We start from the raw sequence: 72,089 nt of genomic DNA, 5'->3' as shown, positions 1-72,089 counted from the left end.
AAGCCTTCAACACCGCATAAGATTGGGCCTTGACCCACTTCGTGAAATAATCTATCACGACCAAAATGAACTCATGCCCATTAGACCCCTTCAGAGTGACGGCCCTGATCATATTGATTCCCCAAACTGAAAATGGCCATGGCAAAGTCATATTGTACAGCTTCGACAATGGGGTGTTCATGCGGTTTGCATGGGTCTGACATTTGTGGCATTGCCAAACAAAGCCAATACAATCCTCCTCCATGGTGGACCAGCAGTAACCCTGTCTGAGGATCTTCCGAGCTAACATTACCCCATTCATATGCGCTCCGCACTCTCCTCCACAGATGGCCTCCACTAAGCGCTTTGATTCTTCAGCATCAACGCACAACTTATGCATTCCCAGATGACCTCTCTTGTACAATTTACCCCCGCAGATGATGAACTGAATGGCTATTCTTCTGATTGCCCTTTTATCCTTGGCATTTACCCTTGGTGGATACGCCTCTTTTTCCAAGAAGTTCCAGACATTGTAGTACAAGGGGTTCTCATCTTGAACCTCATCTATAGCAGCAATCGACTTGTAGGCTGGCGCAAATTTCTGGTCAATGATGATCGGACGCATCCGGACTCCCAAAGGGATGTCTATCATGGAAGATAGAGTTGCTAGTGAATCTGCGAACCTGTTGTTCTCTCTTAACAGATGAGCAAAATTTAGTTTCTCAAACCGAGAAATTAACAAGTCCAAGGTCTGGTGATACATTATCATCTTTTCTTCTTTGACTTTCCAATCTCCTTTCGCTTGAGATACAACAAGGTTCGAGTCCCCGATGACGTCCAACCGTTTTACCCCTAGTTCCAAGGCTGCTTCTAAACCAGCAATGCATGCTTCATATTCTGCTTCGTTGTTCAAGAATTTGAACCGGAGTTTGAAGGCTAGAGGGATACGGGAATTTTCGGGTGCTATTAGCAACACTCCTACCCCATACCGTATTGGTTTGACCCTCCGTCAAAGTACATCATCCAAGTTTCATCTTCGATATGCAAAATGGCCTCATCTGGGAATAAGTACTCAACTGCTTCACCTCCTTCCACTGGATGATCGGCTAAGAACTCCACTATCGCTCTTCCCTTGACTGACTTGCGCGTCACATATTTCAGATTGAATTTGGAAAGCAACAGCAACCAACGAACTAGCCTACCCGTGAGTGTCGGTTTCTCGAAGAGATATTTGATGGGATCTAATCTTGAAACCAACATTACAGAGTGAGCTAACAAGTAGTGCCACAGCTTCCTGGTAGCCCATACCAAGGCTAAGCAAGACTTTTCCAACGGTGTGTAGCGGGTTTTATACTCCAGCATCTTCTTGCTCAGATAGTAGATAGCCCTCTCCACTTTGTCCTCAGACTCTTGTGTGAGCATGCAGCCCATTGTAGTCTCAGTTACTGAAAGATACAAAATCAAAGGTTTTCCCGACTCGGGCGGTGACAACACGGGTGGGTTCTGTAAGTATTCCTTGATCTGTTCAAAAGTAGCTTGGCATCGGCCGTCCCATTGGAACTTCTTTCCTTTCTTCAGGAGACCAAAAAGTGGTTCACAGGTCAAGGTTAATTTTGAGATAAACCGTCTTATGAACTACACTTTACCCAGAAAGCCTCGCACCTCCTTTTCAGTCCTTGGTGGTGGCATTTCTAAGATGGCCTTGATTTTGGAAAGGTCGACTTCGATACCTCTCTGTGTAATCAGAAACCCTAGTATTTTCTTTGCTGTAACATCGAACGTACACTTCTGAGGATTCAGCCACAACCGAAATTCTCTGATCCTTTGGAAGAACTTTTGCAAGGCGGTGTAGTGGCCCTCTCTTTCTTTAGACTTGACAATCATGTCATCCACATACACCTCAACCTCTTTGTGGATCATGTCGTGCAATATTATGGTCACGGCCCGTTGATATGTAGCTCTAGCGTTCTTCAACCCAAATGGCATCACCCTGTAATAGTAAGTCCCCCACGGGGTGGTGAAAGCAGCCTTCTCCCGGTCTTCAGGTGCCATCACTATCTGATTATAGCCCGAGAACCCATCCATGAATGAAAGCAAAGCATGCCCTGCTGTGAAGTCCACTAACTCATCAATATGCGGCAAGGGAAAGTCGTCCTTCGGACTGGCTCTGTTCAAATCCCTAAAATCCACGCATACCCAGATCCTGCCATCCTTCTTCGACACCGGAACAATGTCGGCCAACCAAGTTGGGTATTCGGATACCAGCAGGAACCCTGCGTCAATTTGCTTGGTGACCTCTTCTTTAATCTTAAGGGCCCTGTCCGGGCGGATCTTTCTGAGTTTCTGTTTAACGGGTCGGGCCTCTGGGTCAAAAGGGATCCGGTGCTGTACAATCTTAGGATCGATTCCAGGCATGTCTTTGTAGGACCATGCAAAAACATCTTTAAAATCTTTTAATAAAGTGACTAAGCGCTCGCGTTCCTCCGAAAACAACGTGGACCCGATCTGGACCAGCCGCGGGTCCTCCTCAGTACCAACATTAACAGTAGTGATTTCATCAACTAAAGGTTTAACAAATCTTTCTTGCTCTTGATCAATTAAGCATTGCAAAACCGGAGGAATTTCTTCCACGTCGTTTTCATCAAAATTTTGGAAGTCCTGATTAATACAATAAATCAAGGGCACAGAAAAGTACTAAAAAAGCACATCCATTCCATTCTCATTAAGCATTTCCAAATTGTCCAATTCTTCTGTTACAACAGACTCAAAAGAGAAAGAAAAAGTCGACCTAGACAGGACTGTGGCATCCGGGTTATCACCCCCAGGAATACCGAACTCAGACTCAAACGAGCTGGAACCTGATTCCGACTCCACAGACTCGGTGGAATCAGATTCCGGCTCACTACCTGACCCGGTGCTGCTTGACAAAAATCCCTCCTCGTACTGCCAGATGACAGAGGGTGCGATGGATGCATCCAGAATACTTGTAGGTAGGCTCGCAGTCATTCCCAATCATGGACACTGAGAAGTTATCTCCCAAGCACTTCTGTACAATCGAAGGATCTGAAAGTAGACAAGCCAGTGCTACCCCCATTTCAATTTCAGCGCTCTCGGAGTCCACATTTTTACACTGCTCAACCTCAACTGATGGGTCTGTCTACTCCTCGGCAACATTATCCCTGGATAACTGCAGGTTAAAAAAGATCTCAAAACCTGGCACGCGCTTCCTCTCCGCATTCAACCATGGCTCTGGAAAGCCGTAGAATGGAAAATCCTCCCCCTCCCGGACGAAGCGTCCATTTAGGGTACCCTGAATGGGTCCGTGCATTAACTCATATGGCTTCCCTGCCTGCTTTGCTCTGGCTCTTCCAGCATTTCCTTGCCTTTCCCCATCCAGTCCTCTTTGGTGGGCAGATAACCCAAGCCAAAGGTATGCGAGTTGTGCGACACTTCGGTCGATACTGTGATGCCTTTCCGGCCACTCTTTTCCAATCCCATCCCAAGGATGTGTTGAAGCTTGTTCATGAGGTATATTGATTGTGCGCTGACATACACCCCCTCATCAACAACCAATACGTTTTGCACGACTCGAGCCTCAGCTAGAGTAAACCCCGATAAGAACACATCCTCCGTGCCGTGCTCGATTTCCAAGACTGGTGTAGACACCTCCGACGGCGGATGGATTGATGAATTTCCAAAAACTATAGCTACCCCTTTCCCGTGAGGGTATTTCAACATCTAGTGCAAGGTGGAAGAAATTGCCTTTACCTGGTGCAACCACGGTCGCCCCAAAAGTAGGTTAAAGATTGCGGGAACGTCCAAGACATGGAAATCGATCTCGTGTTGTCCTGGACCAACCTGGGTCTGAATTTTGACAGTCCTCATCACCTCCCTGCTTGTGTTATCATACGCCCGAATCACCTAGGCAGTTGGCATGAAGTCTGCGGGCTTCAACCCGATTGCATATGCCGTCCTCGACGGCACACATTAATGGCGGATCCCGTGTCGACAAGAACCACTGGTACTCACTTGCCTCTATATTCCATAGAGATGTAGAGAGGTTTGTTGTGATTTGTGCCCTCAGGCGGTAGTTCTTTGTCAGAAAAGGTCAACGTCGGGGAACCTCCTCCCGGAAAAACCAATCCAACTAGCTTCTCCGACGTGGTGTCTATCGAGAGTTTGGCCTTGTCCATGGCTGAAAGGACGGCCTGTCTATGTACTCAAGAAGCCATAAGCAGTCCCCAGATGGAGATGTCTGCTTTTATCTTTTTCAATTGTTTCAACACAACCTCTTCTTCGAGTTACTTCTCTTTCTGTTTCTCTACCTTCTTGTCCTTCCCGAACGCTTGTGGTTGATCTAGATATGGGGGCTTGAAATACTGCCTGCTCCTGGTCATATGATCGACTTCGCCGATGTACCAGGTATCATCAGGTTGATTGCTCCCCCAATCCTCATCCGTGTGGGCAAGACATAGATCATCGTCTTCCCACCACATTCCATCGGCAGCCAACAGACACCTATCCGGCTCCGTTACAAAAATCTATATGCCCGTAGCACCTTGCGTTCCTATACTCGCAGTACATTCTGTTCTTGTGCACACAGCACTCTCAACCCCCACAGGAGCTTTAGCCTTTCTGGCTCTTTCGAAATCTTTGATCCCTTCTTGTTCTAGCTGCTTCAACACAGCCTGCTCAACATTTCCTGCATTCACAATGCCCAAGCCCCGAGCGAAATTCTTAGCACAGGCACTCTCCAACGATGCATTCTGATCTCCGGCCCTTCCGGCCACAACTGATGTACTTGCCCCTGACGAGCCCTATTCCAGTTAAGATTCTTCAACAACATCTAGTTGGTCATCAAGCCACCTGGTAACTTCTGCTAATTCCTCAAAATCAAACCAATTGACTGCCATGTCTCCTGGATCTTGTTCGTTGAAAAACTGGAGGTTAGCAAAGTCCCCTTCCAGAGTTGCTAAGTCATCCTGCCTCTGATCAAATCCGTCCCCCCGTATTACACAAATCTCTGCCCTTGCTGGCAATTCAAAGTTTGGCCTAGCCTGGCCCGCTGATACAATATGGCCATTCAGATTGTATACTTCCTCAGCAAAGCTCACAACTTCCTCAGACTCTAACTCAACAATCCCATTCTCCTCCGAAGTCATCACTATTCTGTCTTCGACAGTCACCACCATTGGTTTAGGTTGGGTCAAGAGATATCCAACATGCACAAGTCAGTGCTGTCAGGAATGAACACCTCCGACTTAGGTAGGTGAGAAGGAGTGATATAGATGCTAGGATCGTAAGACACGACCCCAGTCTAGATAAAGTTGATGTGTTTGGGAGGTAGAGCTTGGTTGTGTGGAGGGAGAGGGTTGGTTGTGACGTTAGGTTTCTCTGGAGGCATAATCACCTATTTGTTAATGAGATCTTGAATCTCACGACGCAATCTAAAACACTAGTCGGTGTCATGACCATGTTGTTGGTGATATGCGCAGTATTTGGCTGGGTTATGGGAGGGAGGAAGTGGATTTGGCAATGGCCTTGGCTCCAGGGGCTTCAAGTGCCCTTTCCTGATTAATACCCCCAGATTTTTGGACAGGGGCATATATAATGGAGTGAAGGTTCTTTGGCCTTGAGGTTGGTATTTGGTTGTTTGCGTGTTACTTCCGGACGCACCAGAGAATGGTGTAGCTGCCAGGGTTCTTGGGGGGGTGGTGGTGACCATGCTTACTTCCGAAGCTCTAGCAGTTGCAGCACTGCTTGTGCCTGCATTGTTGTTTCGATTGAAGGTTCTCCTGGGTTGCTCTTTGTCATTGTCAATCAAGCCCTGCTTCAAGGCATCCTCGATCTGTACTCCCATCTCATCCAGATCTGAAAAGGTAGGGAAGGGGAGCACGATCATTTTTTGCATCAGTTTGGGTTGGAGGTTGCGCACAACCATCCGTATTTGATCCTTATCCATCGGCCTTATGGTCATCATTGAGGCCTTGGCCCTCTAGCGGGTTACGAATTCAGAGAAACTCTCCTTAGGCTCCTGCTTTGTTGTCTCGAGATCACGGGTTGTAATCTCGATTTGCGTGTTATATGAGTACTGTGCAATGAAAGCCTCGGTCATCTCATTCCAGTTCCACTTGACATCGTCTTCCAATTTTGTGTACTAGATGGCTGCCACACCCGACAGGGTCCAGCCAAACAATGAAAGCTTCTGTAGTCTGGTGAGGCCCATCGGCCTTTGTATGTCTGAAAACAAACATAGATGCACCATGGGATCCCCGAACCCATCAAAGTGGTCGATTTGTGGCATCTTCAACCGATCTGGCAGCGTCATAGCCGCATCGGTATACCCGTCCTCAATGTCTGGGATGGACTTTACCCCTTGGGATTTCTTGAACAACTTTTCAAGCTTGCTCAACTTCAACGCTGTAGGGTCCACCTCGAACTCAAAGGGAGAGTCCGGTTGATTGATAGGCGTAGGTGCCTTGGATAGTTAAGGTAGAAATGGGGGCAGAGCCGGCCTTGTTGGGATGTCTGTATCCTCCTAGATATTCTGGACATTTGGTGTCTCCCCAGGTAGTGGGACCCTTGGTAGGGGAGGAGCTTGATGTGACGCTGATGCTCCGGCTTGCTGCTGTAGCCGGGTAATTAGCTCTGCCTGCTGGGTCATGACCACAGCCTACTGTTTGGCAAATTCCGCTTGACGAGCAGCATCCTTCTGCATGAGTTTCATACTTTCTTGGAGTTGACACATCATTTCCTCCATCCCTGCCATGTTCTGCTGTTCCAGCTGACTAACTGGTATATCTATCTCTGTGGTAAAAACTAAAGCCTCAGCCTGACTATCTACTGACGGGGTAGACCACTGTTCTGGCAACCTCTGCTCGGATACACTGCATCTTCTCGACCTCCGTTTGATAACCGGGGGTAAGGAATAAAACACTGGTTGTCCGTCGACCAGATCCTCAGATTATGTTGTAGCCTTGGGCGACGATGCCAGCCGGAGTGAGGTACCAATATGCTAGAGCTTGGGCCACGTCTCGATACCGGATCTTATTAGAGGGCTTGCTCTGTCGGGCTTGGTTCTTGGGAGAGCGATTTGTACGACAGACTCTGAGCTCATCTACCCTAATTGTTCCCATGTCACCCCCAACATCCATGAGGATAGCTAATTACCTCCCAGCTAAGGCGATTATTCAGTATGTGATCGAGTTGGTTGTCGACTATTTCAGAGAGGATGGCAATTATGCGACTTTCATCTAGACTGATCTCATACCGCCTCTGACGGGAGTTTGTGAGGGCGATGCAGCAGGTGCTTCTTTGGCAGGTGAGGCTACTCAGGAGATTGAGGCCGATATTAGAGGGGCCCCTCCCATTATGCAGGTTACTGGTTGGCCGGTGATTCCTACTGCGCTTATGTAGACGCGCCCGAACGTCCTAGGAGGGAATCCCGTTTTGTTCATTGGGGCTTACTACAGTTTGGACTTAATGTCACGGTATTGTATCTAATCTCGCGGAGTGCAATGCAAGACCGATGAATCATCAAAGAGTCCAAATCCGGCTAATCGTTTTGAAAAATTGATTTTTAGAAAGAAGTGCCAAACATGGACTGCTTTCCCAGATACAAAGTCACCATCTAAATATTTTATTTTGGGGGAATTTAGGAAACCCTGACTCGTGCCTAAGGCCATGTGTCCGTCATCACCAAAATTGCCTCGGCTCGGGAACTTGGGTATGATTGGGGAAGGTCACTTCGTGAGCACCCCCGCTCGCCCGATTAAAGATCGGCTTATACTAACCATGATATCGAGTTTTGAGAACATTATGTGTTCTTATTCCGGCTTATTAGCCTAGAATTACTATGTGATGCGCACAGCATACAAGTATAGACTGGATCACCTAAGTTAGAACAAAACATCTCATGTTTGGTTTTGAAAGCGGTTTGCTACTCGCAAGTAGGCTAAAATACGGATTTTGCCACCCTCAAGTGGGCTTAGAAAATATGGTGATTTGCCACTCTCAAGTGGGCTTAAAACTCGCAATCAGTGAATTGTTCCAATTCAAATAATCCAACCTTCATCCACAGGCATTCAGGTAGTTATATCACATAAGCACATAGCCTCATGGTAAGCATGCTATCATGGTAGTTACTCACACACATGCAAGGATGCTAAAGCATAAACACTTACCGAGTACTCCGAGCCAAAGAAAGAAGCTAATTAGAAATCATGCATGAATCCTAACTATGCTAGGAATGCCTAATGCAACACATGCAAAAATGCAACTACAATAGACTCGGCTATTCTAAGATGGCATATGAGATGCAACAATCGATACATGTATTCAACTTGGAATTGAAATACAATGCAGTTAGCATGATGCGCCGAGCCCGGTGCATGCAATACAAAAGAATGAATGCAAACATGTGAACATATAGATGCTAATTGAAACATGCTCTAAAACTAACGATCATAAGCTGGTAAATAAAAGGGAGAAAGACGTGGGGTTGGAAGACATACATCACACATACGCACACTTATTACAACATTGCTCTCTCTCGGAGGGTCCGAATAAATAATACAATACCGACTAGCTAATCTAAGCTAATTAAACTAGTTATTACACAACCGAAATGAATCACGAATTGCAGCTAAATATTACACAACATTAATTAATTAATAAATTAACTAAGTAAGCAAGTAAACTAAATGAATGCGGGCTGCCACGACTTTGTTTTGGAAGACAATGGATGCATGCATGTTCGAGTTGCCTTGTCGAGAAATCCATCGCAATGCCCCGGCTTACTTTGTTTGCAATTGAACTCAGAAACTTGCGCGAAGCTCCAAGGAGATGAAACTATAGGGGAAGGCTACTGACCAGCTATAGGCATTGGAAACCACCTACCAACCACCCTTCGTGGTGAAAACCAGAAAAGGTAGTCGGCTTGCCAGGAAACCTGGTCGGTCGACCGGTTTCTTCTCCCGGTTTCTGCATTTTCTGCAACAAAGGCAAGAGAGAGAGAAGGCAAAGTATTTTCAACATATGTGTGCCTGACCACTCTTCCCGTCATTGCATCAGCTCTAGAGAGTGTAGTCCTCGATCCTCGTGCCATCAATCACGCATCTCGACGCATGATGGCCGAGGAGTCGAAGTGCACAACTCAATGTAAAATGAATGCACATGTAAACACCTAAAGCCAACAACTCTATCATGGGTAGTCAAGAGTGTCGGCGACCTGGGAATCGAGGCACGTTTCGTCACTTTGAGTACGAAACATCCCTCGTTTCCCGTGTTCGGACTAACTCCTATCCCGAACACAATGAAACAAATAATATGGCATGGCATATATAAATGCAATAACTAGTATGCAATCCTAAACGAAATGTAACTAAGACATGCAAACATGCAAGGAATGACATGCAAAGGTGTAACTAGCATACGCAATGTTATGAACTATGAATGGCATACTCAATGCACATGATGCTATATAGCATACACAACGCACATATAACGATGGACATACACAAAGGCATAATCAAGGCATACACAATGCGACGATCAAGCATGCGACAACATGGACATGGCATACACAATGCAAGATGAACTTAAACTAAAATGAATGGGCCTCAGCCACACTCAAATTAGTGGCCAAACATGATGAAATTAGGCAACAAAAACACATGCAAACATGCACAAATGCAAGGGACCACACCTAAGGCACCAAATGCCACTCTACCAAAGCATGGCAAGGGATGAAATATGGCATACAATCACACATTTTCCAGCTCTGAAATGACATGCAAGATGGTCCTGAATCATGTAAACACCTCACACAATGCATGCTAGATGGCCCGGATACCGAAACTAGTGAAGTGCATTACACTAGAGGTACACAAAGCAATGCCCAAATGACCCAACCAGCCCCAAACAGTCCCTATGCTAGTCCAAGACAGTGGGAAGATGGTCTAAAATGATGGCTCAAAATGCATAGAAATGAAGCTCATGCAATGGTCCATAAATGAGGTACTCATGCACAACTCTCAAACACGTTCAAAGAATGAAAAACATGGGAATATGACACAAGTATAGGCTCTGAAATGACATGTTCAATGGCCCCAAAACATGAAAACACCTCAGTATAAGCATGCAATAGGCTTCAAAACTCAAGACTAGGCAAGGGTATTACATTACAACCATGCATAGCAAGCATCATTCGACCATGAGGCATAAAAACAGAGCTAAGGTAGTCCAAAACATGCACAAAATCAGTCTAAGGCATGGCCAAAAAGTGCTAGAATCAAAGACCAAAATAGTATGCAATACAAGCTAGTGAAGAGGGTTTACACTACAAGTATATGAAACATTCAAGAGATCACTAAACCAGAAAAATTCAGAGGTATGACATGCCAAATAAAGCCCAAAAACTCATTGAAACATGGTCAATTCATGCAAGAATGACATGCTCCTTTGATAGGCTATGAAGAGGGTTATTCTACACATGCAAGATGGGCACCCAATATGGCAAAACAAGCTCTGGACAGAGCCTATGCAAGTCCTAAAACACACCAAAAATGGCCAGAAACATGGCTTGGAAACATGCAAATAAGGGCTCCTTTGTTAGGCCAAATATACTAGAAATCAAAACAAGGAGAGAGAGGGTCACTCCTCTTTGATAACCACTGAAAATCCTCTGGATTTCAGTGGTCAAAAGGGCAAACAAAGCTCAAAACAAAGTGAAATGAAGCACGAGAGGGGGTAGATGACCCCCAACAGAAAAATGATCTTAAACAAACATGTTAAGGACCTCAAAATAAGACTTTTTTTAGTTTACACCAAAGCTCAAAAATTCTTTCAAGTATGGCTAAAAGATAGAGCAAAATAAAACTCAAAAGAGGGAATAGGTGTTACCCTTGTAGCTCAGCAACACCAGCAGCTTATGGACCAAAAATGCAACTCCTTAGGACCTCTCAAGACCCTCCAAGAAGCTTAGGTTGGTGTTAGAGGTGTTAGGCTAAGAGGTAGTGTGCAAAGGGGCAAGAATTTAACACTTTTAAACACAAAATATAGAGACAGGGGGGGATGTATGTGTGTATGCTTCAGCCAAATTTAGAACCCTTGCAAAGGAAGTGGAGGCCTTCCTTTATAGACAAGAGGGACTAAAGCTTCTCCAAGAAGCTTCAAACCAAGGTGGAAGATCCTCCATATTGTATGGAGGATCCAGTCTGTGCCTCCCAGCTGGCACAGCTGGAATCAACTCACAGAGACAAGACTGGGGGAGGTAGGCCGACCAGTTCAAGTGGTCAGCCGACCACTTGCCCTGGTCAACCAACCAGGGTCAAAAGGTTCAAGTGGTCGGCAGCCTCCTAGGGTGGTCTCCACACGAAATGCAAGCAAGTGGTATGGTGGGAGACTAGTAAATGTGGCTCAAAAACCAATGAGACCAGCCTCCTATCAAGAAAACTGGCCGGTGAAGAGAAAGGTGGTCTCCAGGAAGAAAAGGTGGTCTCCCACCCTAGTACCACCTTCCAAACAATGAAAATATGGTCCATGCAAAAAATGAACCAAGACAGATGCAAAACGAGGGTTCGGGGGCCAAAATGCGTAGCCGGGTGCCCCGAAAACTGACTGTTAAGCATCGAAAATGGCGTGCAACCACAAAGGTGGTCTCCTGAGCCATAGTGTCCCTCTAGAGAGAGGAAACAAGGTGTGTGCCAAAAACCGGAGCAAACGGAGAAAGTTAAGTGGTCCCGAACCGAGGCGCACGGCCGACGGCTTCGAAAACCGAAAACTGGTCTCCAAACGGGAACAGTGGTCTACGGCCATGAAAAGTAGCCTACGACCACTGAGAGATGGTCTACGAGACCTCTGCCTCCCTTCGGAAAGAGAAAATAGAACCTGGTTCGCAAACCAAGGCAAAGTACAAAAGAGTCCCGAAATCCGGAGGCAAGGCTCTCAGCCGAGACTCCGAAACCTCAGAACAAGCACAACATGCGCAATCACCGAGCGCTCAATCGATGACGTCTGAGTCTTAAGGTCAGTCAAAAATGGGGTGTCTACAGCTTACATGTTGGCGGCCGACAGGGACAGCCTATCAGATTCTGATAGAGCCACCCGAGGCAGGGCACGGGTATGTTAGAGCCCGGGGCCCACCTCAGGTATGGACCACACTTTATAGCTTGTAACCGCACTTTCCCTTTTCAGATATTGATTAATCCAGATACTGATCATTCAAATGCACTTACAAGCACCGACTGAGTACACAGAGGGCCTACTCCAGCTGGTTGCTTCTCTGGTTGACATGGTGCAGAGGAGAAAGACGTTGCTTGATCTCTATGGTATCTAGGTATTTTCTCCTATTTTTCGCATACATTTCATTGCCTCCCGCACTGTTATGCACCACACTATCATATTCCCACTAATACACTGATACTCATACCGTAACATTCATGCCACCCCACACTGCACTAACACACTATACTCATACTGTACCTTTTGCCCCCATTCTGCATACTACATTCAGTAACGACAATACCCACATTGTATCTGATATGTTAATATTTGTTTTCCAGCTCCCATCTGCACAGAGGGCACCAGTGGTAGCAGCAGCATCGGCGGCACCTCCGACGATGATAGAGAGGAGATATAGACAGGCTTTGGTGCATGGTTGAAATGAGAGCCGAGGTCGAGACAAGGGTAGAGGTGCTCGGAGTCGTAGCAGCTCAGAGCCAATTTTGAGCGGGAATGATACTGAGACCAGTGACTCCGAGGAGGCAGTAAATCGACACTCTGAGTCTGAGAGCGAGGTTGATGATGTGGCTCGGGATCAAGGAGCGAAGATGATGATACCAATTTTGGCTCTGAGTCTATTTCTGATGATAGCGATATTGATAAAGACAGTGTCCCTAAGTCCCTTCCGAAGAAGAAGATGAAAAGGGTCTTCCAAGCTTGATGCGATTAGCGTAGATTTTTGTACTTTTTGCTTAGTTTCTTTCATTTTGGTAGTCTAGCACACGTATAGCTTCAGTTAGGCTTTACTTTTTGCTTTTGAAAACTTGTACTCTCTTTTGTAAAAACTATGATCGGGGGAAAACCCTGCATTTTTATGAAAATAGTTATTGTTTTTGTATCATGAGCACCACATTTGCAGAAATGAAAAATGGAGTTGAATTTGAAACCAAAAGAAAGAACGTGTATTGGCACGTTGTTCTTAATCGGATAATGAGCCAACCGACGATCAAAATACAACTTGATAAACAAAGAAACAAAGTAAAAAAAAACAACTAAACACAGCTATATATACTTGCTAAAATCAAAAGACTCAAAATAAGACCTTAAAACACAAAGATCAAGACAAAACCAAACTTCCAAAACTGCTAGGCCTATAAGTGGACGGCAAGCCCCAAAAAGTGGGCGGCCGGCCACTTGTGATGGATCCAACAAATGACTGACAGCTGGCCTCCACTCACAGCCCTATCTTCTACAAAAGGTCTTTCTTCCTGATTTCTTCACCAGAACTTTATTTTTACTGCTATTTCTTTCACAAATGAAGATATTCCTTTCCTAGAAGCTCACGGATTGGATAGCCACTTTGGACGGTAGGGAAAAAGTAAATTTCTAAGGTTTCGACATAAATGTGCTTTTTTCATTGAGTCGTACTCCACTTTGTTTTTCCGTTCCTCCATGTCGCAGTCTAATGTTTGGACCCAATTACGAGCATTGATGGAAATGTGCCCGACTCTTGAAGAATTTCGAGCATTGATGGAAACCCAGCATGATGAGGAAATCATGCCTTCTCCCTGTTTTGGTCACGCCCAGGCTTTGGGACGAATATGTGCGCTTAACTTGCATGAAGCTCGATCTTTGGCCCATGACGGAGAGCTAGATATACCCAACTTGATTTTTCAATTTTTTGACATCGGTGACAGAGGCGACCCTCTCTGGCAAGGTTTTCGGCAATATGCCCTCTATTTATGTGCGCTCGCGCAGTTCCTTCTTGCCCCTAGTTACGGCGGAACCAGCATTAAGCTAATCGAAGTAGCCTAATGTTTGAAAGAAGGTAAGAGTTGTATTGGTTTAGCACTGGCCGAGATCTTGATGGGTTTGGATGCTTTTCATCGGCGAGAGACCACCAGATTTGTGGGGAGTTCACTACTTCTTCAGGTATTGTTTCCCATCCTTTCTGATATATGCCTCGCACATCACTCAACACTCATGCTCTATATTCTCTCAAAACCCTTTCTTTACTTTTCTTTCCACGCACACCTCTCTATTATTTAATCTCTCTTATTTTTCATCCCTTTCCAGGTATGGCTCATGGATAAGCTGAAAGTGCTGGACCCTTGCCCTGAATATTCAGCCCGAGCTTACTTCTTCCGCCAGTAACTAGTGGACTTTCCCAATGAGAGATGGTAATACAAGTGGATGTGCAGCAAGCCCGCAGCTGACATAGCTTGGCATTGCCCCTAGCTTAACTTGAATGAGATGAGCTACATTATGTCTCGACAGCTAGGTATTGAGTTGATTGGCCTCACACACTGCGTGTTCTACTTTCCCTTCCGGTTCATACGCCAGTTTAGACATGATCAGACCTGCCCAGAGGAGGGGGTAGAATACCCGGCTTCATTTCCGATTTGTGCTTCACACTTAACTCAGTACCTCATTGCTTGGAGGATGAGAGAGCTTTTGGCCCCGGCCCCTAGTTTCAGTTGTGCCCTTTCTGGTGAGTGTTTGGCTTGGCTCGAGGATGAGGCACAAGTTGGGCCCACTTCGATTATAAAAGCTTTTGCAAGCATGAGCAGAGGACGCAGGAGCACCTAACTCGCTTATGCCCCTAGTTTATTGCTTTGACCTTTCTTTTCAAGTTTTATGATGTAAAAGCAACTTTGGTTTGTATTAAAGAGTTGGAGAATGTACTTTATGTTGAAATCAATGGAATTAAAGTTATGAGCACTAAAAATTTTCTTTTTGGTTGCAAAAATGGTCTAAGTTGTAAAGGTAAAATTTTGAGAAAAATCAACTTTTATTAAAACTTGCCAAAACCATTTTCGAAAATGATCACTGCTTGACGCGCACAGAATCAATCCTCAAGATGTACAACCCCAAATTGGCAAATCATAACCGCCCCTGCTTGAATATTACTACATTCTGCATTGCAATCGGCTCTGCTGCCCAAAAAGATCACAACCAATGAAGATCACAACCAAACTAACAGATGATGAACAAAGATGACCTGATCAGACAAATGGATAGGACAGTTGAGTTGGAGACAGTTACAGCCAAACTTCAGGATGAAGTTGCCTACGTATCCCAAAGATAGGAATCAGGCTTTGCGTAGTTCGGTTCAGGTTCACTCGAGTATTAACTCTCTCCTTTTGCGCTCTAATTTTTCTAAAGTCGCCTTTTAGGGTTTTTAACCTTGCGAGCTCAGTTTTTCTTTATTTCTAATTTTTCATGCTCTAACTTTTGCCTAGGTCGCCCTTTTGGGTTTTTAGCCTAGCGAGCCTCTCAAGCATAATATTTTTTCAACTTGTCCTTATTGATTGGTTGTGAAAATTCCAGGCCATCTAGGTCCATGAGAATAATCGCTCCACCTGACCAGATAGATTTGTTGATGTAAGGACCACTCCAATTGGGTCTAAACTTGCCCCTAGGGTCAGGGATGGGAGCTCGATTGTCTTTCAGTACCATATTTCTTTTTTTGAGATTTCTGGACTTAACCTTCTTATTAAAAGCCATAGTAATTCTGCGATGGTAGCCTTAAACATGATACAGCGCCTTTAGTTTTCTCTCATCAAACAACATTAACTCCTCAAACCTGCTCTTTTGCCAGTCTGCCTCTGCCATTTGACATTCAGCCATAACTCGCAGCGACAGGACTTCAATTTTAATAGGCAAAACAACTTACATCCCATAGACGAGAGAATAAGGAATTGCCCCTGTGGATGTTTGGATTGATGTCCGATACCCCAAAGTGCAAACGATAGTTTATCCATCCAGTCCTTGTAGGTTTCTACCATCTTTTGCAAGGTGTTCTTGATATTCTTGTTTGCAGCCTCAACAGCTCCATTGTTCTGCGGTCTGTATATCGATGACTTGTGAAAGGCCACACTGTATTTCTCAAGAAGATCCACTACCTCTTTCTTGAAGTGTGAGCCGTTATCTAAGATGATTTCATTTGGAACTCCGTACCGGCAGATGATATTATTTTTGATAAATTTGGCCACATGCAACGCCTTCAACACTGTATAGGATTGAGTTTCCACCCACTTCATAAAATAATCAATCGCCACCAAGATGTACTCGTGTCCATTCGACCCTTTTGGTGAGACTACATCGATAACATCGATTCCCTAGACTGAGACAGGCCATGGTGAAGTCATGTTGTAAAGCTTTGACGATGGAATATTCATGCGATTGGCATGGATTTGACACTTGTGGCATCACCATACAAAACCAATACAATCCTCCTCCATAGTGGACCAGTAATAGCCTTGTCTGAGGATCTTCCGGGCTATCATCACATCATTTATGTGTCCCGCATTCTCCACCGTGGATAGCCTTTATAAGGCACTTCAATTCCTCTTCCTCCACTCATAATTTATGTATTTCCAGATGACCTCTTTTATATGGCTTGACCCTGCAAATGATAAATTGGACGGCCAAACACCGTATTCCCTATTTGTCTTTGGCATTTGCCCCTAGTGGATACGTCTCATTTTCTAGAAATTTCCAAATATCGTAATACTAGGGGTTTTTGTCTTGCACTTCATCTATCGCAGCAATGGTCTCATAAGCCAGCGTGTATTTCTATTCGATGATAATCGTACGCATCCAGACCTCAAATGAGATGTCTATCATAGAAGATAGAGTTGCTAACGCATCAGCGAACCAGTTGTTCTTCCTCAGCAGATATGTAAACATTAGTTTTTCAATCCTAGGAATCAGAATATCCAGGGTCTGATGGTAAACCTTTCTATTCTCCTCTTTGACTCTCCAGTCCCCGTTTGCTTAAGAAACAACCAAGTTCGAATCCCCAATAACATCCAACCCTATTGTCCCTAGTTCTAGGGCAACTTTTAAACCAACAATACATGCTTCATATTCTGCTTCGTTATTGGACACTTTGAACCGGAGTTTGAAGGCTAAAGGTATATGGGAGCCATCGGGTGCTATCAGCAACACACCAACCCCATAACCGTACTAATTGGACGCTCCGTTAAAGTATATCGTCCACGTTTCCTCTTCTACATATAGAATGTGTTCATCTAGGAACAAATATTCCACTGCCTCATCTCCTTTCTACTGGTTGGTCTGCCAGGAATTCTGCCACAACTTTTTCTTTAACTGACTTACGCGCTACACAATTGAGATCAAATTCGGAGAGAAAAAGCAACCAACAAGCCAACCTACCCATAAGCGCTGGTTTTTCAAAGAGATATTTGATGGGATCTAATCTCGAAACCAGGATTACAAAGTGAGCTAATAAATAGTGCCTTAACTTCCTGGTAGCTCATACCAAGGCTAGGCAAGCTTTCTCCAAGGGAGTGTAGTGGGTCTCATAGTGTGGTGTGCCTTTTTCATGCCCCCTTTTGGAAGGTTTGAAAAGAAAGGCCTCACAGTTCAGACTCCTGCGGTTCTGAATCTAATCTCACAAGTGAAATGTGAAATTGATAAACACCAAAAAGTCCAAATATGGCAAATCGTTTTGGAAAATCGATTTTAAATCAAATAATGCCAAAATTGAACTGCTTTGCCAGATACAGAATTGCCACATAAATATTTTTTGTTTTGGGGAAATTTAGGAAATCCTGACTTCTGCTGAAGGCCACGTGTCCGTCATCACCAAAGTTGCCTTGGCTCGAGAACTTAGGTACGAGAAGGAAAGGTCATGAATTGAGTTCCCCCACTCGTCCGATCAAAAATCAGCCTCTACTAACCATGATATGATATTTTATAAACATTATGTGTTATTATTCCAGTTATTTAAACTAGCTTTACTATGTGATGCGCACAATCAAGTATAGACTAGTTTGCTCAATTTGAAACAATTTAACTCATGTTTGTTTTCGAAAATGGTTTGAATTTTGCCACCTCAAGTGGGCTTAAAATTTGCGAATTTGCCACCAAACATAGTGGGCTTAAAACATGATTTGCCACTCAATAAAGTGGGCTTAAAACATACATTTGTTGAATCGTTCCAATTCAAACAACGAGCCGTCATCCACAGACATTCAAGTAGTTTAGCATTTAAGCACATAGTCTCATGGCAAACATGCTAATCATGGCAACATTCACAATTATGCAAGTATGTTAAAGCGTAAAAACTCACCTAGTACTCAAAGATAAGAAGATACAAGTTAGAAAAATATGCATGATTGCTAACTATACAAAATGCCTAATGCAACATATGCAATATGCGATTAATAGGCTCGGCTACTAATGTGGTATATGGATCGATTTAATAACATGCAGTTAAACACGTATTCAAATAAGATATTAAAATGGCAATGCAGTTTAAATGATGCGCCGAGCCTTGTTGCATGCAAGACAAGATAAGTGGATGTAAGCATGCGATATGCTAATTAAAACATATCCCTAATCTAACCATCAAAAGTGATTAAATAAAAGGGAGAAAGACGTGGAGTTGGAAGACATACACACACGCACGCACACTTATTACAACATTACGCCCTCACGAAAGAGGGTCCGAATGAATAAGCTAACCAACTAGCTACGCTAATTAAAATAACTAATTATTACAACACTTCGGATGAATAACGAGCTTACTCTAAGCTAGTTAATTAAAACAATTAAATAATTAACTATCTAAGCTAATTAAATATAACAAATGAAACTAATTAGCTAAATACTTAACTAATCAATTACAAAGCAACTAAGCTAATTAGTTACAACATAAATTAATTAACTAATCTACTTGAATAATTACATTACTTGCAAGCATTAGCTACAACTAACTATTTAAGCAAGTTAATCAAGAGGCCTCAGGAAATGGGAGATGCATGCATGCTCGATTTTTTTGCTCGAAAGACCATTGTTTTGCTGCTACAAGCCTCTGTTGCATAGAAGCATTTACACTTTCTCTTTCTCCAGATCAAATTTGTTTTGCCTTAGGAACAATCTGCTGAATTTTCATTAGTGGTTGACAGAGGGCCAGTCAGCCACTGCTGATGGACGGTCGGCCAACAATGGTGGCCGATCGGCTACTAGTGGTGGCCGGTCAGTTTCTGGTGGTGGTCGTCGGCCACTGCTGATTTGAACTTCCTTGCTTTGAAGCAAAGCACAAGTTGGCCAATAATCCAAGCCAAAAACCACCTTCTAGAGCTCAAAGAAGGTCCCCAAGTTACCTCAGCCCAAAGACTAGCAACTTTGGTTAAGGTAGTGTATGTAATAGTGTAGAGAGAACAAGCTACAAAGCACAAAATTGTAAGAGAGAGAAAGAGATAATTTTGGTCCAAATTTTCTAACCCTCCAAAATGGGGAAGAAACCCCTCTATATATAGAAAACAAGCCTTAAGCTTAGAAACACCCCACCATACACGTGTAGGAAGATGCAGCTCAATGTGCTAACAGCTAGCATAGTTGTCAACAAATATCTGGAAAAACACACTGTTGACCGTCGGCCACCACTGGTAGTGGCCGACCGGCCACACCAATGGCCAACAAGCACAATCCATGGTCGACAGCCTCTAGTGGTGGCCGACAGGTCACCAAGAGGTTCCAAACAGAAACAACAAGATTTGGTCACTAGCCAGGCAAAGAAAAGGCCAAGTTTAGAGGCTCAAAGACAGGGCGTTCTGCCGAGGACTTCGGGCGCTCAAAATGAACACAAACAAACACAAATATCGAGTGTACAAGCGATGACGTCCAAGTCTTGAGGACGGTCAAAAATAAGGTGTTTACACATAGTCTAGTATCCTCTTGCTCAAATGGTAGATGGTCTTCTCCACCCTATCTTCAGATTCCTGAGCGAGCATGCATTCCATGGTCGTATCTGTCATTGACAAGTACAGAATCAGAGGCTTCCGCAGCTCTGGTAGAGACAATAGAAGTGGATTCTAGAGGTACCGCTTAACCTGTTCAAAAGCAAACTGATAGGGATCATCCCAACGAAACTTCTTCTCTTTATTGAGGAGACCAAGCAGTGGTTCACAAGTCAAGGTTAGTTTTGAGATAAACCATCTTATGAATTGTACTTTCCTCAAAAAGCCATGCACCTCCTTTTCAGTCCTTGGAGGTGGCATTTCTAAGATGGCCTTGATCTTGAAATGATCTACTTCAATTCCACTTTGCATGATCAAAAAGCCCAACATTTTCCCTGCTATTACCCCAAAGGTGCACTTCGGTGGGTTCAACCTCAATCTGTATTCCCTAATTTGTTGAAAGAATTTCTTCGGCGTGGTGTAGTAGCCCTCTCGTTCTTTGGAACCCAAACGGCATGACTCGGTATCAATAGGTACCCCACGGAGTGGTGCATGCAGTCTTCTCTCTGTCCTCAGGTGCCATCAGAATCTGGTTGTACCCGAAAAACCCATCCATAAATGAGAGCAAGGCATGGCCAGCAGTGAAATCCACTAATTCATCAATGTGCGGCAGAGGAAAGTCATCTTTCAGGCTAGCTTTATTCAAGTCCCGAAAGTCGACGCAAACTCGAATTCTACCATCCTTTTTGGGCATTGGGACGATGTTAGCCAACTAAGTCGGGTACTCAGATACTAACAAGAAACCTGGCTCGATCTGCTTGGTGACCTCTTCCTTGATTTTCAGCGCCCAATCCAGACGAATTCTATGCAATTTCTGCTTGGCCTAAAGGTTAAGAGGAATCCGGTGCTCTACAATCTCAGGATCGATCCCAGGCATGTTTTCATAGGACCATGCGAAAACATCTTTGAAATCTTTTAATAAAGAGATTAAACACTCGAGCTCCTCCGAAAACAATGTGGATCCGATCTGGACCAGGCGTGGATCCTTCTCAATACTTACATTAATAGCAATGATTTCATCAATATAGGGTTTAGCAAATCTCTACTTCTCTCGATTAATCAAGTTCTTTAAAGCCAAGGGAATTTCTTCCCCTTTGTTTTTATTAAAATTTTGAAAATCCTGGTCAATACATTAAACCAACGGCATAGAAAAGTACATAGAATTTGTAAGGTTTTCATTCAAAAGGTCCAAATCTTCGGTTACAAACTCAAAAGAAAAGTTGAATGAAGACCTTGACAGGACTTTGGTATCTGGGTTACCATTCCCAAAAATACCAGACTCAGACTTAGAAGAACTTGAATCTAGTCCCGACCCCACAAACTCAATGAAATCAGATTCTGGCTCATCACCCGATTCAGAATTGGAAAGATAGCCTTCCTCCAGCTACCAAGTAAAATGTGGTGTCTCTGATGCATCTAAAATGCCACTGGTTGGTTTCACACCCGGTTCTCCCTCGATCATGGAAACAGTAAAGTTATCCCCCAAGTTCTCTAGGTCGGCCGCGGGATTTGTCAAGAGACTAGCCAGTGCTGCCCTTACTCCAGGCTCGCTGTCGTCTGAGTCATCTTCCGTGCTCTGGTTAGCTTTGATGCTTGATTCAGTCTTTTCTTCATCGCTGTCTTGTAGCTCGAAGAAAATTTCAAACCCGGGACATGCTACTTGGAGGAATTTACCCAAGGCTTGAGAAAGCCACAGAAAGGGAAATGCTCTCATTCTCGAACAAAACGGCCATTTAGTGTCCCCTAGATTGGCCTGTGGATGAGTTTATAGTGTTTTTTGGCTTGCTTGGCCTTGGCTCTGCCTTTCATTTCTTCTCACTTCCTTATCTAGTCCTCTTTGGTGGGCACATAGCCCAGTCCAAAGGCATGTGGGCTGTGTACACATCTGTCAATGCTATAACACCTTTCTGACCACTCTTTCCGAGTCCTATTCCTGGAACGTGCCGCAGTTTGTTCATAAAATAGATGGACTGGGTATTCATCTGTAGATAGAACTGTCTACACTATCTGGGCTTCAGCCAGAGTGAATCCCTAGAGGAATACATTCTTGTCGCCGTGGTTGATCTCTAGCATTGGCATAGTCATCTCTAAAGGTGGATAGATGGATGAATTCCCCAAAACAATTGCCACTCCCTCCCATAAGGGTACTTCAACATCTGACGGAGAGTAAATGAGACAGCCTTCACATGGTGCAACCAACGTCTCCCTAATAGCAAATTAAAGGTAGCTAGCACATCTAAAATATAAAACTCGATCTCTTGCTCAGTTGGGCCCACTTGGACTCTCATTTGCACTGTGCCCATGACTTTTTTACTTGTGTTATCATATGCCCGTATTACCTAGGCTGTGGGAACAAAGTCCATTGGTTTGAGGCCAATTACGTAGGTAGTACGGGAAATTCAGACGTTAATAGCCAAACCGGTATCTACTAACACCACCGGCACCCACTTCTCCCTGCATTCCACAAATATATACAATGGTTTGTTGTGAGCCGAGCCCTTAGACGACAACTTTTTGTCAGAGAAAGTAAGCATTGGCCTATCACCACCTGAAAAGACCAAACCCACAAGCTGCTCGGGCGTAGTGTCAATGGACAATTTAGCCTTGTCCATTGCCGACAACACTGCCTACCGGTGCACTCATGACGCCATGAGAAGACCCAAGATGGAGATGTCAGCTTGGATTTTCTTGAGCTGTTTCAATACTGACTCTTCTTCTAGTTGTTTCTCCTTCTGTTTCTCTATCTCCTTATCCTTTCCAGACGCCTCTACTTGATTCAGACGCCTCTGCTTGATCCAGATGCGGCAGCTTAAAACACCGTCCACTACGGGTGAGATGGCTTATTTCCTCAGCATACCACGTATTATCTAAAACGCAATTGCCCCAGTCTTCGTCAGTATGGGCCAGATGCAGATCGTTATCGTTCCACCATTCACCCTCAGCGACCGACAAACAGTTGTCCGGTTCTGCTTGTATCACCTTCACATCATAGGTATCCCCCACAAGGTGCTGTGAAATTACGGTTTCCCGACTGTTTTCAATTCTTTCTCGTTCAAACTGCCTTAATGCAACTTCCTATTCAGTATCCATAGTGTTCACAACGCCTACTTCCTGGGCTGGGTTTTTTGCACTAGCGCTCTCCGGCAACTTTCCTTTCTCATCAGCCTTTCCGGCTATTACAACTATCTCTGCTTCCTTTTCTTCTGGTTTCATTCTAGCTTCTTTTTCTTTTTCTTTTCCTTTTTCTTTTTCTATCTCTGCGATTCGGTATTTATTAATCGATTCGTTCAGGTCGAACCATCTGATCTGTACATTTCCCTAATCATGCTCATCAAAGAATTGCAAATTGTTCAAGTCCTCTTCAAGGTTTGCCAAATCATCTAAACCTTGGCCCGGGCCATCTTCCTTGACCACATTGATGTCTGCCAAGCTTGGTAGCACCAGTTCAGGCTTGGTCTAACTAGCTGGTATAGTATAACAACTTGGGTCATACACCCTCTTAGCTAAGTCCCCAGGACACTCCAACAACAAACTAGTACCTTTCATCGCAGTTAGAACTTCTCCTACGGCAGGTGTTGTCACCACTGATCTAGAAAGCCTAGTCTATAGGTCAAACGTGCTCATCATGCACAGGTTCATATCCTCAAGAATGAACAACATTGGTTTTGGGAGGTGGAAGGGGGTAATGTATACGCTGGGATTATAAGAGGTGATTAGTGTATGGATCAGGTTAAGATTTCGAGGTGGGAGGACTTGATTCTGGGCTGGGAGTGGATTTGTGGTTACATTCGGTTTCTGAGGTGGAGTGATCACCTTGTTGTTGATGAGATACTGAATCTCATGACGCAATCGAAGGCACTGGTTAGTGTCATGACCATGATATGAAATGTACAATATTTTGCGAGGTTGTATTTGGGTGGAAGAGGATCAGGAAGTGGGCGAGATTGTAAGGGTTTTAGGTGCCCTTTTTTTACCAACACCTTCATGGCTTGAGATAAAGTCATGTACAGTTAGTTAAAAGTCCTCTGAGGTCGGATGGGGTTGGATGATGTTTGTGAGCTTGTGTTGGCAAAAGGATCGGCGGTTTTTGTGGTGCTGACAACACTTACATCCAACAGCCTCGCAGTTGTGCTATCAGTGGTAGCATTGGAATTGCGAACAAACGGCCTTTTTGCCAGCTCCTTTTCATTTGTAATAAGCCCCTACTTCATGGCATCTTCGATTTGCACTCCCATTTCGTGAAGTTCTGTAAATGTAAATAATGGGAGCACAATCATTTTCTGCAACAGCTTGCCATGCAGATTCCGGACGACCATTCTGATTTGGTCTTTCTCAGAAGGGTTATCATCGAGGCTTTGGCCCTCCATCTTGTCCTAAACTCAGAGAAACCCTCCTTCGAATCTTGGTGTGTTGCTTTAAGATCACAAGTTGTGATCTCGATTTAAGTATTGTAAGAGTACTGACCAATGAAGGCTTCAACCATCTCCTCTCAATTCTGTTTGACAGAATCTTCCAAATTAGCATACCAAATGGCTGCTATACCCGACATGGTGCGGCCAAAGAGAGACAGCTTCTGTGCTCTAGTTAAGCCCATCAACCGCAAGATATCAGAAAATAATTGCAAGTGGACCATTGGATCCTCGGAGCTGTCGAATCGATCAATGTGCGGTATCTTAAACCGATCTGGCATTGAGCGCAATTGGATCGACTTCAAATTTGAACGGTGCCTCGGTTTGATAAACTGGTGCTTTGGAAGCTTGTGCTGAGATTGGCTATGTTGGATTGCCCTAGTTTTCTTGGACATTGGAAGTATTAGCCGTGGCACCGAGCACAAGGATAGTTGTGGTGGGTACATGTGACGCAGAAGCCGTTGATGGCTGCGATTGCTGTTGTTGTAGCCTGGTTATAACCTCAGCCTGACGAGTCGTAATCTCAACTTGGCGGGCCGCATCACGTTGTAGTGTTTCAACTGTTTGCTGTAACTGAAGTATTAATCCCTCCATATTGGCTGGGGGGTACTGTGCCATGGGAATGGGTGATTATCTTTGAGCTGAACTGGAAGTAGCTGACTATTCTTGGATCGGACTGGACACATGCAAGCTAAGAGGTGATTGCTGTAAGAATTGGACTGGCGAACTTTGCCTGATTCTTCTCCATTTTGTAACCGGTGAAAGTGAAGTAAACACGGGTTGTCCCCAAACAAGATCCCCGACTTTGCAAAGTCTTCCGACTCGGGTCCAGAGTATTTGGCTTCCTGCTGAGGAAATCAAGCATTTGACAAGTGTACACATTTATTATTGGTGATCAATCAATGGCACCCAAGTCTTAAGGGCCATCAAAAATGGGGTGTCTACACTATGTTGGTAGGACGTTCACCAATTTGGTTGAACGTCTTCCAATAACTATTGTTGTAGGATTTCAATGTCTCTTTCTCACCAATGTCAATGGTGAGCAATTGATCGACCTCCATAGGCATCTTGGTGTTTGTCTTAAACCTAATGACAAATGCCTCTGCAAGCTGCGCCTAGGAGGCAATGCTTTCTTCAAACAACTTCTCAAACTAGGTGAAGCTCAAATCCCCAAGGCTTGATGAAAACAGGATGCACATCAAGTCATTATTCCACCTGTATATAGTCATTACTTGTTGAAAGTAGCTAAGGTGCATGTATGAATCTGCCTTCCCATTGTAGATCTGATTAAAACCTAAAGGTAGCAATGTGTTTTCTATCGCCGAAACGAATGGCGAGCTTTGTAATCTCGCCAGTGCTCTGTCTACTGGCTCGTAGGTGAAGTGCAACATTGGTATTACAACCTCGATGCTTCCATGCGTCTTAGGAGCCAATCGCTACAAAATAGATACCCTTTGGGGGTCTTACACCTAGGTAACTTCTCTCATTCGTACCTTTTTCTCCAAAACAGTCCGCAGATCTTTCGATCTGGGAACTCAGTATGTCACGAATAATTTTGATGAGTGTCCGAAGGTTTACAACAACTTCCCTCAATGTATGATCTTTCAGATCTTGTCCTCTGAGGCCTAGAGTAACGAGTTTTGAAAGTCCTTAAATAGGTGTCGCCTGCACTGAGGCTTCTACTCTCAGAATGTGTGAGCGTGGCATAACCATCTCAATCTCCAGAACAACGAGATTGTGTTTGTCCCTCAGGATCTCCACACCAGCGACGCCCTTGCCTTTCATTTAGCGCTTCAAAACCTCAATGTCTGTTGCCATCCTTCTTATTAACTCATCTTACTCCCTCACACGATCCTCTAGAACCTGGTTATCTGTCCTTTGCCTTTGTCCATCTGGGCTTTGAAAGTGGTGAGAGCTCAAACCCCACTTTTCTCGCGCACCCTTGTGAGGGTTCTGCCGTTGAGGGTGTAAGTCCGCCATCAACAGAGCAGGAGGCAAATCATCATGCCTCATGTTCACTTTTGGCGTCTGGCCATCTGTGGCGAATTAAAGAAGATCTTCGTTGTGCGTCATTACAACTTACTAAATAAAAACTTGATCAAAAGGTAAGTTCTTTGATCTTTCCACAAACGACGCCAATTACACGAGTATGAAATAATTTTCACTCGTATAATCTTGTTGATCAAGCTTGCACTCCTCCAAATGTCGTCGCAACACTTGAAACTACAAACGTGAGCTAGCCCGCAGGTGTGTACCGGAAACTCTTTCGAAGCCTATGCTAGTGAACAGACTAAAGAGGCAAAAGCTTTGTGTATTCGGGAGTATGAATTGCAATACTTGAGATTAGGATTTAGCTTGAGTTTTTGTAGATTCCGCATGTCACAATCATAATAGAACTCTAACTCTCCTTTGTAGAGTTCTTCTATGAATCACATTCCTAAAGGATAATGCTTATTCTTTAACACCTCTTCACTGCTAACCAAGTGAAATGACACAACTCTTTGCTCGACTCCCATTGTGCGACAGGGCTACTTTTGCTCTGTCCACCACTGGTTTAGCCGTGCAACACGCAACGCCGTGCATAGCTTGCACAACGCGCCACCATGCTGACATTGCACGACTCTTCTCCTAGCTTGGTCAAATCCCTATTCTCGATCCGTTTGATAGCTCGATCAAGGCGTTGACTGCCATTAAAAAGTAGCTAGGTTCAAGAATATGAGCCCTCTGGTAGTTTGGTTAAACTTCTTTGACTGGTTCCATCTACTCTTCGGCTCACACTAGGCCTTCCCAAAGCATAGTTCAACCCAACTCGCGGCCTAAGCCTCAAAATCACTTCCATCTAGTTCAAGCCCACAAAATATCTTGTTCAACCCCTAAAAAATTTCGAACAAAGTTTGGATTGCTCAGATTGAATCCATCCAAATTACACTCCTAATTAAAATAATTAAAAATTAAAATAATCAATTTCTCAAACGAGAGCTAATTAATGCTCCAGAATCACCAAATAACTTCTCCATTCATTTTTTTTTCTTTCTGTTTTTAGAAAAAAACTTCTCCATTCATTAACAAACAGAAAGTCCCAGAAACAGGTACCAGTGAGAAAAGAGTCCCTCTACTCACAAACAGAAAGTCCTAGAAATCTCGTCAGAAGCTCTTGGGCGTTGTTCTCAAACCTCAGAGAGAGAGAGAGAGAGAGAGAGAGAGAGATCATTCTGCAATGGCGACGTTCGATCAAGCACCTCCAGGCGATCCGAAATCTGGAGACAAGATCTTCAGGACCAAGTGCGCTCAGTGCCACACCGTCGAGAAAGGAGCTGGCCACAAACAAGGTTCCCAAAACGAGACCCCCTAATCCCTCTTTTCTGATCTCATGATCTCATCTAATCCTTGAAGAAAAAAAAAAAATCAAATTTGAGTGAAAAATTGGCTAAATTCACATTTTGTTGTATTTATTTTCAATAATAATATAGATTGATTTTTATTGTTTTTGTGTAAGGCTTGTTTTTCTCGTGGGTGTTACTTGATTTTGTAGTTGTTGTAATTATATAACAATCTAGTTATTGCCCGCCTGTTTGGTTGTTTTTAAAATATAAATTGTGATAATTTCAGAATTAGTTCATTCATGGATAAGAAAATTAGATATGTGTGATCGTAGAATTAAACAGCTTAAGATGTAGAAAATTTACTAGTTGGATGATAGTTTAAATTGGTCATTTGTTTTTTTTAAATTACTACAAACTAAGAAGCACGGACATAGACACTACATAGACATGTTGAGGTGGAAATTTTAAAACATGAAGCACACAACACATGGAGGCCTCATACAAAATATTTTTTTGTAGCTTTCTTTTTCTGAGTTTCCCCTTCTTCCCATTCAACATTTGAGGATAATTTTATGTTATTACCGAAAAATCCAGGACCAAATTTGCATGGCCTTTTTGGAAGGCAGTCTGGCACAGCTCCTGGGTACTCATATTCTAATGCCAACAAAAATATGGCTGTTATCTGGTCAGAGAATACATTATATGACTACTTGCTTAACCCAAAGAAGGTATGAAACTTTACTTGGTTCCCTCTTTACTTGGTTTGTTGCATAACATTCATGGGAATCTTTATGAAAAGTTTTCAGTCTATATATTAGGTAACAAAAGAAAATAAAAGAAATCATTGTGATATCTCATTCAAGTGAGAAAAGGAAAAAAAAATGATTGTGGTTTCTCACTATCTTGTTTGGATGAGTAGAACAAAAAGCATGTGGATATGGGTGAGATTTTATTTTCCTTTGTATATTGATGGACAATTTCGGTGTCCTGAAAAATATACAGCCCTTCAGTTTTGTTTTTTACCAAATCACACCATTTTCTGTGAGAAATTGAACTGGCAAAATAATTCTCACCTAATTTGTAAAACCAGCATGAGTAAGAGTTCTCTTTCTCTTCATTCCTTATTATTTCTCACCAAATCGCTCAATTCAAATGGGCTGTTATAATCTCAACACACCTTTATCTTTTTTCATTTGACCAAAATTATGTTGTTTGATCTTGGTATAGTAATTTCGATTGGAGTCTATTATATGTGTTGTATTGTCTGGAACTTCATCATTAATTTATTATCATGCTTGTATAGTTGGATTTGTGTTTGGAAACTTGGATGAATTACTTGATAGATCCTTTTTTCCTTTTGAGATAAGGCCCTGGATCAGTTCATAAATGCCCAAGTATGGAGTTGACTGTCTTATACTCTGGAAACTGTGGGACCATTTAATTTTTGGTTAGGACTTGGGACTGATTTTACCTGCAATTACAAAATTGAGAGGAGTAGAAATAGATACATTGTTCATAAATTGACGGATAACATATGTTTCGCTGTTTTTGTACTTAATTTTAACCCTATTTTGTTTGTTTGTGCGCGCCTGCATAAATGATTGTCTTTTGTGGAGTTGGAGTCACTTGTCAGCCATTGTGGGGTGATGGTCTTTGAATATGGAAAATAGCATTTTGTAAAGCGTTTGATTGACTAAAAAAAGTATGTTTCATGAAGGGTTATGTAGTATGCTATTCCTGTAACTCTTATTATATATGTATGAATTGGTGAAACCAATCATTTACTTGTCTCATCCTTGATGAATTGCAAGCATGAGGACTTTGACCATGTGATAACAGTCTGCCCTATTTTCTGATGCCTATGTATTTAATCACTGTTAAGACAAATATGCTGTTCAGAAAACCGAAGAATAGGGCTAGGTATTTAGTTTTGGCCCTGAGGTGGGCCTATAGTGTTTTTTTGGGTCTTTTGTTTTCTTGGGAAGTTGGGCATGCAATTCGTCTCTTTTCTAATCTGGTTAAAGTCTGCACAACTTAGTTGGGACATGTATGATAATTCTACTACTTCAATTTTTTCATGATTTGTCAATGACTCAATGCACTCTTCTTGGCAAATTAATTGAGAAAAATGGATTATCAGCTTTTGATTATGAGGACTTCAACCATGTGGTAACAGTCTGTCCTATTTAGGGGTAGGAATTTTTGAGACAAGACGTTAACACGACACGAATTGTACACGAAGTTATCGGGTTAGGATTGAGCATTTTTCAACACAAGTCCGATTATGACACAACACGATAACACAATAAATAAATAAGTCGGGTTAGTGTCGAACTCGCAGAACATGAACTTGACATGGATAATAGCGTTGTTTGGGAGGTGTGTATTTTAGCTTAAAAGCCAAAAAGTCACTAAAAAAGTCAAAAAACCAACAAATTATGCAAAAAAGTTAAAGATTCCATTTTCTGTTTACTTTTTGCATGTTTTTTCGTAAAAACCCAAAAACTCATCCCAAACATATTAATTTTTTTACCTGACTTTTTTTTATGGAACTATTTTGAAAAACCTCTACCAAATTGTGTCTTAAAAATATCGAATATGTTATTTTTAAAAGAAATCTTTATTTGAATTTTTGAACATAACTCTAATCTGACTATGATTTAGACCCTAGCCAACGGGGGTTAATTATTGGCACAGAAGCTAGTTTTTTTTTTTTTTTTTTTTTTTTTTTGTTTGGTGGGTGGGGGGCTCTTTACCACCGGCCTATATGTAGTTTTGGGTCTTGTCATGGGCTAAGTGGCCATAGTCATCAAGACTTAGAGTTTTGTAAATTGAATCATCAAACCATTGAATATCGAACTATTGATTTGATCAAATAAACTTGCATTGAATCACTTAATTACCTTTTTAATTAGAATATGTTGTTACATTTTATTTATTTTTCAGCCATGGAATTATCTTGCAAATTAATTGTTTTATTAATTGAATTGTTGGTAAATATAGTTATTGATTATACACTATTTTTTGTATACTTGGTCCAACTAGTAGTGATAGTTAGTTATTTACTAGGCTATTAAGTTTATCCCTTTTTCCCATCAGTGCAGAATCAAGTTGTGTTTGAAGTAGAGTCTAGTACAAGGCCAGGTTTTATGAAGAATTATTGATGATGTCAAATTTGAGATTCATGTATTATTTCGTGTTTGGGGACCATTGTAAATTTGAGAATGTTTATCTAGTATTGTGGTTGTTGAGGGTTAACATTTGACGAAATTGATTGAGTTTTTAGCTAACGCACCAGGCTCTAGAAAGGCGAGTTTGGGGTGTTACATGAACACTCTCTACTTACTAAGGCATGAGGCCTGATTACTAAGTTAGAAGCGTTAAAGGACAAATTTTTTTTTTTTTTTTTAATCAAGAAACTTTGCTAGACACATCATCTACTTAGTGTACAACTCAAAATTCCACTCCTCACTAGAATTGTGCTCATGAAGATCAAAGTGTGCATGTGAGAATTCCACTCGAATAACTCCCTATCCACTGTGGACTCATGTTATGCCAACCAACAAATTAAAATATGAAATTGTTGCTCACCATTAATGAATAAGCATAACCACAAATCTCCTTTTTGGGATGGTCATGCATCTTCAACTTTCTCATTGACCAATGTGAGTGTGCTAACAATGCATTATTTCACTTATATTTTCCGATGGAGGAAGAAAAACAACCGAAACATGATTCCGAATGGATCCGAAGCTATAACACACCTAATGACAAGCAACACATACGCCCGAACATATGATCATTGTGTCTCTCACAATTTTCAAAAGATGCTATGGCAAATCAGGAATTATGGTGCAAAATGTGACTAGTGTGTACATTATACTATAAAGAACTCATATGCAGACACTTGTCATGCAAGGTCATGCAATTCGCAAAACAATTTCATGCACCCACCAACTTCTCATGCAAACATACCCACCCCCAACTTAACTTACATTGGTATCAATGGCATGCAAGCATACAAATATAAATGATCTATAAGAGATAGATGAATATAACCCAAATGAATGTCAGAAGTCTGAAATGTGTCCATAAGTTACACATAGCAGAAACAAAAATTCCACAGAGAACCCAAGAGCTACAAGATGAAGCACGAGGTTGAGAACCCCACTAAGATGTAGACAGATCCGACGGTGGGGGGAAATGACCAAGTAACGCCCAAAGCATTGACTGGGTCTCAAAGGTCTTGCTGTCTCTAAGCACGGTGAGCATAAAAATCATACTGGAAAGTTGCTATATGGCCCTGGTGCACATAGAAGTTTGTCTGGAAGGTGGCCATTTGATCCCGGTGAGCGTAGAAATCAACCTTAAATGTAGTCATGTGGTCCCGGTGGTCCTGGAAGGATGTCTATAGTGTGTCTACAGACTGCTATAGGAGAGCTTGGCCAGCTAGGAGTGCATGGTACTGCTCCGTCATCATGGAGAAGGGCTCACCCATTGGAGGAACTAGGGGGTGGAGGATCAACCATGGAAACATCCTCGGGAATAGCTAGGGCCTATGAAGCACGGATACTTCAAATAGGGTGACATATCCGTATCGTATCCGTATCGAATACCGATATTCCTTAGATACTCGCGAATACGTATCAGATACTTATTAAAAGTATCGGATACTTCTTAATTATTTTTTTATTAATTTTAGAGTATCGGATACTTAATTTTGAAGTATCGGATACTCCAAATCATGTTTACTTGTTTTATGAAATTAGAATTGTAACATTTCTTGCATAGTAATATAATATAATACAATTGCAAGTATAAATATAAGAATATTTTTCTAATACTTTGTTAAGTTCTTCGATAAGAAGAGCATAGTGAGTTAAATAATAGAATTTATCAAATTAATGTATCCTAATTATTTCGTGTATGTCCCCTATAACTACATAGAAAGTAAGAATCAATAAGAGAATATGACAATGGTAAAATTAAATATCAATAAATAAATAAGCAAGTAAACTTTGAATACAATATTTTTCACTAGTATCAAAGGAAAAAGTAAAAGGACAAGTTGTGAATTGTTCTATTATTATAATATAAATATATTAACCTTGATATTGAAATGAAATATTTGCAAGACCTATTAAAAATTTAAAAAGTAAACAAGCTACTAGCTTAAATTAATACAAAATTTTTAAAGGTTAGTATTTTGCATTATAAAATTACATTGTGGTTTCTTAACGTTCTTTGGTTTATGTGTAACTTACTATTAATAATTTTAAAAAATATATTTTTTACAAACGTATCCTAACCGTACTAGTATCCTATTTTTTTAGGTTTTGTCATATCACCGTATCCGTATCGTGTTGTATCCGTATCTCATATCCATATCTATGCTTCCTAGGCTAGGGCCATGTCCGGATGAGGAATATGAGAAGTATTGTGTTGCCAGGCCTGCTCACCAAATTGTGAAAAGATTGTATCAAACTTATCATTAGGGTCAAGATGGAAAGTCTCATCCTATTGGAGGAGTGTGATGAGGTTCGCGAACGGAAACAGCCAAACTTCATTTTGCATAGGTTAGAAGGCCACTTCCTCCCGGTAAAATTTGCATAGGTACTGCTAGATAAGCTTGGGGAAGTCGACTCAATAGGAAAACTGGAAGTGATGTAGGGCCCGAATAAATTCATTATGTCGTTTAGCATTGTGCCCGAGGGAAAACACATTTTTTGCCAAGATGGAATCAATAAACAAGAGACAGGTTGGGATCTTGCTCCAAAGGAGGCATGTGAAATAATTATCACCTTGTGACCCCATAAAGTGTTGTTGAATGAGTTGAGGAATGGGGTGTCATCCTCAATGCGCTAGAATGGGTAATCCTCAGGGTAAGAGGTATGATAGCCTAAGGTCTCCACAATCATATCGGTTGTGATCTCATAAACCTCACCACCAATGGTGGTGAACAAAGTGGATGGTTCCACCGGTGCCATGTACATGTTCTGGTAATAGAGGCAGACCAGTCGTGAGTAAGCAGGGGGCAGTAACAGTGCAAATGCCCAAAAGATGGCGATCTCGCAATTGGTGGACAGCCCACGAGGTGGCCGACTCATTCAGAAAGTAGGTAAGATTAAACTGAGTGAGCTTATGAATAGGCCGATTAGCCCACTTTGGTCGGGGTTGCTCAAATGGTGGTGGCAGTGGTGGTGCCAATGTAGTGGCCTTGGCCTTTTTGGAATCCCGAGTCAAAGGAGCACAACGACTCAATTTTGCATACACCGAAAATTTCGCAAACTAGTCCGATCCAAACCAAACCACTTGGTTTTATTTGGTTTTCTCATTGTACGGTTTGATCTTGGTTCTTAAAATAGGCAAACTGTACTTCGTGGTTCAATCCGTGATTTTATAATTACAAACCCATTAGAACTAAACCGAACCGAACTGTTTAGATATATACATATATATAATTTGGTAACTACCATAAACTCTCAAATATTTTATTAGTATTAAATATATGTACGTAAGTTACATCCCTCTACTTTTGCAAGTGTGTTCTTGTATAGTAGTAGAGCTAGTTCTAAATATTCTTCTAAACAGTTTTTAGGTTGTAAACTATATATTGTGATCATATTGTGAATAATGAGAAGATTTCTAAAAACCGTGGTTCCAAATCGAACCAAACTGCGCTTTATTGATTTGGTCTAGTTTGGTTCCAAGATTTTTATCATTTGGCTTGGTTCCAAAATTCATGGAAGTGGTTTACTCTTAAACCGTACCAATCCGAACTATGCTCACCCCTACACAGACGGATTTATGCCTCTCAAATCTGTGATTGACCACCCTATGGCACTCCGATGTGCCCCAAGAACACTCAGCAGTTGACTCTCTTGCTCAGCAGTTAAGTCAGATGCAATAATGACAGACAATGTGTCTTAAGGCCTTAGAAATGCATACTTGAGCGTAGCTGGGAGTGGTTTCAACTCAAGCATAGGTGGTATGGTGAGGGATGGTAAAGCAGGCTCACTAGATAAAAGAAGGGTCTCAAATCGGACTTTCCAAGAGGGAAAATTCTTCGGAGTGGAGGAGTCCAGCAAAGCGTTGACCTCCTTACCCAGGGCCAGTGATGGCCTTGACACCAGCATTTCCAGAGTACTCCCCTGCATCTCTTATTGAAGTGTCTTCAGAGTACACCCCCATGTCACGCACTTAGGTCCCTCAGAGGATGATCCAGACTAGTCAGGGAGCCAGCAGTAGACTAGGGGTGTAATGTAGCGTATTTTTGTGTAATTTTCTATATAGAAGTGTGTTATACAAACTCTAATCTTAATGATGTAACTTTTATAAGACGCCTAACTTTTATATATATAATATATGTTTGTTTATACCTTGTGTTACTTCTTGGGATTGCTTTACACTCTAGATTGATTGAACCTTAGTAAGATAATTAGTCAACTAGATTTTGTGACTCGCTAACATAATTAAACTCTCAACTCATACTTAACCTCGCACTTGATAGATGGTGAAACATACAAGAGCCAATGACTATGTAGATATAGCAGTAATTTCAATCGTACCGACTACAATGTTAACAAAAATGCGGCACCCGGAGCCCGTAACCATGGTCTTAATAACCACGATCCTGCACCTGTTGCGAATTTTCCAGGGAATGTTGAAATTCAAATTTTGGAAGAATTGGGGACGTTAAGGGCACATTAGAATGAACGGACGTATTTATTTTCAGAGTTGTGGAAGCAAAGGGCACCGGTTTTCACCAGCAAACCCAATCCAAGGATTGTAGAGAATTGGATCAGGCAAATTGAGAAAATGCTAGAAACAATGGGAATAGTTGAGCATGTGGATAAGATCGTCCTGGCGGTTTACCAATTGGAAGGTGAGGCAGACCATTGGTGGACCTTGATCAAGGACTCTAGGGATATCATGAATATGACTTGGGCACAATTCAAGGAACTGTTCCTGAGGAAGTACTTCCCTAACATTGTTAGGCAGGAAAGAATTTGGAAATTTCATATGCTAGAGAAGGGCACAATGACAATGCCCAGTATGTGGCAAGGTTCAAAGAGTTGGCCCAATATGCAACTCAATATGTGGTAAATGATAAGGAAAATGAAAGGAAGTTCGAGTGGGGTTTAGACCCTACAATTAGAGGAAGGGTTTTGCCATTACGACTTTCCACTTTTGCATATGTAGTGGATACTGCTCTATACGCAAAGAGGGAAGAGGCTGATGCTAAAAGAATTTGGAATAAGAAGAGAGAGAATCAGTCCTCTGTAGGACAAAAAGAGGAACACCCAAGGGAACATTGCACAAAAACCTTATTCCAGGCCACAACAACCGCAACATCTGCAACAGCAGTACTAGAGGGGAAATTTTCAAGCAAGGCCAGCTGGATCAATTTAGTGCTACCATTGCCAGCAACTGGAGCACAAGAAAACTGATTGTCCCCAATTCACTAGAATGGGCTATCAAGGAGGAGGTTCTGGCGTGAACACGCAGGCGATTGGCAGGCAGAAACCTTGGATGAACAAGTTAGGACCGGCTGGGCAGCAATACCAGAAGGCAAGAGGCAACCGGAAGCCTAGACCAAGCAATAACCAGAAAGCAACTAGCAGGATTTTCTTAATAGAAGGGGAAGAAGAGGAGGACCCATTTGTCATCAGAGGTAATCTTGTGCTCATTAATTTTTGGGTTCATGTTTTGTTTGATTCTGGAGCATCACATTCCTTAATATCATCAATATGCGTTAAATCATTAGGACATGAATGTGAACCATTAGAAACTGCCTTAAGTATAGTATCACCCTTGGGAGGATGCGTCCCTGTAGGATTAATTTGTTTGTAGAAATTGTGTACTTGAAGTCTCGAGTCTGCATTTGAATTGCGACCTCCAGGTCATGGAGATGTTCGACTTCAATTCATGTCTGAAATATATCAAAGAGAAGAAACACTATGCAAGATTCTTAATGATACTGACCCTATTAAGTATCCTACTGTAGACACAGGAACTTCTACCTCTCAACAAACATCTCAAAGAGAAGGAAAAGAAAAAGAACAAAAAAGATCAATTAATGTTCTACAAGACAATAATTTATTACAAAATTTATATGAATAATTTACTTCCAAGTTCCAATAATCCTACCCAAATTAATGAAACATCTATGGTCACAGCTCAACCACCAATGAGGAATTATTATCATCGCTTAGCACCCATCGATCTTCAATTGGAGGAAAACATTTTGATACACCCTTTCCCTTTACTAGAGGTGATCTTTGAGAATGGAATATAAATGGAAAATCTGATTATAGTATCCTTAACCTTGGTCAGCATATGGTTATGGCTGCTAATGCCACCTTAGCAAGACACCCTGACAGGAATAGTTATTCTTCAATAACTAGAATGCTTACTTCTGGCTTTACTGGACAATTAAAAGAATGGTGTCAACACCAGGTACTGAGGAATTCACCAGCGAAGAAGACTTTGTGGAAGAGCTCGGGGAGCTATGACGGGCTTGGACCGCTGTCGGATTTCTAATCTCACTGTTACATTTTTTTTTTCCCTTACTATGTGCATATGAGTCTTGGTGCAAGTTTGAAGAGTAACTTGGGACTTTAAGTTATGATTAAAATCCAAACAATGTGTATTTATACCCATTTAGGAATATAATTTTTTTAAAATAGATGTAAGGATTTTTTGACTACACTTCTTTGCCAACATACTAAATGTGGAGAACAAATAATTACTAACCATTTTGTATAATTAAATATAAATATATGTTGCCTAAAAAGAGATTCGTTTTTTGTTATTTTTATGTATATATAGTGCAAATATGTAGTGATTTGAGGTCGTGTCCCAATTGTATCCATTTTTTTTAGGGTTAATTATTGAAAAATCCCACTTAAGGAGGGTATAAGGCATTAGGTTCAGTATTTCTTATTGGTGAGGTCCACCTTTTGTGAAATAATTTGGTGAGAAATCCTTTTATTTGTTTTGAAGGACATTTTGTTTTTAATTTTATTCCTTAATTTATCTGTTGACTTTTTTTTTACTATTGACTTTTTGTTGACTATCTGTTCAAATTTGTATCTACTTATTCAAATTATTTTTTATCTGTTCAAATTTTGACTATCTGTTGAATTTTTTTCCCTATCTAATTCAAAATCCGTGGGTTTCTCTCTCTATCTGTTTAGAATCTTTTCTCTATCTATTTAAAAATACAAAGGTCTAATCTATCTATTTAAAATTTTGAACAAATCTGTCACAGATATGTTCAAATTTTTATAGATCTATTCAAAATTTTACATATCTGTTCAATTTTTGGAACGTATTTGTTACAGATCTGTTTAAATTCTTACATATTTGAATAGAGATGTAACAAATCTGTTCAACCAAAAATAAAAAAACTTCATTCCACTATCTGTTCAACAACAACAACAATAATAATTCTACATCAACAATCAACAAAAAAAAATAAAAATTCTAAGGTTTAAACAGGAACTCTAGGGTTCCTTAGGCGGAAGACGAAACAATGGTCGATAATCTTCACTCCTGTAAGATGCTTGAGGTTGTAATAGAAACACTCACAATCACTATTTCATGCACACGAAACACGAATTACAAAAATCAACTAAGCATCTACGATTGTACCTCTTACTTTCTCTGAGAGAGAGAGAGAGAGAGAGTCTAATTGTACCTTCTAAGATTTCTTGGTGTGATCGGAGATGGACTTAGATTTGCGATTTTTCTTCAACGCATCTTCAAAAACCTAATCTCATCTCCATTTCAGACTGAAGGCAACACTACCGTCGTCCATGTTTCGGTGATACTGAACTCAAAGACTATTAGAGGTGAACTTAGAGACTGTTGGAGATAAACAGATACAAATCTTAGTGTTGAACACATCATAAAAGAAAGGAGCGAACGAAGCTTTAACTCTGGTACCCACACAATTGACCTCCTCATCATTCACATGATAAATCATCTCCACCACCAAACCAAGAAGACGATGGGCCTCCACCGTTTGCAGATCTAGATGGAAGCGGAGATGTAGTAGATCTCAGATGCCGTCGCCGAAGACTGAGTGCTGATTCGCTTCCTTAACACATTGTCACTGGAAATGGCACACCACCAACAACGCCATCTCTGCTATGGATTTCTATCTGTGGATGAGCAAGTGAACTCAGTCGGTGAGGGCGATCGTGCCATGACTAACTCAGGCTTCGTCGCCATGGAAGAATTGAAATCTTCGATCGGGAAGTGGTGTAGATGGTAGTGACGAAGGGAGGGAGAGAGACTGATAGGCGCAACGGAGGAAGGGCAACTTTGAAGAAGATGAGGAGCAGAGAGAGAGAGAGAGAGATGTTAGGGTTAGATGAGAGAGAAAGTGTGTGTGTGTGTGTGTGTGTGAGTGAAAGATTCTAACCTGATATATGTATGTGAAGGGGTAGTTTGGACATTTTGCTTTAGCATGTCCTTGTGGACAGTTTTCCTGTGGCTGGATCTTTGGACATAGAAAGTTTGATTTTGGATTTTTAGACCAAAAGCCCTTTTTTTATTTTATTATTAATTTTCAAATTGCCTTGTGCTTTCTAGACTGGGATTTATGCAAAAGTGATACAAGCAGGTTTAGTTTTAAGAGGGTTTGAATGGATTAGGTATGGAATTAATATGGAAGGAATAAGGGTTTCATTTTAAGCTTCCTAGGTCAGATCAGGTCTGAGTTGACTAGGTTCTGGCAGATAATAAAACAACATCATCTAGTGTAAAATGGCAAGATTTTGCTTATACAACACCATTTATGGGCTAATCTTCTAATGGAGGGTGACTTTTTGCCATATGTGAGAACTTTGCATACTTGGAAGGTGTTCTTTCTTAAATAAGTTTTCTGATTTCTTAAATATGTTTGCCTAACATGGTAGAACCTTCCAAAAGAAGCAAGCTTGGTGAATTATTTTTTGCTGGACTGTTGTTCTTCCCAGCCTCTTTGTTAAGGGTTGTTTTTTTATTTTTTTATTTTTTGAGAAAAAGTTGTGGGTTGTTTTAATCCTTAGAGGTACAAGTTGATATCATGCTTAGCAAGTGAAAAATGAGAGCGATATGTTGACTGAAATTTCTCCTAATGCTAGAATTCAGCTCCCATTGACATCTTAGAAGCAAGGATGTGGATAGGTGACATGACACGGATATAATACGGACATGCCAACGTGACAATAATTAAAAAATCCAGGACACGACATGTGGAAACATGCACAAATATATAGTTTTATATATTTCTTATATATTATATATATGAACATATCATTCAAAGATAATAAAGGAATGCATTATAACTCTAGTTGCTATAAATTTTGATTTTTTTTTTAGCATTTGTATTTTAAGTTATTTTGTTTAAATTTATAATTAGTTTCATGTATGTCTAAGCGATGGACATGTCTGTCTTCCAATTGTTCGGATCTAAATTTTTGTTCTTTTAAATAAAAAAAAATAGAATATGTTTGGACGAGTGTTGGACACGTGTTAGGAGCATAGATATACCACCTTATTAGAAGTGTCCATGCGTCTTAAATTTAAGGAATTAGCATAGCTCATACGAAATTGTTGATAGTGTCCTTTCAACAGAATGTTCATTAGCATCACTATTAGATTGTATGTTGGGCGGAATATTAACATGGAACTTGTGAGCCCGGGAGCTTCTAAATCCCCATGTGTATACATGTTTCTTTATACGGTACAAGGTTTAAAATGCATGTGGTGGGTATAAGAAGTTTTAAATGGGTGTATTGAGAGGTTCCCACCATGTACTCGTTAAACGAACAACAGAGAGTTATGAACTAATTGTCTGTCTGTCTCTGTGCAGTACATCCCTGGAACGAAGATGGTTTTTCCAGGACTGAAGAAGCCGCAGGAGCGTGCTGACCTCATAGCATATCTGAAGCAGGCAACTTCCTAATTCTTTTTGCCATGTATGGACGCTATATTTTGCTACGGTTGGAAGAGTTTTTTGATCACTAGTTGCTAGTTTGGAATTCTTTTTTCTCTCTCCGCAGGAAGTTTAGTAAACTGGAGTTACTCTAAGGGGTTGTTTGGTGTGTCCTAAATAAGTATATTTTTTATCTTTTAAACTAAAAAATTGCGGGAAAAAATATGGATGTTTAGGTTAATTTTTTGACTTTTTATGAAAAAATGTGTATTAAAAAATTGAATAAATTAGTGTGTAGGAAAAAATTAGGATTGAGAGTTGTGCAGTTGTAATTTTTGACTTTTGGTAAATAGTGATAACTTTTTAATTTTTTGAGTAATTTTTTGACTTTTTAGTTTTTTTGCAGATTGCCAAACTTGCTTAAATTTGTTTAAATAAGGCCATTAAGGTGTCTCTCTGCTATGCTATTTCTCTGGAAACCTCATTAGCTAGTATTGAGAATTTTTGTTGGTGTTTCATAGATCTGTGATGATAAGTCATCTCTCTCATCCCTAATTTTTTTTCAACATCATTAGCCAGTACTGAGAATTTTTGTTGTGTTTCATGAATCTGTGATGATAAGTCATCTCTCTCGTACCTAATTTTTTTTCATCACTATAAGTGCTCAAAAGACATGGGAAGCTTCTATTTACACACTCATTTTCCTCTTTACACATTTTTTTTAATAAATAATTAGTTCGGAATTAGATTTTCGAAAATAAGCAATTGGTTCAGAAGTAACTTTTCGAAAATAAGCAATTGGTTCGGAAGTAGACTCCGAATTTTTATTATTTTTTCAATATTTAATTTCCGAATGTGTTTATTTGATGTCTATAATAGTAATTTCATTTGAAAAAAAATTTATAATAAAAATAATTTTTATGAAGTGTGTGCAAAGAGGGGAAGGTGAATGTGTAAATAGAAGCTCCCAAAGACATGGTTCACTTCTATAATGGGATCACTTGGTTGTGTCTAGGATTTGCCTGCTGAGATCTGGGGAACGGGTTGAGATTTGCTTTCGATGTTTTGAAAAACAACAATGATTCATCCCACTAAAAATATTACCACTAATAGCACTAATGCATTAAAAAAGTAAAAAAAAAAAAAAATATAACTCCAAGACCAAAACATCACATCATTAATGGCGGGACCCACTGCCACCTAATTAGTGAGAGCACTAATTAGTGCTCCCAAGCATTTTTCTTTGAAAAACAATAATGATTCATCCCACTAAATAATGCTGTGTCAGAGGTAGAAGGAAAAGAAAACAGGAAAAATATCATTTCGGTGAAAGTTAGGGAAAAGGATTTAGGGATATTGTTGCGCAACAACAATTGTTGTGTGGTGAAATGGATTCATTTTGGGGTTTATTTTGATAATTTGAACCGTTCATATTTTAGAATACATCAAGTAGAACATGTCTGTAAAAAATCAAGTTAATCGGATATTATTTTGATCTACAAAAATAAATAACAATTGTGATTTAAAGTATTAAAATGAATACAAATATGAGTGGATGAATGGGTAAATAATATCCGATTAACTTGATTTTTTGTAAGAATGTTTTACTTGATGTATTTTAAAATGTGAACGGTTTGGATTATCAAAATGGGTTCCGAAATGACAACTTTATAAATAAATAAATATCTATTTCTTGAAAAATTTTATGATTTTATTTACACACACTCATTCATCCACTCAAAAAAGTAAAAAAAAAAAAAAAATACAACTCCAAGACCAAAACATCACATCATTAATGGCGGGACCCACTGCCACCTAATTAGTGAGAGCACTAATTAGTGCTTCCAAGCATTTTTCTTTGAAAAACAATAATGATTCATCCCACTAAATAATGCTAGGTCAGAGGTAGAAGGAAAAGAAAACAGGAAAAATATCATTTCGGTGAAAGTTAGGGAAAAGGATTTAGGGATATTGTTGCGCAACAGCAATTGTTGTGTGGTGAAATGGATTCATTTTGGGGTTTATTTTGATAATTTGAACCGTTCATATTTTAGAATACATCAAGTAGAACATGTCTGTAAAAAATCAAGTTAATCGGATATTATTTTGATCTACAAAAATAAATAACAATTGTGATTTAAAGTATTAAAATGAATACAAATATGAGTGGATGAATGGGTAAATAATATCCGATTAACTTGATTTTTTGTAAGAATGTTTTACTTGATGTATTTTAAAATGTGAACGGTTTGGATTATCAAAATGGGTTCCGAAATGACAACTTTATAAATAAATAAATATCAATTTCTTGAAAAATTTTATGATTTTAAAGTAACAAAGTTTTTCATTAATTTGTAAACATTTTGGGAATGGGTATTCTGCTGCGCACCCCGCGCGTCAGTAACTGTTGTGAGGTGAAATGGGTTCATTTCGGGACCTGTTTTGATAATTCGAATCGTTCACATTTCGTCGAATATCTCAAATAGAACATGTCTGTAAAAAATCAAGTTAATAAGATATCATTTATTCATTCATCAACTCACATTTATATTTATTTTAATACTTTAAATCACAATTATTATTTATTTTTGTAGATCTAAATATGAGTTGGTGAATGAGCAAATGATATCCGATTAACTTAATTTTTTATAAGTATGTTTTACTTGATGTATTCGGTAAAATATGAACAGTTTAAATTATCAAAATAGGCCTCACAATGAACCCATTGCGCCGCACAACCGTTGCTGCTGCGCGGTCCCCATTCCCTTTTCCATTTATATGAGGGGGTGGGTGGCTGTTACTTTTTGGTAGTTTTTTTTTTTTTATTTTTCTTCTTGTCTATGGTATTTTTGTTTATTATTGTTTAAATTCAGTCAATTTTTTTACTTTTAGGTTTTACTAGATTATAGGAACTTGAAAAGTTTAAAAAATAAATAAATAAAATTTCAGACAAAAAAAAGTTTAAAAAGTTAATTTTTTTGAAAATTGTTGGTAAATCCAAGTAGTGTGGTGCCTTGAGTATTAGGTCTAAATTTTTGGTTTTTGTTAATTATAAGGACATACGCAAAGCATTTTTTGATTGGAGAGTCCAAACATATGGAGATAACGATCATTTTTGACATTTTTGTTTTTTAAGTGTGTTTTGTGTTAAAAAAGTTAAAATCTCATAACTTGAATTTGTACTTGTAGATTTGTCTTTTCGAATTTTTTTAAATAAGATTAATATTAAATATGAAAATTTAAAATTAAATTTAATAGATTGATTTTTCAACTAATCAAATTTTTTTAGTAATTTTGAATTGATAAATCTCAAAAAAATATATGTAATAAAATAAAAAATCATCCAAAGAGAAAATGAACTACCGAATGTAAAGTTACGACGTATTAAAGGTTTAACACCATAAACAAATTTTTGTTCACACCTTTAGATATCTATTTATTTAAATTATTTTAATTTATTTGTCTAAATTATTTTAAATTACACACATTGTTCAAAAGATATATACTATATATACCTTATAATTAAAGAAGGAATGACATATTTATATTTTTTGAGTCATAGCTACAAAAATAAAATATGTTTTAACCAAACACAACATGAGATATAACTAAAAAATTGTGAGTCATAACTAAAATAATATTATAACTAAAAAAGAAAATTGATCATAATTAAAAAAGAAAATGACATAATTAAGAGTGTATATCATTTTCAAACCTGTGTATGTTAGAATTTCCCTTTGTCTATATATGCAAACTTTTTTTTGATCTATTTGTCTCAATATTTGAATCTATTTGTACAAATTATTTCAATTTTATGTGTAATTTGGGCTAATTTTTTTTTAAAATATCATAACTTGACTTCTACAAATATGATTTTAACGAAATTGATATATATGAATTTTTTTTTTTTCAAGATATTTCAACCAAGATCAATATTAAATATAAAATTTCAAAAAAAAAAAAAAAACAACAAAATTAATAGATTGACTTTCTGGTTAATCAAAACAGCAAAACAACGTTTTTCTAGAAAATAAGCCCTTGAAACCGCCTTTGATAATTTTGGATCGATAGATCTAGAAAACAAATATGCAATAAAAAAAATTCGTTCAAAACGGACCATCAAACATAAAGTTATGACTTATTGAAGTTTTAACACCATAAATTATTCAAGCATAAAGCCATCTGTTCAAATCATTTATAGTTATCTATTCAAATTATTTCTGACAACGTGACATAACTTTATGCTTCATAGTATGTTTTGTACGATTTTTGTATTCAATTATTTTTTTGAGATGTCCATCCAAAATTATTAACGGCGCTTTTGAGTACTTAGTTTCTAAAAAAAAAAATATTGTTTCGCTGTTTTGATTAATCAAAAAATTAATCTATTAAAGTTTTTTTTTTTTTTTTGAAATCTCATATTCAATATTAATCTTGTTTGAAAGATCCAGAATAAATAAATCTATAGATATCAATTTTATTAAAAATGAATTTGTAGAACTCGTTATGAGATTTTAAAAAAATTTAGCACAAAATATATGTAAAGGTTAAAATAATTTGAACATATAGATTAAAATTATTAGAACAAAGATGTTAAAATAATTTAAACACATACATTCAAGTACGGGGACATATAGATTGACTTTCCATAACAATGAAACAACATTTTTTTCATAAAATTAGTGCTTGAAACTGTTTTCGGTAATTTTAGATGGATAGTTATCCAAAAAAATACATGGAATAAAGAAAAAATTGTTCAAAATGGATACCTAGCATAAAAATGACCTAGTGAAGTATTAATGCCATAAATAATTTGAATAGAATCACTTACACCTTCAGATAACTATCTATTCAAATCATTTATCGTGTTAAATTTCAACAGGTGATAACTTTATACTTGGTAGTCCATTTTGGACAATCTTTTTATTTATTTATTTTTATTTCATATATTTTTTGGAGATCTATCCATTTGAAACTACTAAAGGAGTTTCGATTGCTTACATCCACAAAAATTACTATTTTATTGTTTCGATTGACTGAAAAATTATTTTATTCAATTTTTTTTAATTTTATATTTAATATTGATCTTATTTGAAAGATCTCAAAAAAACGAATTTGAAAAAACTCAAGTTATGAGATTTTAAAAAAAAAAAATTAACACAAAATAACTACAAGAGTAAATTGTTTAAAATGAAATGCATATTCTTTTAGAGCATCTCCATCAAGTTAGTGTTTTTTTTTGTTTTTGTTTTTTTTTTCAATTTTTTAGTTAAAATAGTAAGTGATTCAGTAAATTTTAACTCCATCAAACTAGTTATTAAAGTTAGCTATTTTAGTTTTGATGAATTTGACTCAACAAATGTAGTTAGTGGTTTGGATTAATCAAACATTAAAAAATATTACTTTTGATATTTTGGAATTAGTTGTGTAGAGTTTATTAAAATAATTTTAAATTAAAATTAATAAAAATAATAGAAAGTTTGTTGGGGAGTGTATTTAAAATATGTATAGCCAAAATAGAAAAAGTAATTTTTAAACTAAAATATAATAAAAATTTATGGCCTTAGTTTAGCGAGGTATTGCAAAATAAGTTTAAAAATTGGATTTATGATATAAGTTCTCTAATTTTTTTTTTATATTATTTATGTGTGAATTTTTTAGATTTTTATTAAAAAATTATTTTTTAATTCTTTTAGACTAAATAGTAGTGGTTTTGGAAAAATCTAAAGTCAATTGGCATACAATTCAACCGGTACTTGTCGTAATATTTTGATATTACCTTCTTGTTTTGACCTTTTGCAAGTAAAAGATAGTTTAGGCTTCGTTTGGGAACCAATCTATTTAGTCAAAAAGTCAAAAAGTTATTAAAAAAGTTAAAAAATTGGCAATTCATACAAAAAAGTTAAAGATTCTATTTTCTCTCTATTTTTTGCACATCTTTTCGTAAAAAGTCAAAAAATCATCCCAAATATACTAATTTTTTTTAGCCTATATTTTAGCCAAATAACTAAAAAATTACTAAATTAACATGTTCCCAACGAGGCCTTAGTATCATTTTGTTTTGCATTTTTGTGGATGGATTTATGCTTGACTTTGTCCATCTCTCTCATTTTGGTTGCATTTTTTCATCCATGGAGATCCCTGTTTGGGAATACAACCAAATAAGTCTGTTTGGGAAGGTTTCTTCATAAATAATAAAATTTTAGTAAATTTGTGAAAAAAATAATTATACCCTCAATACTTTTAGAAATTTCACTGTTTTTACAAAGGCTGCCCAATAAAGGTAATATGGTAATTTTTTTATGGAGAATTTATGTGTAAATCATAATAGGTGAATTTATTGTCCAATAGGTCTCATGATAATTAATGACATTTTTCATCAAATACTATTAAAAAATATCACTAATTATTAATTTTCAGTGGCTGTTGGAAAATTGTCACAGAAATTGTCACTAATTATAAGTTTTAACGACAATTTAAAAAAATGTCAGAAAAAAACTCACTAATTTTCAACTTTTAGCCACAGTTTGAAAAATTCATCACAGAAAAACGTCACTAATTATAAGTTTTAGCGACAATTTATAAAAATTATGAAAAAAAAATCACTAATTATCAATTTCTAGCAACATATGCAAAAAATTGTCAAAAAAAGTTATTTTTAGCAATAATTTTACTACAACTTGATGGAAATTAAGTTTAACTATTAGGATTTATTAGTAGTTTATCCCTTTTTTATTAAAAAAAGTTTGAAAAAGGTTATTGTTTCTTCTAACAATTATCAAATGCATCCTTTCTTTTTTAATTATAAAAAATAATAAAGAAATTAAACATGCAATTACCGGACTAGTGCAATAGTCTCAGAGACCAACCCATTGGCAACTCGGAGTTTTGGTTGTATAGACTTCCAAAAGAGGCTTGCTTAGATTTTGTTTATATTTTTTGATGGAAAAAAAATATTTTACTTTTCTTTACCGTATTAGTCAATTTATTGATCAATTTTGCAGCATGGTTCTAAATTGTGATATTAAGATATGTATCGATACCATGAATATCGATATGAAGATTTCAAAAATTGAGTATTGTCATCGTGATTTTTAAAAATCATTAACAACCCTTTTAATTGGGTGGCATGGCTGAGATATAAGACTTGGACAAAAATAGATCATGTAATTGGTTTAGGTCGGTTTAGACCAAATATCTAACCCACCCTTCAAACATAACTTCTTATTGGAATCATGCAAGAGATATGACTTCCTAACTTCAGCTTAAATATTGATATGTGAAGAATTCTTTTTTACAAAGGGTAGGCCATTTTTTTATACTTGCATAGAAATTAGGGTTGGAATGGGCTATAGAAACAAGCATAAAAACCCAATTTTTGGACTTCTTAACATATCGTACTTGTGCCTGGGCGCTAAATGTGCCTAGGTTTACTTGGACAGTAGTTTTATTTGTCAACCTAATTTGTCTATATTATTATCACCACCAGCTACCAGTAACTTTTTCAACGTTGGTGGTGGTTCTACAACTGATCGGTAGTCGTTTGACGGTGATCTAGAGGCAATGTGATAAAACTAAAAAAAAAATTACTTCAAAATAATAATTTGTCATTTTCATTTAGTATGTTTTTATTTTCATAAAAGATCAATCATTAGACCAAATGTCATACCCTTCTATAAAAAAAATATAAAAACGAACTTATCAACAAGTAAAAATTAGTTTATGAAATTGTTGTTTGGAAAAATGATGACACAACTAGCAATATTTTGATACTATTTTTTGGCTTTTAGTTGTTGTTGTGCTGGAATCGTTAGGTTTTGACTTTTTCAAGCAAAAGATATTTATTTTGTGGATTGATTTATGCTCAACTTTTTACATCCGTCATTATTGGCATCTTTTTGCTTTTCTGTGCTTAGAAAAAAAAGAGTAATATGATCATTTTAGTTTGAAAAAGACTTTTAAAAAGAAACTTTTTGTAATGATTATCAAAGGCATCATTTTTTCTCAATTTTAAAAAAATTAAAAAAAAAAACTACTTAAAAATGCAAGTATCACATTAATAGGAGTACTCGCAGTTCAATTGCGGTTAGAGAACCTCTTATTTGTCATCCGTCAAGTTGGATTGGCGAATTGAAAAAAGTCAATCTGCATTCGTCAGTCGGATTGGCAGATGCAGATTGAGCGAATTGACGGATGGATGCGAATCAATTTGTCAGTTAAACTTTTACAAATTTTAAACATAATGCAACTTATCAACATTTTTTTTTGGGATAATAATCCAACTCAATATAACCAAAAGATTATCAAGTAAATTATCAAGCACTAATAATAAAAACATATAAGAAAACCATGTATTATGAAAACTATTTTGTTACTTTTTTTATTATTATTCAAAAACTATTTAATTTGATTTTTTTTTTAAATGACAAAATTAAGCCTTATATTTTTCATACAAAAATATCAAATATGAACACTTGTCATTTGATAAAAATATTTTCAAATTGAAAACACAACAGAATATCTTAACTATTTTTGAATGGAATTGGGTTGGCTGCTATGCATATGGATGGCTATTTGAACCCGACCCGACGGGAACCCGATCTCCCAACCCTGATTTGAGCGGTTTTTTCCCGAAAATATCCCCAACGGGGCAGGGATGGTATTCAAAATTAATCCCCAATCGGTTTCGGGCCGGGTACGAGGATAAGTATCCCAGCCCCGTACCTAGCCATGCCCGTCCCCGTCCCCGTCCTTGTCTTATCTCCGAAGTGAAATTACATTTTTACCCCTCTATATATATATAAACCAAACCTCATCTCACTTTCACAGTTTCATTTCTCTCTCTCTCTTTCTCTCTCTCACTGCGTCTCTCATCTCTCTCTCCCTCACTCACTGACTCAGATCTCTTTCTCTTACCGCGTCTTTCATCTCTCTCTCACTCTCCCTCACTTTCTCACTTCTTATCATCATTAACATCATCCACCACCACCACCACCACCCATCTGAAGCCCTCTGTGAAGCCCGTAAAGTAGCGAGAGAACAGTTGCCACTAATCTGAACAGATCTGAAGAAATGAAGAAGAGCAAATCATGAATCGTGAAGCCCCCGATCTGAACAGATCGTGGTTCGATGGATGTCTTGTTCAATGGACAGATCGTGAAGGTCCTCCCTCCCTATATATATATATATATATATATTTTTTGTTGTTGATGAACAAATTTTTTTTTTTTTTTAAGTTATATGTATATATATCTGTTGTTGTTAATGATTTTGTTGATGATTGTTGTTGATCTGAACAGTTGTTGTGTGTGTGTTGAACAAATCTGTCGTGTCCATTATATAGGTTAATTATATATTTTTTTTGGTAGTTCTTGTGTGTTGAACAGATCTGTCAGGGATTTTTCAGGGTCGGGGAAATCCGATCCCCGTTAAGGGATGGAGGCGGGGGAGGTGATGGGTTCCCTGCCAGGGATCAGGGGGGGACGGGGATTTTTTTACCTACGGGGATTGGGGACGGGGAGTGTCATCCCTGGCCCCACCCCGGCCTGTTGCCATTCCTAGCTGTGTACGTAGCACAATAGGCATTGTTGTGCAGCCCTTATGGGCTTATTTCGGGATCTGTTTTGATAATCCGAACCGTTCACATTTTAGAGTACATCAAGTAGAATATACTTGTAAAGCATTAAGTTAATTGGATATTGTTAACCCTTTCATCCACTTACATTTGTATTTATTTTAATACTTTAAATTACAATATCATTTATTTTTCAAGATACAAATGTGAGTGGATGAAATGGTTAACGATATCCGATTAACTTAATGTTTTACAGGTATGTTCTACTCGATGTACTTTAAAATATGAACGATTCGGATTATCAAAACGGATCCTAAAATAACCCCATAAGGGCCGCACAACAGTGCCTCCTGTGTTAGGTGCACAGCAAGTACCCCAATTCCTTTTTTAATTGAAAACATAAACAAACTATCTAAATAAATTAAAAACACAAAGTCTTGCAAATTACTAGGGGTGCTCGCGGTCTGGCAATTTGATTGCCTTCAAAGGAACCTCAAATCTGCCATCCATCCAAAACTAGGCAGATTGAAAAAAAAATAATCTGTAACCGTCCGTTTGTTATCACTCATCCGTCCAAAATGCGGTAAATCGGTTTTGTTCGGTTGATTTGAGCGGATCGAAATATCCACTGAGCAGCCCTACATACTAATAGCCCTCCTTTGGGATGTTGGCTATTTTAGTTGATTTTTTAAACTATTTAAAGTTATTTTATGAGATTAAAAAAATTGTGTTTTCAATAATTTGTGAATTTTTTAAATTAAACTGATGATTGTGAGAAAAAAAATGATTGATTGACGTGTCGAATTTGAAATTTTATCTTATTAACTATTTTAATTTTTATTGACTGTATAGACTCCCAACGGAGGCTTGCTTGATTTAGATTTTTTTTTTTTTTTTTTGGTTATAGGAAAATCCTCCCACTCTCCCGCAGGTCCAAGGCAGCGCCCCTTGAGGAGATCACCAGGGTGTCCTGTTGTCCGTTCCGAGTAAGAGACTATAACCTGAAAGCTTGTCTCGACCTCCCAAGGCTCTGTTGTCCGTTCCGAGTAAGAGACTATAACCTGAAAGCTTGTCTCGACCTCCCAAGGCAAGCTCCGCTTAAGTCAAGACTCGCACAGTGGGGGAGAATTAAACCCACACCAAGTAGCTGATAAGGCATCCTTGAGGTCAACCTCCTAACCAACTGTGCTACGCCCAGAAGATTGGCCCAGAGGGGAGTTGAACCCAGGACCTAGGGGCTAAAACCACAGGCCCTTACCAGGTTGCCACTCACCCCTGAGTTCACTTGATTTAGATTTTATTTATACTTTTTGATGAAAAAAAATATTTTACTTTTTCTCGACCATATTAGTCAGTTTATTGACAAGGAAAAGCTCCAGTATAGAATGCATATCGTATATAATTCTATTATAAAATTATGTAAATTTTTACAAATTTATATAAATGATCTTATAAAAATATGTAAGTTGAATACAAATTAGTGTAAGTTGATAAAAACTTAAAATTTATATGAATTTGTATTGAACTACGTATTTTTGTAAGATCATTTATATAAATTTGTAAAAATTATGTTGTTTTATAATAAAATTACATATACATTACATTTCAGAGAATTTTTCTTTATTGACCACTTTCTACATGTATCAATATCGTGAATACTGATGAGTTGATATCAAAAACCAAATGTCGTGGTCATAAAATTTTAAAAATTATTGGCGAACCCTTTAATTGGATGGTGTGGGTGACTTGGACAAAAATCATTAGTGTGACTGATTTAGACCGGTTTAGATAAACTTTCCAAACAATACCTCAAACACAATCTCTTGGAATCATGCAAGAGGTATGTGATTCCCTGATTTCAGCTTGAATATTGATTATTTTAGCTTGGCATCAAAGTTTTGAATCTCAATTTAGAAAAATGATTGGGAGCTCTAAATTAGGAGCACTAAAGGAGCTCTAGAGAGTGGGTCCCACTGATTGATGTGATGTTTTGGCCTTAAGTTCTTTTTTTTTCTTTTTTTTTTTGAATTTCCACCTCATTAGTGGTCCATTAATGCTCCCAAATTAATGGGATGTATCATTGTTGCTCAATTTAATAGTGGTTGGTGGTGACGATAGTGCCTAGGAAGTTAGGAACACTAGCATTTTTACTAACAAATCGTAAGTTTTAGGGGAGTCTCAGCCATCACTTGGTGTGAGATGCACATAAAATTTGTGACAATGTCATTGTTTTAGTTTAAATTTAAATTAAAATATGAATAAAAGACAGTTTTAAATTTTAAAGTATGTGTTATTTTTTATTTAATCCCTCAAATTTTAATTTTGTCATTTTGATCATCAAAATTGTCAATTTAAGTCAATTGGGTCTTAAATCTAATGTCCATTTACATTGATAATAGAAATATAGATAAAAGATAATTTTGATCCCTAAAGTTTGTATTTCTTCTCATTTTAATTCCTAAAGTTTTAAATTTTATCATTTTAATTCTTAAAGTTGTCAATTTGGTTCTAACTCAAATTGATAACGTTGAGGACCAAAATGACAAAATTTAAAACTTGAGGGACTAAAATGACAAGAAACTCATACTTTAGGGACAAAAATTGTCTTTTGCCCAATGATAAAATATTTTTCCTGTTACAAATGTAAGCGGACGTTAGAGATATGACTAAATTGACTCAAATTGACAACTTTGAAAATCAAAATAATAAAATTAAAACTTGATGGACTAAAATGACAAAGAATACATACTTTAAAGACTAAAATTATTCTTTATTCTATTGATAATTTCAATATATATTTTATATTTTTTTCAAATATTTTCATACAAACTTTTTACACAATTTTATATATTTTTACACATAGATGCCTGGGCGAAAGTAGAAATTATATTGAGGAGGCTAAGTTGTGTGCATTATTTTTATTTTTAATTTTTTTTTTTAATTTTTTGATTTAGGTGGTATTTAATAACTATAAATAGTATCACTTAAAAATTTAAATAGCTCTTAAAATGTATTTAAAAAAATTTAAGTGACAAAAACTTACTTAGTTCTAATTAAATTTATAAATATTTATACATAAATATCAACATACACCATTATAGCCTTACAACCTATTCCATCGCCACCACCATTGCCATTGCCGCTGCCGCTGCCGCTACCGCTACTGTCATCACCGCCTCTACCACCACTATCATCCACCACTCTTTTACGACTACAACTTTCATTACCATTGCTATGATTACTATAAGTACTACCATCATTTTACTATCACTATCACAGTCACCACTATCATTACCACCATCACAACCCTTGTCTCCATAACTATTGCCACTGTTATCATAACTAACCACCACCATCATTACACCATTGCCACCACCTATTTTCATCACCACTACATTACCTATCCATCATCACCACAATCACTATCTCTTTATCTACACCATCATTATCATTGGCACTACTCCTCCACCACCACCGCCACCGCCACCGCCACCGCCACCAACTCATTAACTTGATATAAAATTAAAAAATAACAAATTTCATATTAAACACATCAAACAACTTATTTTTATTCAGCAATTAAATTTTTATCAAACAGTTCTTCAACTTAAAAAAATTTAGTATTCAGTTTTCAATTTTCAATTTTATCAAACAACACTTTAATTTTGGTACATTATTAATAGAAAACTATTTCTTGCATAAGTGTTGTGAAAAATGTAATTTATGTGGAGAAAATAAATAAATTTAATTAGTTAATATTTTTTAAATCCTTTTTAAATTTTAAACAACTAATTATATCTCAACATATAATTGATTACACCACCATTTAAATCAGTTTACTAGTTAACATAATCTAATAAGCAAAAGAGCATGAATGCCTCTTTAATTTTCAAAATAAAAAGAAAAAACAAAAACAAAAAAGAAGTAACGTGTACCTCTATTATAAATAAAATTGACTAAAAATTGTAACAAATAACCAAATAGAGAGTTAAAAAATGATTTTTAGATAATTAGAAGATGATCACATTATATATTAGACATAATATAATTGTAAGGCTCCGGTGTCCCATATCGGGAATGGAGGGGGAATTCTTGAGCGATAAAAGTAAAAACCTAGATCCTTACATAGCATCGAGACCTTTTCCCGGGTGGTGAGATCCCTAGCAGAACTCCCCAGTTAAATGTGCCTAAGCTGGAGTAGTTCTGGGATGAGTGACCTACTGGGAAGAACAAATCCAGGCGGGCGTGGCCCAAAGTGGACAATATCAATGATGTGTGAAGGGTTGGGGTGCTACAAATGGTATCAGGGCCGAATCTCCAGCGTACCGAGTGTGGGCCCCTAGTGTCTCTTGGTGCATGTGGGCGGGCTTGTGAGCTAGCAGGCTATTGCACGAAGACGTGCAGCCCTAAGGAGAGTGGATTGTAAGGCCTTGATGTCTCACATCGGGAATGGAGAGGGAGTTCTTGGGCTATAAAAGTAAAAACCTAGACCCTAACATAGCATCGAGGCCTTTTCTCGTGTGGTGAGATCCCTAGCAGAACTCTCCAGTTAAGCGTGCTTAAACTGGAGTAGTTCTAGGATGGGTGACTCACTGGGAAGAACAAATCTGTGCGGGCGTGGCCCAAAGAAGACAATATCGATGATGTGTGTAGGGTTGTGGCGTTACAATGAAAGTTATGAATATTAGAGATAATAATTGTCAAAATCTCGGGGTGTCATGGCACTCTTGTTACGGTTCGGGTTAAGACCTGACCTTTCATATTCATTTGTTTTGGGTTAACACCTGTTGTGGATTATTTTCTTGGTGTTGGGTCTCTTTTGTTGCCGAGAACCTTGGTGTAGAACCTTGAAACCTATGAGCATGCCCAGTTTGGCTAGTTGCAACCGCGACGGTCCTTGTCGCACTCATAATGTGTTTTGTTGAGGGACGTGCCCAGGATGGACCGCAACTAGACCGCGACCAAAATGCGTCTTCAAGTTTGTGTATGGGAGAAAAGTGTGTGGCCCAGGAGGGGCCGCAATATATAGGTTGCACCCGCAATCTTGAGTTTGCGCCCACGAAGAACCTATTCTATAAATACTTAGAAAAGCAAAAAATATCTTTTTGAGCTCATATTCTTTTCTCTATCTCTTGTTCCACCATTTCCAAGTTCCTTAACCATGAAACCTTGGTTTTCATTTACTTCTACCCATTTCTCACCCCTAGTACTTAAGACTTTAAGGTAGAGAATGTTGAGGGCTTCATTTTAATATGGAAAGTTTGTGTTTTCGTCGCCATCGAATTTTGGGCTTGGGTTTTATCCTTTTCTTGCTTTGGGGTAGGGGTTTTATTAACGATATGCATGTTATTTAACTTCGTGATATGCTATTTCCTTTAGTTATAGGTTTTTGAAAAGTTAGGTTTTGGATTATATATGTAAAAATGCATAAATTTTGAGAAAAGACTATGGTTTTGGGTTATGGGTTGAGATTAGAAATCTAATGGTTATTGTTTTGGAAAGAAAATGAAATTTGGGAATGTTATGGAATTTTTGGTGGAAAGTGGCCTAGTTGAAAAATATTTTCTTTGAATCATTGGAAAGTATCAAGTAATGTTTACTCTTTTTTCAATGTTTTGTTGGAAAACAATTTGAATAGATTTGGAAATTGAATGTTTCTGTTTCTGAATGTTGGTTATTGGAAATCATTGAGATTTTGTAAAAATCATGGGACTCTGAATTTGAGATTATGTTGGTTATATTATTATTGTTATCTTTCAATAAGTGTTTAGAGATAACGGTTTTGGCTATCGGTAGAGGATAGCATTACTGTGTGTTAGAAACTGTATGTGGATTAGGCAATTGACTTATTTACAAAACATTCATCTCATTGTGCATAGCATGGTTTTGTAAACTGCTGTTTTGTATTTTGAAAACGTATTACTATTTTGAAATACATGTATTGTAATATTGGAAAGGGTAAATATAATAGTGAAGCTATAAATGTGTGTGGTAATTAAGTTGGTCTGTGTATCCATGGTGTAAGACTAGAAACCCACGCCGTAAGTGTTGAATCCATCCGGATAATCCCAGAGAAATGGCATAGATAGCTTGTATAGCTTTCTATTATGAACGCGAGCCTTAGAGGTTTATTTATTATATTTACCATCTTATCGTTTTGAAGAGGATTACTGGAAAGATGTTTTGGAAATCTTGCATTGCACTGTTTCAAAGAGAAAATGCATGTTTAATCATGATATTCCATATGCATTCAACTTATGGCATTATTAAGCATCATACATGTTATTAAGATTACTTCTATTGGACTTTATGCTCACCTTACATAGAAAACCATTTTCAGGTGGATTGGCGTGCCTCCGCCAAGACAAGGACTTGGCAGGATCATGGAGCTTAAGGCTCAATTGGTTGTTGTTTTGTTTTATGTTAAGCCAAGGGTTTCTTTGTATTGAGTTTCAACTCGTTTGATATAACCGGGTTAAGCCTTGGAAATTTGTAGTCTCTAAGGAATTTTCTTGCAAAGATTCAAGTATTATTCTTTTGATCATGTGCTAAGGTTAATGTTGCTGTATCAATGTATATGTCGAGCATGTTATACATTCTTGGATAGATTCAAGGGACTCTGATGTCATAATGCCATATGCTCATATAGAATGGTGGCTTTTCGCATGCCTTACAAATTATTATTATGGATTTAAATATCTATTTATTTTGGGATGTTACAACTTTAGTTCCAATTAGGGGTGAACATCGGCCCATTAGCCTGCCCAGCTTGTCTGATCCAGTCTTATTTTTTAAGGCTTGGGAAGATTGTTTTAACCCATAGGGCCATACTAGGCCAATATTTTCAGCCTCAAAGATTAATGGATTGGCCTTGAGATTTATACTTTCAACCTAGCTCAAATTGGCCAGACTCACTATTCAATTAATTAGTTATTTATTTATTTATAATAGATTAAAATATATTTTTTGGGGGGATCAAGACTTTATCTTCGTTGATTTTATTGAAACTCACATTTATGATGATGTGTGATTGAATTTATTTAAGTAATCCTTCAATTTATACACTATATCTTTCAATTTATAAAGATACCAATATATTTATTTAGGAAATATAACATGTGATTGAATTTAATTATGGAACGTTTTAATTTTTTTTAACAAATAACCCGACGGGTTTGTTTGAGATTTATAATTTTTTTTTTGAGTGGACTTGGGTAGATATAGAGACCCGATGTTAGGGCCGGGCAGGTCAGGCTTGGGTAGACACAAAATTCCTTATTATGTAGTAGTCCAACCCACCGTTTGTCCACCCTACTCCCAATGTAGTTTCGCCATTGGGGGCATTTGGTTAAAATTTTCAAAATTAATGCTAATGATGGATAGATACTGAAATAAATAAAGATAAATATATATATTTTAATAGAAAATAGATGATAACGCCATTTTTACATCTAACAAATTACTAAAGAAAAAAGATCAAGATGTTATGTGAATTAAATCCTTGATGGATGTCATTATAATTATATCAAAAATATAAAACTAAATGCATTATTTTTAAACCTCATGAGAGGTGAGTGTAATTTACTTATTAAAAAAGTCATTTTTTACTTAAAAAGTTAAAAATAAGGGTAAATTACACTTTGCCCTCGTAAAGTTTCACCAATTTCTCACTTTGGCCCTTTAAGTTTGATTTTCTTACTTTGGCCCTTCATGTTTGGAATCTTTCCCACTTTAGCCTCTTAAGTTTGATTTTTACCACCTTGCCCTTCATGTTTACAATCCTTCCCATTTTGGCCCTTTAAGTGTGATGTTTACCACCTTGGCTCTTCTGTTCTAGAAACTCATATATATATAGAGAGAGAGAGAAAGAGAGAGATAGAAAGTGTGTGTTCTTCGATCTATGTCGAATTGTAATAGCAAAGAGTAAGTGTGTGATGAAGGGGTGAGATGAGGAAATGTAATAGAAGGAGAAGTAGATGATAATGAAGAGAACAAAAAAGAGTCATGAGAAGAATTTACCTGTGAGGGGTCTAGTGGGGCAACTTCACATTGAATGTCCGTGCAAGTCGTAGATCCAACCACTCTTCTCACCAACGATGACGTGGAAGGGCAACGCTACGGTGGTGTCGCCGAAGCTATGAAGGAAAAGATCATCAATCTAAGGTCCCTCCACCATTTGTAGATATGGATGGCAACGGAGATCATCGGCGGCGATAACAGATCTCAGATGGCATTGACTCCTCACCGTTATGGTGTTACAACAGTCATAGAGAAAGAGAGAGAAAGAGAGAGAGAATACACAAATAGAGATAGGAGAGAGAGAGAGAGAGAGAAGTTAATGGTTTGTTTCCACCATGCATATAATATATATATATATATATATATACATGGTTATTTTGGTCATTCTGCAATGTCTTTTGCCTATGGATATAATAATTTAGCAGAAAATTATATTTCCACATACCTACTTATCTCAGTGCACATTTTTTTCTAAATGCACACACTTATTAATTTGATTATTAATTATTTTCCTCAATCCACACACTAAATTTTCAATTATACTCTTCACCCATATCATTTTACATACACTATCTCAACCCTCTTTCCACACACTTGTTGAAAATTATAGATCCACCACTACGGTTCCATTTCAGACAAAGAAGACCACAATTAAAGTGAAGATCACAGTCCTCCATTGAAGACCTCCATTCCATTGAAGACCTTCCATTGACAACACCATTACAGATCCTCTATTGCATTGTTGAATGTGAGGCATCTCATACTTTCCGTTTCGTGATTGCATTTACCATTTTATTTTAAAGCTTTACTAAACAATCAAAATTGACTGTGATCTACTAAAAATTATATTGTGTGGATGCAAATACTAGTAAGAAGAACAGTGAGTTCTTGAGATGGGTTCTATTCAAAAGAGCTTGTAATGCCCTGTTATTTCATACATGAATCCATCACAACCAATATAACAATACACTCCAAAGCCATCCTATTCACTGAACCAAGATTTAAATTTACGATTTCCATATTTACATGTCCATGAAACCTTGTATCCAACTCCAAGTTCAACAAACAAAATGACAATTACAAAAGAAGAACCCTTTGGGTATACAAGACAACAACAAAATAGATCTAACAGTTCTAGTATAAAACTATAAGTCTTTAAAGAAAAATATTCTCAATTGTCAATCCCAACACAACTTACTTCAAGTAACCACTGTAGTTGTACAACATTATTTCTTGAAAAATAAAATAGGGGTAAGCAACTTGCTCAGTAGGAATACATTTAACCAAATATTTAATTATTTGAGTAAGCTTATGGCATCATCGAGACAAAATAATCTAAAGAGTTTAGGTATACTCGTAATGTTCATCAATTATGTACATAACATGTCAATTGCACAATATCAATCACCTTTCACTTCCTTACAACAAAAAAATTAAACAATCACATCAATAGAAAACAGACCATGAGTCCCCTGTAAGAGTCCAACACCAGTTGCTTTTGTTTTAAAAACCATCCCAACATTTGCCAACCATTATATGGTAGGAAATGGGCACCCAAGAAAACTATCCGTTTTTCCACTTTCGTCGACTATAATACAACAGAACTGTGTGGACACTCGAAAATATTTTTCCCACATTTGTCCAGCGATAAACTTAGACAGGGCATTTGGGCAGCTTTTAAACTCCCCTCGTGGGTACCAACACAGCACCACATTTTCAAAACAGACTCTTACCCAGACTTATGCACAATTAACAATTCAATCACATTTTATTCCATCAACAAGTATCCAACATTACAAACGAATTGAATACAACACAACATTCACAGAAAAATAACATCCAAGCCACAATTCCTTTACCATATCAACATCCACATCTTTCATCTTTTTGTTATTCACAATATTCCATGAATCAAAGAAATTCCATTCAATTTAGTGTTTTCTACTCAAATTGAGAATTTAGGGTTTTACCAAATTTGAGGGTTTTTCTCTTTCATCATAGATATGAGTTTTAACAATATTTATATACATGTTTTGAAAAAGGAGTTAACAAATTTCAAGCAAAAGTCAAGTAAAATAGTTTATTTATGTAAACCACATGGGTTTAATCCAACAATATCCTCAAATTAGCTCATAAGTCATAACAACATCATGAAATCTCTTCAAAATAAAGAAATATTGGAATAAAAGTATCCCTACCTGAAGATTGGAAGCTAAGGATGAAGACCCATCTTGAAACTCCAATGAAATTGCAAAACAATCTGTAAAAGTCTTAATCCATGCTTGTTCTTCAACCTTTTTGAAAGATTTGGGGTGAATATTTGGTAAAAAGAAGAGAAATTAAGAGTTTGGAGGTTTGGAGGATGGGAGAAGAAGAGAGGGAGAAAAATAAAATTTTTGGGCCAAAAAGTCACTTTATCATGTCTATTAGCAACCTGGTTGTTCGAGCGAAGGAAGCTTGGCTCAAGCATAGAAAAGAAGCTCCCAGAATCTCGGAAAATCACCTAGTTCGCTCGAGTGAAGAAAATCTCACTCGAGCGAAGAAAATCTCGCTCGAGCGGGCATGTTTCCAATACAGAAACTCAAAATTCAAACAAGTATAACTGTCTCGTTCGGACTCCATTTTAGGTCAGTCATGTGTCCAAATTGAAGCCCCAGAAACAAGCTTTCCAATGGTTCTAGCTTCACATTCAAATTCAAAGTATAGAAGGAGAAAATGACAAAAGAGTGAAGGTTGGTCAAAAATGAAAACTCAAATTTGGGACTTTTGATCTTATTCTTGCTTAAATACTTTGTTAAGGCTTCAATCAAGATTCCAAACATCACCTAAGGATCCTCAATTATAACATTTAAAGTTCACTTGCTAACCCATCAATGCCAAGAGTTCGACAACCATACAAGTTTTAAGGTGATGGACACCAATTTACACCAATCCAATACAAAGTAGAATCCGAGTCATTACAAAGCTAGACGAAGCGCTTGAGGCCTTGGATCGCTTAAATTGCAAACTTTTGCTGGGAAAATTGAATTTTCTCAAGAAAATAGATGAAAAATAGAAGGAGAAAATGGAAATGGTTTTTTGGGGAATTCATGAAATTTGCAATTGTTGTTGATAGTGTGACCTAGCCAAAGGTTTTTCTTTTGAAAATTTGAAGAAATTTTTTTTTTGTTTTAAAAAGATGCATATGGAGAAAATTGGAATAGAATATTAAAAGTATATTTTAATGTCCATTATGTAGTCATTTTACTTTAGAATATAATTATCATTAAAATAAATTTTCATTAAATATATAAATTAAAATAAATAAGTATATGAAAATAGAATTTATAATCAGCACCTAAATCTTTAGAGAAGAAAAATTCAAACTTAAATTTATCACCAGAGTAGCTTTGTTATTTTTAGTTTTTATATTATTTATTCTGTTTTTCATCGCTCTTTTTAATTGGGATTGGGTGACGTAATGAAACAGGATTCTGCCGACATGGACAGCTGTTACCTTTTTTTTTTCCAAGACAAAAAACAATAAAAAATGTTTGGAGCTGCATATCATTTCACTTGAAGGACAATGACGTGGTAGTACATTATTTGCTCACGAGAGAGTATTTTTCGTATTTTCATTTTGTAATAGGAAAAATGCTTGGGAGCACTAATTAGTGCTTCCACTAATTAGGTGGCAGTGGGTCTCGCCATTAATGATGTGATATTTTGGTCTTCAACAATGATTCATCCCTCCTTTTCCCCCACCCCCTTTGACCCCCTCTCTCTCTCATTGGTTACATTTTTTTTTTTTCTTTTTTTTCCTGCTCCTCCAATCACCACCCGCCACGTGGCAAGGGGGGTGAGGGGGTGACCCCCAAAAGGGGGTCCCAAGCATTATTCTTTGGTCTTGGAGTTGTATTTTTTTTTGTTTTTTTATTTTTTAATGCGTTAGTGCTATTAGTGGTGATGTTTTTAGTGGGATGAATCATTGTTGACTTTGTGTTTAATTTATAAATTTGGATAGCAATTTAAAAAAAATAATAATAAATAAAGTGAAACATAAGTAATATATTTTCTTTTTTATTTTTTAATTTTTTTTTAAATTTATATTCCAAACAGAGGAGCAATTTGGAAATTTAGTAAAAAGTCAATTTTTTAGCCTTTACCAAGTTCTTTTAAAAAAGTAATTAAAAAAGTCAAATTAAAAAGTCAATTTTTTATCAACTTTTCAAAACACTCATAATATAAAAATCGACAGCTTTCAAAGTGACCGACAGGCAGCGGATAATAACCCAAACAAAGCAACTTTCGAACCTGTCAAAAAAACGCGTGGACAATGCCAAAAATAAACTAACAAAAGCAACTGTCGTATATATTACTATCTATATATTGTTTCTTTTTTCTCTTGTGACCTTTCATTCTCGGTTATTCGATTTTGTTACCCATCTTTTGAGATTTTCTTCAAACAAGCCCTTGGGGCTAATTGATGTAGTTTATTTGAGTTGTTTATACTTTTTTATTCTTAGAATATGTGTCAGACTATTTAATATAATTTATGCTTATTTATTATTAGGTAGAAATAACTTAAATAAACTAAATTTGTTTGGTTTGGAGTTTTTTAAAATTATTTATTTATTTATTTTGGGTTTTAGATCTACTCCATCTAAATACAGTTAAAAAGTATAAAAATTGTGAAAACAATCTTTCAAAAATTCATTGAATAAAAAATATAAAAAATACAAAAATTCAGTATATTTTTATATTTTGTTATATTCAATAAATTTTTAGAAAAAATTTGTACAATTTATGTATATTTTTAAATGTATATAGCGACCTCAAAAGTTTTAATTTCTTTTTTTTTTGATTAAAATGTTTAAAAAAAAGGGCAAATTACATATACCCCCTCGAGGTTTGGCTAAATTATAGATACCCCTTAAGGTTTGAGAAATTACAAATTTTTTCCTGAATGCTATATTTGTATAACAAATTATGGGGTAATTTGTTATGAAATATAAGCCTCAGGGGGCAAATTATTATGAAAATATAAATCTCAGGGGGATGTAATTTCCGAAACCTCAGGAAAATATTTGTAATTTACCTAAATCTCGGGAGAAGTATTTGTATGACAAATGCCCCCCCTGAGATTTCGGAAAGCTAAATGATCACCAGTTTTACCTTAGATTAAGTTAAAACTGTGGCACTTTTTTAATAATTTTGAAAATTCCATCATTTACAAAACTATTTTAGACGAGCTATACCCTGCGGCACTTTTTTAATAATTTTTTCTATCGTTTTACTCTTTATTTTTGAGAGGGAATAAAAATAATTACATGAATTATATAGGTCCCGACATTGTCACGTGGTGTAATTATAAATTATCATGTGTATGACAGCTATCAAATTATTATCAAACACTGCATTAGTGTTTTATGTTGTGCAAAACTCATCAGGATATGAAATCTTATCGATAGAGAAGTCCTTCACAATCAAAGATTGTTTGCGATACGACTTCTGGAACATTCAAACTACTTGCTAAGTAAATCATTAGATATTAAAAATAGGCAATACCCTCATGGGTTGAGATACGCAATTTCTCTCTATAAATTAGTTTATTAAATATTTTGATAATATTAGAGGACTGACTTGAGCGTCGGAGGACCCCCTGTAACCTATTCAATTTATTACGTTTATTATATATTTAAAAAATGAATAATTTATTTTTAAAAATATAATTATTATCTATTTTTTTTATGATAAATTTGATAAATTAAATAAATTATAATTATCAAATCAATTTAATTTTATATATTCAATAAAATAAATAATTTAAACTACCAAAATAAGATGTGTGGTGAGTGTCATGAGCCAAACAACACCTCTAATTCAAATTATAGACCACAGAATCCACCGCCTATCAAAATATGGGGTCACTCTCAACGTTCATTAAGTTAGATTAGATTAGCGTACTCTAAAAAAAGAGTATGACTTCGTAACGTAAGGAAAATATGGGGTCACTCTCAACGTTCATTAGATTAGTGTTCTCTAAAAAAAGAGTTTGACTTCGTAGCGTAATGTGTTTCCCTACAAAATGAAAGGTCATTATTTATATATATGGTCCTCAAAAGTTCATTATTTATATATATGATCCTCAAAAGTTGTCCGCCCTTAATAAAGAACACTAACGTGCCGTTTGGTAATATTTACGTTTTCAGTTTTCTGTTTACATTTATAAAAATTTTAAAAACTCAAATAAAAACTTGTTTGGTAAAATTTTTGATTTATAAATCAGTAGTCTCAGTTTATAAATTTGGCCAAAAAATGAAAACACAAAAAATGTGTTTCCATTTTGAGTTTTCAGTTTTTTTTTTTTTAACCACCCAACACTAGCCACCACCTGCCACCATTTTCCACCACCGTCTTCCGCCACCACCACCCACCACCCACTTTCCACCCCTCACCACCACCCACCTGCTACCCATTCGCCACCACCACCCACCCCTTGCCACCACCACCACCCACCCCTTGCCACCACCACCACCATCACCACCACCACCACCACCACTACCACCCACCACCCACCTGCCATCCACCACCCACCACCCGCCACTACCATCCACCGCCCGCCACCACCACCCGTCACCTACTTGCCATCACCACTCACTACCCACCTGCGACCACCACAACCACCACCACCACCATCACCCATCACCCACCCGCCACCTACCTGCCACCACCACCACCTACTCTCTACCACCTACCATCCGCCACCGTCACCCACTCACCCACCCATCACTACTACCACCCGCCATCCGCCACCCACTTGCCACCACCACCAACCACCTGCCGCCACTACCGCCACCACCACCACCACTACCCACTCACTACCACCCACCACCCGCCACCGTCACCCACCCAACCACTATCACCACCCACCACTCACCCGCCACCACCCACCACTACCCGCCATCCGCCACTAACCTGCCACCACCACCCACCACCCGCCACCGCCGCCACCGCCACCGCTACCACCACCCACTCGCCACCACCCACCACCCGCCACTGTCATCCACCCACCCACTACCAGCACCCGCCACCTACCCGCCACCAACCGCCATCCGCCACCCACCTGCCACCACCACCCACCACCGGCCACCGCCACAACTACCACTACCACCACCACCACCACCACCACCCACTCGCTACCACCCACCACCCGCCACCACCCACCACCACGAGGTACCCACCACCCACCGTCACCACTTTTCACCACCCATCACTGCCACCACCACCACCCACTCGCTACCACCCGCTACCGTCACCCACCCACCTGCCACCACCCACCACCCACCACCCACCGTCTTTCGCCGCCACGTGCCACCACCATCTTTTCGCCGCCACTTGCCACTACTTGCCATTTTTTACTCTTTTTTATATTTTTTAAATTTTGTAAACATTTTGTCAATTACCAAACGCGTTTGTAGTTTATGTTTTTCTAAAAATAAATAAAAAATAAACAAAAACCAGTTTATAAAATTTTTGTAAATAAAAACTGAAAACGTAAACGTTACCAAACACACCCTAACAGTATGACACTCAAAACTTTAAAATCACTAGGATTGAAATTGGGGGGAGAATGTGCACATTCATTAGAACATTTATAATGGTGGGTGCTAAAGTGGTAATGTCAAGATTAAATTTTGAAGAAATTTTTAATACATTGTATTTTAAGATGTGTATTATATGATTCAGTTATAATATTTTTCATATTTGATTATGACTTATTTTTATGTTAATTATAATTTGATTATGATTCATTATAATTATTATTTCGATTATAATTAAAAAAGTTTTGAACTTACTCATTATTATTTGGAAAAATAACCAATAAGTAAAATTTTGTTTTCAAGATTACTAATGAGTCCTATCAAGTTTTACTATGAACAACTAAATCCTATTTATGATAAGAGGTTCCCAAAAGATTCATTATTCTATAATAGTTTTTATTATCCCAATTTTACCCTTCCTATTTAATAAACCAAACCAAGTCTTAAGTCCCATCAAATAGGATCGACTACATAAAACATTTTTCTCTACTCGACTCTATCAAATGCCATGTAATTAGTCAAATTAAGAAGATTTATATCTCTATTTATTATACTAATCCATGTCAATTTAAATTTGCCCCTTCCCTTAACACTTTCATTTACCGTCATTATATCGCATTTCTTCACTACTGCCTGTGTTGGCCTCCGTTGGATATGTCTAAACCATCTCAATCTATTCTCTTTTAGCTTATTTTCTATTGATACTACTTCTACCCATTTACTAATATACTTATTCCTAACTCTGTCTTTTCTAGTCTTGCCATACATTTACCTTAGCATCCTCATCTCAGCAACACTTATTTTATCTATATGTTGTTTCTTAGTTACCTAACATTTCGTCCTACACAACATCGTCAATCTAATAGCCGTTCTATACAACTTTCCTTTTAGTCTAGTGGGTACTCGTTTATCGCGTAGTACCCTAGACGCGCTCCTCCACTTAAGCCACACCGCCTTAATTCTATAGACCACATTTGCTCAAATCTCCCTAGTTGTTGTGATAATCAATCTTAAATAACAAAAATGTTCACTCTTAAGTAGTTATTGATTCTCAATCTTTACTTCTCCTCTGTTTACACTGTTACTATTATTAAAATTACACTCCATGTATTCTGTATTAGCTTTGCTTATCGTAAATCCTTATATTCAAGTGCTTCTGTCCAAATCTCCAACGTAGTGTTAACCACTTCTCTAGTATCATCCATTAACACGTTATCATCTGCAAAAAGTATACACCATGGCACGTCATCTTGAATATTTCTTGTTAACTCATTCATAACTAAAGCAAAAAGATAAGGATTTAAGGTTGATCCTTTGTGTAATCCCACAGTAATTAGAAATTCACTTGTCTCTCTAGCCGATGATCTAATAGTGGTCACCACACCTTCATATATGTCCTTCATCACATCAATGTAGCATTTTGTCACCCATTTCTTCTCTAACACCCATCAAATTATATCTCGAAACACTCTATCATATGCTTTCTCAAGATCGATAAAAATCATATGAATGTCTTTTTTCTTCTTTATACTTTTCTATTACGCTCATAAAAAGATAGATCGCATCCATTGTTGACCTACCGGGCATAAATCTAAATTGATTCTCTAACACCTCTGTTATAATTTGCAATCGACATTTCATTACTCTCTCTTACACTTTCATTATATGACACATTAGCTTGATTCCTCTACAGTTGTTGCAATTCTAGACATCTCCCTTATTTTTATAGATTGACACTAAAATACTCTTATTCTACTTTGAAATTTTCCTAGTCAACAAAATCTTGCTAAATAACCTAGTCAACTAAACAACCCCTTTCTTACCCAAACATTTCCTAACTTCAATAGAGATATCATTAGGTCCTAAAGCCTTATTCGATTTTATCTTCTTAAGTGCAATCTCCACTTCAAAGTTCCTAATCTTACGATAAAACTTGTAGTCTTGGTTTTCCTTATTGCTGGTTACTTTCTTCTCTTTTGATCTTCATCCATGTTCCTCATCTAAAAACTTCTCAAAATAGTTCTTCCACCCCTCCCCAATCTCTTTATCCTTCACCAACACCTTTGAGTCATCACTCTTGATGTACTTAATCTGATTAAAATCTCTTATTTTCTTTTCTTTTATCTTAACAAGTTTGTATATTCTCTTCTCTCCCTTCTTACTATCTAGTCTAGTGTATAGGTTATCATAGGCTCAACTTAGCCTCTCTTACTACTTTTTTGAGCTCCTTATTAGCCAATCTGTAACTCTTAAGGTTTTCCTCAATTATATTATTCTTCCACTTTTTAAAGCACTCTTTTTTCGTCTTTATTACTACTTGAACCTCGTCACTCCACAACCAAGTTTCCTTAGAGTTAGGTTCCTTTCCTTTCGATTCTTCAAGGACTTCTCTTGAGATTCTCCTCATACAATTGGTCATCAAGTTTCACACATTATTAGCCTCATCTTCTAAGTCCCAAGTACCTTCTTCATTCATTTTATTCTTGAATATTTCTAGTTTATCCCTTTTTAGATCCCACTATCTCATCCTACGACGCCCACTATCCTTCTTAGCTTAGTATTTCCCTTTAAAGCATAAATCTAGTACCAAAATCCTATGTTGAGATGTCAGGCTCTCTCCAGGAGTCACCTTACAATCCTTGCATTTTAGACGGTACATTTTTCTCACTAAAAATTAATCTATTTGGCTCCTCATTGACCCATTCTTAAATCTTATCAAATGCTCTTCTCTTTTCTTATACATAGTATTGGCCACCACCAGGTCAGAAGCCAATGTAAAATCTAAAATACTCTCTCCAGCCTCATTTTTATCTCCAAAACTGTCATGACCCGAACCCGCCCCTATGGATTAAGGTCATGACCGGCCAATAATCAGGAGATTACTTATGACCTCAAACCTGATTAAACATATTTCAATAGAGTTAAGGAGCCAAAATGGAAGCAAGCTTAAAGATTTTGTCCATAGAGCTGTGCTTACATGGTACATCAAGACATTTCATATATGTATTTTAATAACCCACACAAAAAGAAAGACCATATATGAATTTGTCTATACAGGAGCATTCAAGTCACAGTCAGCCAAACCAAAAGCTTATATACAAGGGAGATTGGGACATGTTCACCAAGATAACAAAAGAGTAACCAAAGGAAATAAGATAGCGTCTCGTGCATGAGACATTCAGGCTGACTCCACAAAACTTGACTTTCCTCACATACTTCACCGAGGCTGGGTTTGAACATCTCTTTGCTCACCTACATACACATGAATTACAGTGAGCGAAAGCCCAGTGAATAGTATCAAATAAAGAAGGTACATGAATGAAATTTTAAACGGACGTATCAAACGGCCTTGGGCCCATTCATGTTTCTATCTGGTACACTAACAGCTTCAAGCCCAAACATACCAAATGGCCTCTGGCCCACTTTGTTCCTAACAGACGGCCCCGGGCCCAATTTATTCATGTCAAATGGCCTGGGGCCCAATTCACTCTTGTCGAACGGCCTTTGACCCAATCATTCATGTCAAACGGCCTTTGGCCCATTCATTCATGTTAAATGACCTTTGGCCAATTCGTTCATGTCAAACGGCCTTTGGCTCAATCATTCATGTCAAACGGTGTTTGGCCCAATCATTCATGTCAAACGGCGTTTGGCCCATTCGTTCATGTCAAATGGCCTTTGGTCCAATCATTCATGTCAAATGGCCTTTGGCCCAATTATTCATGTCAGATGGCCTTATCCAATCAAATGGCATAATGAATATTTGTCTACAATTCAAATTAACAAACTTATGAAACTCAAATAGAAGTAAGCAATTGAAAAAATAGCATACTTCAAAATATCTTTACTAAGATATTACTCACAGTGTTCTGCCGGTGGATTCGTCCTTGTGCTCAACCCTATACAATTCATAACACATATTGGATCACAAACAATTCAATCCGTTCTTTAATCTATTTATTTCTCTTAGGCTTCTTTCTTTGCCTTTTAGGTCATATACAAACCTCAATGCATGCCTAAGAGTGCTTAGAAATGGAAGAGAACGGAAAATGAAACACAAAATAACTTTTTAAAATTTTTGAAACAGGGCTCCCGCTCAAGCGGACCCCTTTTGTCTACAAAAGTGCTGGTTACCTCATTTTTGCACTCGAGTGTGATTTCGGGTGCTCGAGCTGAGAGTCAAACATGTGACTAGACGCTCGAGCGTAATTCTTCCCCGCCCGCTCGAGCGGACATCAATGTCTGCAAAACGTCTGGGAGCTAACATTTTACGCTTGAGTAGCGCTTTCCCCGCTTGAGCGGACCTGATGAATTCTGGAATTTCCAGAATTGTTCATGAAGCTCAAACTCAACCGAAAAAGGCTCCAAAACTCATGTTTTTTATACAAAAGCATAGAAGGACATCATATAACACAAGAACATAAGTAATTGGGACCAATTGGCTAAAATCATGATCCCCCTCATAAATTGTCTTGAATTCTCTTCATAAACTTCAAAACTCATGTATTCAACTTCATGCAAACTCCATGTTTTCATCAATCATGCATGCATGTGAAATATTGACTTCAATCCCATTTCAAATGGTACAGGTGGTGTTCAAAATCATAAAGCTACAAAAAATTATGCATGCATGTGAAATTTGGTGCTCAATTCTTGTTGTTCAACATGATTCATGCTTGATTATGCAAATTCATGGTAATTCATGGCAATCCTATTCATGCATGTGCATATAGATTTCAATTTCATCATAATCAACTCAATTCATGCTCTTGATTACCATTAAATTTTGAATTCACAAAATTACAAATTCAAATTCTTAAATTTATGCACAACTACTCACCTAGAACCTCTAATCTCCAAAATTCTAGCTAATTTCTTGAGTGTAGCTTCCAAATTCACAAGCTTTGAGCCAAAATGCACAATTTGTGCCTCTTCTCTCTCTAGAATCGTGTAGTCTCTCTCTCTCTCTCTCTAGAGCATATAATCAGATTTTTGAGCTCAAATAGGGAGTTTAAGTGTGTTTGGCCCTTATACATACTAAGTGGCTAGTTCAAACTAATCCATCTTGATTAGGGCTAAACAATTGAGTTTAATTCAATCAGTTTAAGCTAATTATTTCGTTCCAAATTAGTTTTCAATTAAATTTCACTGTAGGCTCTAAAAATTACGCTAATCACAACTGCGTAGTCAATTTCAGTTTCTGATGCTTCTACAACATTCAATTTAAATTCTAAAGCAGAAAATCAAACAGATTTTCCTACGGTGAACATATAGGAATACAAAAACACATATAATCATATAATTATCACTCAAAACCATATCAAGCATATGATCACGATCATAATTAAGATCAATTAGCATAACGCGGGATAGGGTTATCACAAAAACCATACCCACCATGTATCCTCTCATAACCTAGTTTATCTATTCCTACATGGCCATTGAAATCCCTACCTATAACAAGGTTCTCTTTTACAGGTATCTTCTGCAATACCTCATCCATTTGGTTCCAAAAATCTCTCTTAGTCTGATTATCTAATCCTACTTGGGGGGGTGTATGCACTAATAACGTTCACTATATTCTCTCAAACAACTAATTTAACTAATATAATTCTATCACATTTCCTAATGACTGCAATTACATTTTCAACAAGACCCTTAGCAACTATTATTCCTACCCCATTTATGTGTCTCCTTTTAAAACTGGTATTCTCTATTTCTTTAGTTTTTTCACCCGTCTACTTAGTTTCTTGTACGAAAGCTATACTAACTCTCCTCCTAATTATGACATCTACCAATTCCATAGTCTTACTAGTTAAGGTTCCTAGATTCCATGTTGCTACCATAAACTTATAGTCTTGGACTAGCTTCTTTATTCGCACTCGTCTAAAAAAATACGGAAACCTTTGCCTATTTTTCAGTTCACCCAAGCGTCGATGTGATGCCCTTTGCTCACTTTTCAAAACACTTGAAGGCAGGCGCAACACGTCACTAAAGGGGAATGACCTAACATTTAATCGATTCAAAGTATGATACATTTTCATAAGGGATTTGTCACGACCCAAACCCGCCCCTATGGGTTTAGCACCGTAACCGGCCAGTAATCCAAGATTACCGAAGGCCTGCTTAACAGTAATACAGTAAAACAGAGTACAAGGGCCTGACGGAAGCCAATACAGTAAATAAACAATGTCTAATGAGCTGTGACAGTCTGTATGCCAAAAAGACCTTTCATGCATATATATATATATATATATACAAGTGCAGAACAGTATGTACA

The 72,089-nt window shown here is 37.9% G+C and overlaps 1 protein-coding gene across 1 annotated transcript; it reads left to right on the top strand.

Annotated features, from left to right (window-relative positions):
• Positions 1 to 27,358: 27,358 nt before the first annotated feature.
• LOC114278099 (cytochrome c) lies at positions 27,359 to 41,012 on the top strand. The gene is made up of 3 exons (XM_082868742.1): positions 27,359 to 27,711; positions 28,300 to 28,433; positions 40,571 to 41,012. The coding sequence occupies exons 1-3, from the start codon at positions 27,600 to 27,602 to the stop codon at positions 40,661 to 40,663; spliced, it is 339 nt and encodes a 112-aa protein (XP_082724868.1). The 5' UTR covers positions 27,359 to 27,599; the 3' UTR covers positions 40,664 to 41,012.
• Positions 41,013 to 72,089: the final 31,077 nt, after the last annotated feature.

The sequence above is a fragment of the Camellia sinensis genome, chromosome 5, assembly GCF_055761805.1.
Source record: "Camellia sinensis isolate YWXY chromosome 5, ASM5576180v1, whole genome shotgun sequence".
Taxonomy (NCBI): Eukaryota; Viridiplantae; Streptophyta; class Magnoliopsida; order Ericales; family Theaceae; genus Camellia; species Camellia sinensis.
This window is presented reverse-complemented; position numbering and strand designations above follow the sequence as displayed.

What these genes read in the sequence shown, in the direction of transcription:
- LOC114278099 (XM_082868742.1), top strand. Translation starts at nt 27,600, where the DNA reads ATGGCGACGTTCGATCAAGCACCTCCAGGCGATCCGAAATCTGGAGAC. An exon ending in AGGAGCTGGCCACAAACAAG is followed by an intron (nt 27,712 to 28,299) that starts GTTCCCAAAACG and finishes CGAAAAATCCAG; the next exon opens with GACCAAATTTGCATGGCCTT. An exon ending in ACTTGCTTAACCCAAAGAAG is followed by an intron (nt 28,434 to 40,570) that starts GTATGAAACTTT and finishes GTCTCTGTGCAG; the next exon opens with TACATCCCTGGAACGAAGAT.